This window comes from Phyllobates terribilis, unplaced genomic scaffold, assembly GCF_046119375.1.
Source record: "Phyllobates terribilis strain yellow unplaced genomic scaffold, ASM4611937v1 Scaffold_11__3_contigs__length_659146591, whole genome shotgun sequence".
Taxonomy (NCBI): domain Eukaryota; kingdom Metazoa; phylum Chordata; class Amphibia; order Anura; family Dendrobatidae; genus Phyllobates; species Phyllobates terribilis.
Window position 1 is genome coordinate 163,548,040 of NW_027362771.1, and position 72,089 is coordinate 163,620,128.

The 72,089-nt window shown below is 41.8% G+C and overlaps 1 protein-coding gene across 2 annotated transcripts; it reads left to right on the top strand.

Moving 5' to 3' along the window:
* The first annotated feature begins 2,372 nt into the window (after positions 1-2,372).
* On the top strand, positions 2,373-56,750 carry FRS2 (fibroblast growth factor receptor substrate 2). Of its 2 annotated transcripts, XM_073651770.1 has the most exons (7): positions 2,373-2,545; positions 37,883-37,975; positions 40,513-40,604; positions 41,055-41,241; positions 44,118-44,273; positions 53,465-53,628; positions 54,095-56,750. In XM_073651770.1, exons 3-7 carry the CDS (start codon positions 40,539-40,541, stop codon positions 55,046-55,048), a joined length of 1,527 nt encoding a protein of 508 aa, XP_073507871.1. In that variant the 5' UTR covers positions 2,373-2,545; positions 37,883-37,975; positions 40,513-40,538; the 3' UTR covers positions 55,049-56,750. The 2 variants fall into 2 exon arrangements, with proteins under 2 accessions (XP_073507871.1, XP_073507872.1); XM_073651771.1 differs by lacking the exons at positions 2,373-2,545; positions 37,883-37,975; positions 40,513-40,604 and adding an exon at positions 41,927-41,976 and having other exon boundaries at positions 41,085-41,241.
* Positions 56,751-72,089: the final 15,339 nt, after the last annotated feature.

Below are 72,089 nucleotides of genomic sequence, written 5' to 3' on the forward strand. Positions count from 1 at the left end.
ACTGGTATAAGTGCTGCTGAAACAGCTGGGTGCTTTCGCTTTCTACCTCCCAAAGACTGGATGAGTTCACAAATTGTATATTTGTTACAGAACTCGCACCATTTACAGTATAATGTTAGTAAAGTAGGGATGTGACAAACCACAGTTTACTGACAATAATTTTTATTTCTATAGCGCCAACATACTCAGCAGCACTCTACATTTCAGAGGGGACTGTTATTGCACAGACAATAAAAACATTATAGAGTAACACAGATACCAAGAGGAGTGAGGATCCTGCTGCTCTGCAAGCTTACAATCTACGAGGAAATAGGGGAGACACGAAAGGTGGAAAGTAAAAGTGCTTGTATTGTACGTTCCAGCCACCAATATAATAAATAGGGTATTCACATAACGCTGCATGAACCGGTCACTAGCTGTGTAAGTATAGATAGAAAGGGCTGTACACATGAAGGGAGTGTGATTACATGCTATGAGGGTCCTGATTTTGAAGACAATTTTGTATGGGCCAAATGGGAATAGGTAGATAAGTGAGGTGAGATGACAGGTCAGTATAAAGAAATGCGTTTTTTAGGACACACTTAAAACTGAGATATTGGGAATTAATTGAATTGTCCTGGGTAGTGCACTCTAGAGAATTGGTGCAGCACGTGAGAAGTCTTGGAGATGGGAGGTTCGGATTATTGAGGAGGTTAGTCTTAGGTCATTAGCGGAACGGAAGGCATAAAAAACTGCAGTGAATTTGAGGCATACTGAGGGCTTTCAAAGCCAAAGCTGCCCCATCTGTTGCCGAAAAAGCCACTGATTCTCACTGTGGGTTTCATTCATTACGATGCAAAATCTACATGTGGCTATGTGCCCACGATGCAGAAATGCTCAGGATTTTTTCCTGAGTGTTTCTGCATCTCCCTGGCAGAAAAAAACGCATGCGGATTGTACATGCGTTTTCCTGCCAGGGAGTGAAGCGTTCTTCACTTGCATTTCCACATGCGGGTTGACAAGCGCTTTCCAAGCGATTTTAGCATCACTTGGAAAGTGCTTGTCAACTTGGTCACACTATATAAATCCATGCAAACAGCATGGATTTATATAGTGTGACCGAGAGAATGTCAAAAAATAAATGTATACTTACCCTCCGATGGCCCGCGCTGTCTTGCTTCACCGTCCCGGCTGCCGGCAGCGGTGGATTGAAGGACCTGCCGACGTCAGCGTCGCGTGAGCCGTCACATGACTCTGACGTCAGCGCAGGTCCTTCATTCCATCGCGAAGTGCCGGGAAGCAAGGAGGAGCGGGCCGCCAGAAGGTAAGTATATATTTATTTTTTTATTCTTTTTTTACAGCTTTTTTAATGGTACCTGGGTGTGGATAAGACTCTCCTCTCCTCTACACCCGGGTACCATCTGCACATTAGAATATGCCAATTACGCAAGTACAGATGTAGTCTTGCGAAATTGGTGCGTTCTAATGCAAGTCAATGGCAGCGAAAACGCAGCACTTCTGCAAAATAATTGGTAGTGCTGCGTTTTTTTCCGCAATGATAATCCGCAGCGGAAATTTCCGCAGCATGTGCACAGCACATGCCTATTATCATTGGGGAACATGGCAGGCCTTCTACCAAGCGTTTTTTTAAGTGTTTCTGCAGCGTTTTTGCCGCTGCGGAAACACTTAAATGCATCGTGGGCGCACAGCCTGTAACATGTGTACGTTTCATTGAGGATCTTGATACAGAATTTTAGGACGGGATGGACTGTCTTGCACAGAGGCGACCTGTCAGGTTGCTAACTTGACCTTTTATTTTTTTCTGGACAACTTAACAAAAAATCACGGACAGACAATATTTCTTACAGACACATTAGAAACCCACAATAAATCATTCTGATGAGCAGTGATCGGGGTCTACAGCCATATTCTGGTAGGAGACGTCTGCAGCATTCACTGTAACCTGATGAGAATTACAGTCAGAATAATCTGTAGAAGTTTCTGCAGCTTCAAAGAAATCAGATACTTTACATTATTACGGCCAGGGCAGAAATGTGCCCTATTATTACAGCCTGTCCTGGACGGTGGGCAGCCTGGTACCTGTGGGTGTGAAGGGTCCTGCCTGGTCATAGAGAAGACTATGGAGGCTAATGACATCCGATCATATAGCAGTAGTCATCAATAAGCTAAAGTATCTGGAAGTAACAAAACATAGTCTGAAGAAGCGTATAGACTGAGCTATAGCACGTCAGGATTGTGTGTGGTGTGGTGGACATGGAGCAGCCCCGTCCTCCTCGGGGTGCAGGGCCGTGTGCTACTTGTAGCGGGCGCTCAGTAGTCGCGCCTTTCCTCACCCCCGTCAGGTGACGTCACAATGCAGACGCGCGCTCCCGCGTCGTTCTCAGCTGGAGTGTGCGCGTCCTCGCGGCCGGTGTTCGTGTGACCCGGAAGCAGTAGCTTGCGGAATCTGCGTACAGCGAGCAGCGTCGGTCCAGCTGGCGGCCTGGAGCCCGGGGAGCGAGTCCTGGCTGTGAGCGGAGCCTCCCCGGTCCCCCATGGAGAGCCTGTAAGTAACTGCGAGGTGGAGGGAGCGGGCGGGATTACTCCTCATGTCCTGCAGCCCGCCGGGAGGGAACATGGCTGCTCTCTGCACTCCTGCCCGGAGCAGCGGAGTCCGTGAGCAGTGCTGGCAGGGGGGTGGCGCACTCTGCTGCCAGTCTGGACTGCTCTGCCAGGCTGCAACCAAGCGTATATGGTCCGCCGTGACGTCATCTCTGTTACGTCACTGGTGTTTGCACTGCGTCTCTTGTGCGGTTAGTGGAGGATTATTAGCTGTGTGCACAGGTTTCACTATTAAATACAGTGATGTATGGGCCGCTGTCCGCCTGGCGCCGGGGCCGTCCGCTGTCTAAAACAGCATGTAGGACCAGTGTGTGATGTCTGGCTGATGTAATACTTAAAGGAGTTGTCTATTATAGGGAAATAATCTTAAGGCATGGATAGGTTTAAAATAAAAAATAGTTGCATACTTGGCTTCCAGTTCTTGGAGGGCTGTATTGGTTCTGGAAGCGATGCCTGCTCTGTTGGGAAGTCAGAGGACCGCTGCAGCCGATGATTGGCTGCAATGGTTAGATGACTAGAAGAGCGCATCATCATTATCATCAGAGACACACCTGATCATGTGCTCTTCTAGATACCTGACTGCAACAATCTATGTGATGTTGCTCTCCTCTGACTTCCAAACAGAGCAGGCATCACTTCCAGAGCTGATGCAGACCTCCTGAGCAGCCTGCACTGTATCCGCTGGGGACGCTTGAATGGACAAAAATAATCTAGATCGGACAACCCCTTTAGACATATTCCATGTATGTCAGGTCATAGAGAGGCTATGCAGATAGGTCTAGCGTATACACCAAGGCTATTCGCAACAAGCTGAATATATGGACAATCCGAGAAGTGGATGGGTTCTTACATGAGCACCTACTGATTGTTCCATATTCTTACAATCTGCGGGCATTACGGCAGTGTGTTGGCGCTATGCAACTAACAGGAAGGAATTTTCTACAGTAATGCGCTTTAGAGTGCTATTGTCACAGGCTTGTACATCGAGCTGAGGATTTTCTGTTTTCTTTATATGATCACAGCTAAGCTTATGGTCAGCAGGTTAGAAAAGCTGTACACTCATAAGCAATTTCCTATGGATGAGAATGCCAAATACTCCTCAATTGTCTTTTGCCTGCAGTACTGTCATTGTTGGCACTGTGTGTTGCCATTTTATTTTTTTGCACTTATTTTCCTGTGCTGAATTTAATACTATACAGTTAATTTCTAGGTGTCTGCATGGTAATTTATGGCTAGAAAACCATGTAGTCATAACCATTCAGGCTTAAAGCTCACCTGTCAGCAGGATTGTGCTCAGTAAGATACATACACTGTCCGGTGGGTGACATTACACTGATTAAAATGATACCTTGGTTGATGAAATCCGTCCTGTGGTTCTTGTGTAATCTTTAATTTCAGTTTGGAGATAATGACATGCTTGTGCTCCGGGGCGGCCTGTGGGGTGGGCTCGATCTGGTGCTCTGCTTACATATTCATTTGTATGCTCTTATGACAGATCACTGTGCCCTCACTGACCTGCTTCCTATTTTACATAATGCATCTAGTAGTGCGGGGCTAGGTAAAATAGGAGGCAGGTCAGTGAAGGCACAGTGAGCTGCCATAAGAGCATACAGATGAATATGTAAGTAGAGCACCCACACAGGCCGCCCCGAAGCACGAGCATATCATTATCTCCAAACTGAAAGTAAAGATTACACAAGAACCACAGGACGGATTTCATCAACCAAGGTATCATTTTAATCAGTGTAATGTTGCCCTCCTGACAGAGTATGTATCTTACTGAGCACAATCCTGCTGACAGGTGTGCTTTAAAGGGCTTGTCCATAATTAAACTACTGTCCCCCAGTCAGTGTTGCTTCTTCCTTGAGAATTCACTAATGTGCCTACAGAAGTGAAAATCCTCCTTCCCTGAGCTCTGAGGAGTGGTAACGTGACCACCGCTTGCATCGCAACCTCAGCTGGTCATGTGATGTCCTGTTTCATAGTGGATCAAATCACTCCATCTTGTCTGCATGTGCCGACCAAGCGGACAGCTTCTGTCCCCGTGTATGCCCAGTCCCACTGATTGCACCCGTCCTGTTATAATAGCATAGCAGAGGGGGAAAATGGAAAAAGTTGTGTTTGCGGGCACTGCTGGGTCCAGAGAAGAAGGGGAATTTTATTGACAACGCTTTTCAGAGTTTTTCATTGATGGAGCTGAACAAATTAGTTTCTTTGTGACTTCCATAAAGATCTGTGGTCCAGAACCAGCCGTACTATGGCTGCTAAGCATTAGGTTGTATTGGAATCAGACTAATCGCGTCTGCAGATTTCGGATGTGACTAGCTCCGTGTTCTCATCTGCATTGCAGGCTGGTGCCGGAGCTACCTTTACATTCCGTGAATTAATCTACTCCACTAAACGGACCAAAGTGGACCATGTAGGACATCAGCTATGTAAACTGGCTTATAATGTGGCTGTGTGCAGTCTGTGGCATATATAGATAGCACAGGGACCAATTATATGCTCGTCTGAACAAGTCCTAACACGGTGGGACTTCGGTCATTATTTGTAAGCTAAGACACAGAAGACATGCATGTGTTTCCATTATTATTTTCCTGTATCTGTTTCTTTCCTAATTTTGGTGGTCAATAGTGATGCCAAATGCTGCCATACTACTGCTGTCTGAATGCAGGAATTACAGTAATTTTACGTTTTGTGGAACACTGGCTTAAAGGTGTTCTCACCCGTGCCACAAACTTCTGTAACTAAAGGGTACGTTCATACATCTGAATGGGGCCATTCCTGCAGCAGGGGCAGGCAAATTCTACAGAGTTGACACAGGGGGTGTCCAGGGTAAGAAGATAAGTCTAGTCACAGTGTGACTGCTGAATGGTGTCAGTGTGTGATGCGCACACTGTCATGATTTCCTTGTGTTCTCCATGCAGGTGGCTGGTATTTTGACTGCATATTTGAGATTTGCATATTTGCGGTCAATGTCGACTAGCCTAGTATTCAAACGGAGGAGATCCTAGCGGCACACCCGCATGGGGCATATGGGGAAAGCATAACAGTGTGCACGTCGCAACCGTGTCAGAATTCAGTAGTCTGAGGTCACACTGCTATGAATGCAGACTTTTCTTCTTAGGCTGGACAACCCCTATAAAATGTCATATACCCTGTTAATAAACCTATGGTGGACTTCAGCCATTCTTGTATTACTTGCCAAGCCATTTGTGAATGACTACCCTATAATGCTACATTTTTTCTGCAGGGTCACAGAGACCAATCCTTTAAGGGGTCTAAAATATGTCTGTTTAAATAAAGCTTAAAGAGGAGCTGCAAAAATCTGGACAGCTCATAAAGGGAGATTATTAATGGAGTGGAGGTTGGGGCAGAGACTGTAATGAAACTTCTGTTGGTAATCGCATAAAGAACTGTACTGTGCACATCTCTCCAACCTGAAATGAAGCATACAATACCAGTATTCGTACAATACCAGTACTATACTGCAACGCATTAGTGACATCAGTAGACGCTGGATCTGATCTTCCTCTAGGTCAGTCTATAATCAGATACACCATAGATGATTGTAGGCTGCTCCAAAATGAAGCCTTAATCGGTGAGATAAGTGATACTCTTACTGTCTGCTCATTTCAAAGATTCTAACATTATAGTAAATTAGGTTAGAGTAAGCAAATGCTCACATGTACTTTTTAAAGGAATTGTCTTAAGGCAAACTCTGCCGGATGCCCTGTTATGATATTTGGACATCATAAAGGCAGCCATGACTCCAGTCCGTCATATATGAGCTTGTAAGTGATGGTGCACAGTTTTTTTTACATTTTTTGCTTTAAAAAGACTTTTCCTATTCATTTCTATTGTAAAACCTTTTTGCTATCCCCACATTCAGTCTCAAGTGTTTTTCTTCCTCTTCAGGCTGAGAAAAATGCTCCAAACTAGGCACTATCCAATCAAAATGCTGCTGCTGCAGAAAAAAGGCCTCAGGAAAAATAAAACTTCTAAACCGTGTTTCCTGAAGCGGTTTCCATAAGAAACCTTGTGTGAACATACCTATAGCACCTTTTCAGATGGGAGCTGTCCGTTTGTCAATATTGCAGTGCATTCTGGAAGGTGATTATTGTGATGATCTTTACATATGTGCCACAGAGAAGTAGAAAGGAGCTGAAAATATCAGCCCTCCTTTATGTTGTCCGATCTATACTGCCTGGACACTTGTATACTGGAACAAACTTCCAGGACAGTGGAGAGATTTGTACTAAGTATTTAGCTTGCATATGACGGCTTGGTTATAATTGTAGTAAACTCCATAATACCTAATCAATCAGTATGGGCTGAATGAGACGGAGCATGTGTGCTGCCTTCACATTCAGTCTTCATGGGACTGTTTAAAATGACTGAACACTTTAACTGGCTTTCTGCTGTATCCCATATTGTGGATAAGGAATAACTTGTTAGGACCAGAATACCCCTTTAGGCCACGGCCCCACTATCAGTATTTGGCCAGTATTTGGCCAGTATTTGGCCAGTATTTGGCCAGTATTTGGCCAGTATTTGGCCAGTATTTGGCCAGTATTTGGCCAGTATTTGGCCAGTATTTGGCCAGTATTTGGCCAGTATTTGGCCAGTATTCGGTCAGTATTTTTTCTCAGGAGTGGGAGCCAAAACCAGGAGTGGGTGATAAATGCAGAATTGGTGATTTGTTTCTATTATACCTTTTCTCTGATTGTTCCTCATCTGGTTTTGGCTCCGACTCCTGAGAAAAAATACTGACCAAATACTGATAGTGGGGCCGTAGCCTTAAGCTGTGAAAAGTATTAGGTCTGCAATTGTTTTTCAGTCACAGGGCAGCTCCTAAAATAAATGAATTTGGAAACTGCTTTAGGGTATGTGCAGCCGATTTCTCTACACTTAAAACTCATTTTTGATACATCTTTACTTCCGTCTTTTTATTTGAATGGTTGAACACTCTGAAAGAATTGATATGCTTCGTATTTTGAATGTTTAAATCTACAAGAAAAAGATAGATTTCTGAAATCTCACAAATGCTGCCTAATTCACTTAGCTGGTACTGTAAAATGCTTGAGTTTTTTCCCCTGGATCTGCAAAAATGTGCTGTTTTGTGGCCTAAACTATGATGACTTTGCCGTCCATGCTTGCCCTCAACAGTCTTTCCTTGCTGAGCTCCATCCACTTTGCAAACAGCTGGTGTAAAAATGGCAAAAGTATTACTTTTCCTAACATAAAAAAACAGTTGAGAATTCCCACTTATTTTTCTGGAGATCACTTTTACACAGTCAGTATCATATTTAAAGCGGTTGTCCTGTCCAGAATAAGTCTGCAGACACTGTGTGACTACAGACCTATATCCCCCCCCCCCCTTTCACCAGTGATTTGCTGTTTCTGAGCTGGGACCCCGGTGGGAACGTATGTATTATGCATACTCCAGGGCAGAACCCGTCTAGTGAGCGCGGCCTCGCTCCATACACTTATACTGAGCAAAGCTGTGCCCTGTCTAGTGACGCAGCCGACTAGTGGGCGCTGCCTCATTCAATTCAAGTGTATGGACCGAGGCCGCACGCACTAGTCGGGCTCTGACCGGAAGTATGTATAACGCATACGTACCCGCCAGTCCCGCAGGTGGGGGGATTCATGAGTCTGCAGTCACGCAGATTTATCGATTTGGACCGGACAGACCCTTTAAGTATTTAGAAGCTAAAACCAAGAACAGATCTAAAATGGTACATATCTTTCCTTTATACTGTGGTGCATGAAAGTTGATGAACCTTTCAGAATTATCCTTATATCTGCATAAATTTGACCTAAAACTACGTTAGAATTTCAGAAAAGTCCTAAAAGTATATGTAGAACCAAATCAAACCAATGACTATGTCAAAAATATTAGACGTAGTCATATTTTAAATGATGAGTGATCAAATATCACAAATTTGTCAGTGGTAAAAAGTATGGAACCCTTAGGCTAGGGCTACATGACGACTTGGCTGCGACAGCTGTCGCACGACCAAAGTTTGGAAATGCTGCTACAGTATAGCGCTATAGAAATGAATGGGGTCGCACTGTACCGCACTACCACGACTAGTGAGTAGTAAAAAATCTAATCAGTCAGATTTTTTGTTTTTTTGCAACTTGCTTGTGGAAGTAACGTAGGTGTCGCAATGCGATCCCATTCACTTCTATAGCGTCGCGATGCAGCAGTTACACGAAGCGAACTTTGGTCGCGCAATGGCTGTCGTGGCCAAAGTCGCCGCGTAGCTCTAGCCTTAAGATTAGAACATAATATAAAGGTGAATTTAGGGTTTGGTGATTTCAATCAATAGGATAACAATCGGTTGTGAGTGGTAATCGGTTTCATTTAAAGAACAGGCATCTATCAAAGTCAGATCTTCACAACATGTTAGTGGAAGTTTATCACAGCACAAATAGCAAAGGGTGACCCCTGGAGTAATGCCACTACATCTGAATAACTGCGTAAAAGTCACAAAACAGAACTTGCATTATTAAATAGAGACTATATTATGGGTTCAACGTCATATTGAAAGATAACTCAGAAAGGAAAAACGACATATCAAGAACAATCAATAAATTATAGAAATATACTGTATTAATATTAACGATAAAAACAGCAAATACATTAAAATGTTAATGCTAAAAACAGCAAATACATAAAATATAATCAGTGGTAAGTACCAAAAAGGCACCATAGAGTGGCATTCATACACATCATTAGATCAAAACATAATGATATATAAACAGGAGGACCATTCACAAAATGAGGTAGTTCATTTAAATGAGGTAGTTGGCTATAGTGATCTTATAGGTAAATAGACCAACATGCATTAATAATGCTAAAGTGCTAAGTGCAAACATACGAGGGTCAGTCAATAAGTAATGCTTCCTATTTTTTTTCTCCTTAAATAAGGTAGTTATGTTAAATATTCGAATTTGGCACAATTCCTCAAACCACCTTCTCCAATCCACAGCATTTGCAACTTCCTGCACCAACAGGTGGCAGGACTGTATCCATTTGCAAAATGGCTGACATCGATGTTCGTATTAGACAACGTTCTGTGATTGAATTCTTGCATGCAGAAGGTGAAACGCCCATTCGAATTCATGAGAGACTGAAAAATGTGTACGGTGATGCAACAGTTGATGTCAGTACTGTTAGACGATGGGGTCGTCGCAGCTGAAGGGCCATCACCGTTGGCTGACAAAATGCGGAGTGGCAGGTCAGTAACCGCTGTGACTCCAAGCAACATTCAGCGAGTCGATTACATCATTCATGGTGACCGCCGGGTGACTGCAGATGAATTGTGTGGCACTTAAGCATCCCTAAATCAATGAAAAAAATAGTTCTTGCCTTCTCTGAGGGCTTTTTTTTCCTGTATACTTGCCTACGTTCTCCTGATATGCAGTTCATGGACAGTTGCTGGTGTAATTGAGAATTAATTTGTTCCATCAATGGATCAATGGCATGTCATCCTAGCTTGCAAGACAACGGCACAAAGGGCACTAGTCATTCTACAAAAGAATGGTTAAACAAGAGTAAAGTTTTGGAACGGCCAAGTCTAAGTCCTGACTTTAATCTTATAGAAATGTTGTGGAAAGACCTGAAGAGAACAGTTCATGGGCAAAAACCCACCAATATAACAGCGTTGTAGCTGTTTTCTAGGGAAGAATGGGATAAAATTCCTCCAAATGTGCCTGACTAATCTAGAATTATTGGAAATGTTTAGAAGCAGTTATTGCTGCACAATGCTGTCACACCAGATATGGCAAGCAAGGGTTCACATACTTTTACCACTCAGACGTGGTAGTTGTTCATTTTACTCATTTAAAAACACAGTCTAATATATTTTGAGTCATTTGTCATATTTGGTTCTTTTTATTTACTTTTATGACTTGTGTGTAAGTCTGATGGAGTTTTATGTAGAGTTTCTGTAAAAATATGTACAATTCTGAAAGGTTCACTAACTTTCAAGCACAATATAGACGTTCTTAGTGTTTGTTCCAATCCTGGTTATACATATCCAAATGCAACATTCTTACTGGAAAACACAAGTGTGTAGCCCTATGGAGGTTGTCCATCACTTGGACGACGCCTTCTTAAATACTATATTCCTTAATGTAAAATAAAATTAATACATACTTGCCTCCTACACTGGCAGCGTTCCAGCACTATATGCACCTGGCTTCCCACACTGGCGGTTTTCCAGCACTATACGCACCTGGCCTCCCAGAGTTTGTGTGACATTATGCCATGTGAGCATTGCAAACAATTAGTGGCTGCTAATGTGCTGCTTTGCTCACACTTCAATCAGAAGAATCTTGGACGACCAAATTAAGTGTGAGAACTGCAGTCCATTAGCGAGAGCTGATTAGTATGTCACATGAGCCCTGGAAAGACCCTGCGTCGTCCTCTCTGGAACGGCACCGGTGTTATTTTTAATTCTGGGTAATATATTATTTAAGAAGGGGTTGTCCAAGAAGTAGACAGTTCCTGTAATAATAATATGAATATAAAGCGTATTTGTTTAAAGGACCATTCTATAGTGATCTCTGGTCCTAGCAGCTTCCCAGGATAGATATCCTGGTTAGAATATAGGGTTACTGTCAACTGAGAGACTAAGTAATGTTTAATAATTTTACTAATATACATGAGAACATGCAGAATGTACAAAGAAAGTAACAATATACTGGTAACTAGAGTCCTTTTATCCATCTTCATTTAGTTGGTGGCTGTCATTTTAGTGCTTATGAGTTATTAATATTGCTGTCTGTACAGAGCTCAATATAAGTCACGTGAGTGTGAACATTACGCTTTATATAGGCAGTAAAATAAACAATCTATATAGTCTCTGCCCTCAGATTTTACCACTATTAGGCTGCTTTCACACATTGCGTATTTTTGCGCACTTTTTTGCGCTCGCTTTTTCAAAATACGCAATGTGCCTTGTGTCTGCCAGCAAAGTAAATGGGAAATTCACTTTGCCGTTCAGACACTGTGTGATTTTGCGCTGCGCGAAAGCGCAGCTGTGTAAAGAATTGGCATGTCAATTCTTTACGCACCGCGTCCTGCGCTTTCTCCTATTGTGCCCATTATAAGCGATGGAATTACGCAGCGGTGTTCACACACTGCGTAATTCCAGCGCTTTTTTACGGAGGTGCAGGAGAAACTTTTAATACAGTATGAGTGTACACTGCAGAAAAAAAGGATGCGTAAAAAAACGCAGCAAAAAACGAAGTGTGTGAATGGAGGTGCTTTTTTTTATCTGCTTAAAAAAACGCAGGTAAAACCTGCAGGAAAATACGCGCGCGTAAAAAAAAAGCAGCAAATACGCAATGTGTGAACGCAGCCTTAAAGGGACACTCCATGTAAACACTATTATGCCTAGTGCGTCCTTGTAGCATTGATATGACTTCTTTCTTCTGGGCTGTTTCATTCTTTGCTACTTTTTCATTTAGATTTTGTGACCGTTTGGAACTTCTATCCCTCTGGATTGTTTGGTCACACAGCCTGCTTTACAGTTATATAATACAACACTACTACATGCATTTCTGTGACTTGTAGTGCTTGAGGATTGTGTGTTTTTATGTCAAACAAATGTATTTTCAGGCTGTTAGTGGTTCATTAAAGAGGTTGTCCACTACTTATCATTGATGACCTATCCTTAGGATAGGTCATCAATGTCTGATTGGTTGGGGTCTGACACCCGGTACCCCCATCGATCAGCTGTTATCTGTGTTGATGGCTGCTGGCTGGAAATGCTCAATTGCTGAGTTGCTCCGTCCTTTGATAGTAGCCACTTCTGGATACTGCACATCCGCCTTCTATTGATTTGAATAGGATAGGTCATCATTGATAAAGTAGTGGACAACCTCTTTAATATGGTAGGATACATAGTCTTTTGCGCTTATCGGAATGTCTTTATTACTTGGGCCCCCTGATCTTAGTTTAATGGAGGCTTGCATTAATCACTTGATTTACATTACAGTTGTTTTGAAACATAGTGGTGTTCTATCCAAGATAGATTATACAGAATAAATAAAATCAGTAGATTGGGACTAGTACAGATCCTTGTTTTTATGACCATTTGTTATTTATGGAATTATGAAGATTTGATTAAGTTTTCTCAATGTATACCTGTATAAGGCCGGGGTCCCACAAGCGTATTGGGTTTGATATGCTAATGACACTTGGCTCCTGCTCTGCTGCGAGTGAGAGCCAAGTGTCTGCGCTCTGATCCTCTCGCATGAGAGAATCACAGCACGCCTGCGGAGGAGACAGAGTAAGTAATTTCTCCATCTCCTCTGTTGCTGGCTTTGGCAGGAATCACACTGCAATCGGGTGAAATCCGAGTGCAGTGCGATGTTTCACATGCTCCCTTAGACCTAGATATGGGTGCGTGTGATCCAAATTCAGCATGCTGCATTTTTTTTTTCAGTCCCATCGTGATCTAATCAGAGCTGAAAAAAAAAACAAAAAAACCTGCTTATGAGCACACACTCATAGATTAACATTGGACTGAATGCAATTAGATTTTTATTTGATTGCATTCGTCCAATTTAATCGCAGGTGAGAGCGAGCCCTGAGGCTGGATTCAGACATCCATGTTTCATGGACTGCCCTCTCTGGGTTAGTGGACCGCGGTCAGTCCTGATCTAACAGCCTCATGTATGTCTTTGCAGTTCTTACACAAACCATGAAACAGACGTCTGAATTCAGGATTACAATACTTAAAGCACTGACAAGTTTTGTTCATTTTCACAGTTCCCTTTTTGTTTGTGTATGTATGTGTGTATATATATATATATATATATATCAGTTATATGAAAAAGTTTGGGCACCCCTATTAATCTTAAGCTTAATGTTTTATAAAAATTGGTGTTTTTGCAACAGCTATTTCAGTTTGATATATGTAATGACTGTTGGACACAGTAATGTTTCTGCCTTGAAATGAGGTTTATTGTACTAACAGAAAATGTGCAATCTGCATTCAAACAAAATTTGACAGGTGCATAAGTATGGGCACCTCACCAGAAAAGTAACATTAATATTTAGTAGATCCTCCTTTTGCAAAAATAACAGCCTCTAGTCGCTTCCTGTAGCTTTTAATGAGTTCCTGGATCCTGGATGAAGGTATTTTTGACAATTCCTCTTTACAAAACAATTCCAGTTCAGTTAAGTTTGATGGTTGCCGAGCATGGACAGCCCTCTTCAAATGATCCCACAGATGTTCAATGATATTCAGGTCTGGGGACTGGGATGGCCATTCCTGAACATTGTAATTGTTCCTCTGCATGAATGCCTGAGTAGATTTGGAGCGGTGTTTTGGATCATTGTCTTGCTAAAAGATCCATCTACTGCGTAACTTCAACTTTGTCACTGATTCTTGAACATTATTGTCAAGAATCTGCTGATACTGAGTGGAATCCATGCGTCCCTCAACTTTAACAAGATTCCCGGTGCCGGCATTGGCCACGCAGCCCCAAAGCATGATGGAACCTCCACCAAATTTTACTGTGGGTAGCAAGTGTTTTTCTTGGAATGCTGTGTTTTTTTGCCGCCGTGCATAACGCCTTTTTGTATGACCAAACAACTCAATCTTGGTTTCATCAGTCCACAGGACCTTCTTCCAAAAAGAAATTGGCTTCTCCAAATGTGCTTTTGCATACCTCAGCTGACTCTGTTTGTGGCGTGCTTGCAGAAACGGCTTCTTTCGCATCACTCTCCCATACAGCTTCTCCTTGTGCAGTGCGTTGTATAGTTGACCGATGCACAGTGACACCATCTGCAGCAAGTTGATGCTGCAGCTCTCTAGAGGTGGTCTGAGGATTGTCCTTGACTGATCTCACCATTCTTCTTCTCTGCCTTTCTGATGTTTTTCTTGGCCTGCCACTTCTGGCCTTAACAAGAACTGTCCCTGTGTTCTTCCATTTCCTTACTATGTTCCTCACAGTGGAAACTGACAGGTTAAATCTCTGAGACAGCTTTTTGTATCCTTCCCCTGAACAACTATGTTGAATAATCTTTGTTTTCAGATCATTTGACAGTTGTTTTGAGGAGCCCATGATGCCACTCTTCAGAGGAGATTCAAACAGGAGAACAACTTGCAAGTGGCCACTTTAAGTAGCTTTTCTCATGATTGCATACACCTGGCTATGAAGTTCACAGCTCAATGAGGTTACAAAACAAAAAAAAGTGCTTTAGTAAGTCAGTAAAAAGTAGGTAGGAGTATTTAAAACAAGAAAATGATAAGGGTGCCCATACTTATGCACCTGTCAAATTTTGTTTGAATGCAGATTGCACATTTTCTGTTAGTACAATAAACCTCATTTCAAGGCAGAAACATTACTGTGTCCAACAGTTAATACATATATCAAACTGAAATAGCTGTTGCAAAAACACCAATGTTTATAAAACATTAAGCTTAAGATTAATAGGGGTGCCCAAACTTTTTCATATAACTGTGTGTGTATATATATATATATATATATATATATATATGTATGTATGTATGTATGTATGTATGTGTGTGTAATATATATATATATATACTTCTGTATTGCTGCAATCATCACAACCTGTAGACCAAATATTACTGATACTATGTTGCATATTGCCTTTAAAAAAAAATAAGTTCTTGAGGCTAGACAAGTATAATTCACTTTAAAAAGATGAAAAATCTTAAACATAACTTTTTTTTGTGAAACCGATTGCTTGTTTATCAACTGAAAACTTCAAACACGACTGTGACACATTTTTTACAAGAAAAAATACATTTCATGTTTTTATTATATGTAGTCTTATCTACTAGTTAAGATTGAAAATGTAGAAATCTACACACGATAGGGACATGTTGGCTGTAAGGAAGTCTACTTTCTGCCCAGTATAATGAGAGATTCCAGTACTGAGCAGCAGCATGTAGTGTAGATCTCTCTATTAGTAGCCTACTAATGGCAGAGCCAGGCTTGTAGTTGGCCACACTGACTTAGAATTTTCATAATGTGATGAATAGAAGCTGGCTAAGCGGCCCCCTGACAATAGGCTCCCCTGCGGAGTGCCACAGTGAATGTGATGTGAGTGATGGGAAATGCATCACAGAGCATGAGCTTCAAGAGGAGTTTATCGAAAGTGAGTCAGGCCCTAGTGTTTCATAGCTAGGTTAGAGGTCCTCCCAGCATTTAATCAATAGCTCCAATAATCAGCCATACATAATGTATTCGTCTGGAACTCATTAACTGGCAATACATCTCAATGCAAAATTATTTATTTTCACGTTGCGATTCTACCAACCCCACAGCAGCTTTGTCCTGTCCTCCTGAAATTGAACTGTAACCATACACAACCCGTCAGCATGTCATTCTTACATATTTTCTTCCTGAAAGGTTATATATATATTTTTTTCAATCAAAATGATGGAAATATTTCAAGTCGTGATTCTCCCACATTAGTTAAGGTGAATAAGGAAAATGGAAAGAATTGCTTCTATGTGAAAAAAGGCCACGGCCCCACTATCTGTATTCGGTCCTGGAGCCAAAACGAGGAGTGGGTGGTAAATGCAGAAGTGGTGACTTGTTTCTATTATACCTTTTCTCTGATTGTTCCTCACCTGGTTTTGGCTCCATCAGAGAAAAGGTATAATAAAAACAAAAACAAGTCACCAATTCTGCATTTATCACCCACTCCTGGCTTTGGCTCACACTCCTGAGAAAAAATACTGACCAAATACTGATAGTGGGGCTGTGGCCAAAGAAGGAAACCTTTTTTTTTAATCCCTTCACTCCCGGGCCATTTTCCATTGTTTCTCCTCTTCTTCCTAGAGCCATAACTTTTTTTTTATTTTTCGGTCAATATGGCCATGTGAGAGCTTATTTTTTGCAGGACGAGTTGTAGTTTTAAACGAATTGTTCACTTGCCATGAGTGCCGACCGCTTTGCGGCGCTCATAGCATCCTGGCAATGACAACCGCAGGGGTCTCCTGCAGACCCCGGGTTGTCATGCCAATCCATCGGCGACCCATGTTCATGTGCAGGGCTGTGGAGTCGGAGTCGCGGAGTCGGTATAAAATGGACCAACTCCTAAAGTTAGGTACAGTAATTCAGTGCAGTTTGTGGGGAATATTTTTTCATAAAAATTTGGGAAAGTTATGAAATGTCCTATAAATGTCTGTCCTATTCCTGATCTTAAGGGTCTAGACTTTTAGCTGAGATGAATCTGTGCTACAGTAAATTTATCACATAAACATGAGCCATGTATGAGGGAGTCAGAGTCATGGAAATTGAGGAGTCAGAGGTTTGGCTTACCAACTCCACAGCCTTTGTCATGTGACACTGGCGCCGATGGGAGGGACTAGTGACGTCCTTCCACCGCGGCCATGTTAAATGCCGCTGTCAGAGATTTGAAAGATTGGGGCACATGAGAGCTGTACAGATCATCTGTCACGTGCCCGGAAAGGTGCTGGTTCATCATAAAGAATTATAGGACAGACAGAAGGAATAGAATTATTTTACACAAGGTTTACTTGTAGTTTACCATGGAGAGTCATAGGTCTGCATTTATAGTAGAGTTATTGTTTGTTTTTTTAACGAAAACTATTTTAGATACATTTGAAAATATTTGTTGAACACACACAAAGAGAACTTGTGCTTAGGCCCAAATCAATGTGCCTATCTGACATAAATCCTATTAAATGTTTCCACCCTTTACTAATATCTAAAATACTTGTGTAGTGTTTTTTTTCCACTATCAGTATCTGGTCATTGAGGATCAGGAGGTATGTCAGAATTTCTATTTCTTGGGGTTGTAGTCTGATCTCCAAGTCTTGCTTCTCAAATGACAAGTGTGTGCAATCACGTGAGCACTATCCATAGACTTATCTCAATCTATTATCCCAAGAGGCAATGAAGAATTTCATGATGCCTATAGTGAAATCAATGACCGTCAAGGAATGACTAGGTTTACATCTTGTTTGGGATTTTATGTATGTCTTCTTAAATTAGTAGGGATGGAATGTAGTGTAAGGAAGAGGGGAAAGTCTTTTCTGATATGTATCTTGTGGAATGTGTCCCATGTCCCACTAGATTTAGAAGAACATATCTCCCAAGTATGATAGCCTATATTTGTATATGGATGAAGGCTTTAAAGAAAGAAGGTACAGGCAGGGCATTACCTAACGACTCAATCAGATGTCCATGTTCTATCCCTGTTTTTCATGGATTCAGCACATACCCATTATATTCTATGGGGCGTTTCACATATCTGTGTTTTGTGATGGACTGTGTGTGAAAAGTGCCAGTTCAAGTCTATGGGTCCGTGAAAAACACACACAGTATACTGCTGGTATCAGTGGGCCATCCATGTGATGTCCATGTTTAAAGTTGCAGAGGATAGGAGAAGCTTTGTAATATATTCATCCATATGTGAAAAATACTGATGACACACGATCTTACTTACCATTTTTTTTCCCGCTTACAAATATTGACATCTGAATGAGGCCTAAATGTGTTTTCTTTTTTCTCCCTGCAATCTTCTTTAAGATTTAAATGTAATGTTGCTATCTGGAAATGGTTAACAACCTGTTACTGACTCCTCTGTTGTATTTTTTATGTTCCCCTTAGTGCTTATTTAAAGAGGCCTGTAGTAAATATTCATGTAGAGCTCTCAACAGCATTTAAAGGGGTTGTTTGGTGCCGCTCACTTCTGCATTGGTAAATTAGCGATGCCAATGATATTGTGTCCCCCACATACCTGTCAAGACGCATGTGCAATACCTGCCGATTGAATACGCATTTTGACAGATATGTGACATCGGCACCTCTCAAAGTGGAAGTTAAGAATCACTTTCAAGCTGAAATTTCTCAGCAGAAATCAGTGCCATTTTGGTATTCTCTGTATTGATCGGACATTTACACCTATCCACTATAGGGTTGATATATAGGTGCATCACACTAAATTAGAATATCATCAAAAAGTTAATTTATTTCAGTTCTTCAATACAAAAAGTGAAACTCATATTATATAGAGTCATTACAAACAGAGTGATCTATTTCAAGTGTTTATTTCTGTTAATGTTGATGATTATGGCTTACAGCCATTGAAAACACAAAAGTCATTAACTCAGTAAATTAGGATAATTAACAAAAAACACCTGCAAAGGCTTCCTACGCGTTTAAAAAAAAGTCCCTTAGTCTGTTTCAGTAGGCTCCACAATCATGGGGAAGACTGCTGACTCAACAGATGTCCAGAAGGCAGTCATTGACACACTCCACAAGGTCCCAGAGTTCCAATATTCATTTGGAAATCAAGGTCCCAGAGTCTGGAGGAAGAGTGGAGAGGCACACAATCCAAGCTGCTTGAGGTCTAGTGTGAAGTTTCCACTATCGGTGATGGTTTGAGGAGCAATGTCATCTGCTGGTGTAGGTCCAGTGTGTTGTATCAAGACCAAAGTCAGCGCAGCCGTCTACCAGGAAATTTTAGAGCATTTCATGCTTCCCTCTGCCGACAAGCTTTTTGGAGATGGAAATTTTATTCTCCAGCAGGACTTGGCACCTGTTCACACTGCCAAAAGTACCAATACCTGGTTTTAAAACAACAGTATCACTGTGCTTGATTGGTCAGCAAACTCACCTGACCTTAATCCCATAGAGAATCTATGGAATATTGACAAGAAGAAGATGAGACACCAGACCCAACAATGCAGACGAGCTGAAGGCTGCTATCAAAGCAACCTGGGCTGCCATAACACCTCACAGTGCCACAGGCTGATCGCCTCCATGCCACGCCGCATTGATGCAGTAATTGATGCAAAAGGAGCCCCAACCAAGTATTGAGTGCATTTACTGAACATACATTTCAGTAGGCCAACATTTCGGATTTTAAAAACACTTTTCAAGCTGTTGTTATAAAGTATTCTAATTTACTGAGATAATGACTTTTGTGTTCTCATTGGCTGTAAGCCATAATCATCAACATTAACAGAAATAAACACTTGAAATAGATCACACTGTTTGTAATGACTCTATATAATATATGGGTTTCACTTTTTGTATTGAAGAACTGAAATAAATTAACTTTTTGATGATATTCTAATTTAGTGAGATGCACCTGTATGTTGGATTAATTGTGGTCTCGAGAATGGAGGACCCCATTATGACCACAGTATGGACAAGTTTATTTGCTGGCTGTCTGTTGAACCTTCATGGAATTACAGAAAGCTGAGTGATTGTAAAGATGGTACTTGTCATTATCCCTTGATATTTTGACTTGTATAGTCTCATTTTACTATTCAGTTTTCTCATATTAAACATTGTGGTTAGAATCTGCATGGTGTAATACCGCTCTATCTCTTGGAATGTTTAATGTGTTTAGAGTAATGGCTGGCACATATTTAACATGCCTCTGCTATTATATCACATTAGCAAAGTAAATATAATTTTGGGTTTTACACAAACATGTATTGCCTGAACCTGTCCCTACATTAACAATGATTTATTTATTAAATTATTTAATCACCTGTTGCATATTACAGACATCTTCTGTAATCCATAGCAACAGCTAGGATTTGTGATGTATAATCTGTATACCATATAATAGTATGATTACTGATTATCTGACCACCGGGACCCAACTGATCCCAAGACTGGGTGGTGCTTTTCCCATTTCTTGCCAAAAATCTGGCCAAGCCAGCTTAATCACTAAAGGGTTATTCCCACCAAACAAAACATCCCTTACCTGACCCCAGGGAGTCCCAATGAACCTTCTTCAGAACAGGCTCTGCTGCCTCGTCATGAATGGAGCGGAATTGTGAATGTGCAGCCTATACTCCATTTATTGACACGGACTTCAGGAAAATGGCCACCGGGAAAGCAATGATGCACTCCGCTCTGCTCACCACCGACACCGGGCCCACAGCGTCGCCACACTTCTGCCACCGCCGACTTCCCGAGGAAGGGACCCTGCACCACCACATCCCCCCCCCCCCCGCCCATCCCCCGGTAAGCCTGTATTCGGACTAGAAGATGCACCCTCCTTTTTCTTCCCAAATTTGGGGGGGGGGGGTAGAGAGTGCATCTTAGGCTGCGTTCACACATTGCGTATTTCCCTGCGTTTTTTTACGCGTGCGTATTTTCCTGCTTTTTTTACCTGCTTTTTTTACGGAGGTGCAGGAGAAATGAATTGTGAGGCGCATGGACACCTGTATGTAATGTAATGTAATGTAATGTATGTGTCTGTGTGTGTGTGTACTGTCTGTGTCTGTCTGTGTCGTGTGTGTGTGTGTGTGTGTGTGTGTGTGAGTGTCCCCCTAGCAGTGTATGTACAGACAGCTTCTGGCTGCAGTACATACACTGCTTAAGTTATTAAAAGAAAAAAACTATGGATACTCACCTATCCGATGGATGGGAGAGGCGTCCGGTCCGGTCCCGCCGCTTCCAGCATCTGCCGTGAAGCAATCAGCTGACTGTCAGCTGACCGGCCGGGTACAAGCCGGTTAGCTTACAGCTGATCGCTTCACCGGCAGATGCTGGAAGCGGCGGGACCGGACGCCTCTCCCATCCATCGGATAGGTGAGTATCCATAGTTTGTCCTGCGCCTCCGTAAAAAAGCGCTGGAATTACGCAGTGTGTGAACACCGCTGCGTAATTCCATCGCTTATAATGGGCACAATAGGGAGAAAGCGCAGGACGCAGCTGCGTAAAGAATTGAGATGTCAATTCTTTACGCAGCTGCGCTTTCATGCTGCGTAAAATCACACAGTGTCTGAACGGCAAAGTGAATTTCCCATTCACTTTGCTGGCAGACAGAAGGCACATTGCGTATTTTGAAAAAGCGCGCACAAAAAAGCGCGCAAAAATACACAATGTGTGAACGCAGCCTTATAGTCCAAAAAATATGGTAACTTAAAACTGACAAGTAATTTTCTATTTACATTTACTGAATATCAACTAATGAAAAATCAGACATTGTTTTAGAAGTTTTGGTTCAACCGAAAAAAACCCTAATGAAACTGGCCCGGACAAAAATGATGCTACCCTTCTTAATATTTTGTTGAAGAACCTTTTGAAGCAATCATTGCAAACAAACGATTTCTGTAACTCTCTATAAGGCCATGGCTCCACTATCCGTATTAGGCTCCCACTCCTGAGAAAAAATACTGACCAAATACTGATAGTGAGGCCATGGCCTTAGACTTCTACACTTGTTCCAAGGTATTTTGGCCCACTCCTTGTGTGCCAGGGTGCCTTATCCAGACTGCATGTTTCAACTCCTTCCACAGATGTTCTGTAGGATTTAAATCAGGGCTCATAAAAGGCCACTTCAAAATAGTCCAACGCTTGGTTCTTAGTCATGCTTGTATGGTTTTAGCTGTGTTTTGGGTCTTTATTCTGTTGGAGGACCCATGATCTGCAACTAAGACACTCGGCAGCACATTTTGCCTCAGAATGCCTTGATAGTCTTGAGATCTCTTTGTGCCCTGCATAGATTCAAGACACCCTGTGCCAGATTTGCCAAGCAGCATCAAAAGATAACCAAACCTCTCAAGTTTCACAGTAGTAACAATTTTCTTTTTGTGTGCTTCATTTTTGCATCTGAAAACATAGAGCTGATGTGATTTGCCAAAAAGCTCCAGTTTTGTCTCATCTGCCCATAGGATACTCTCCGAGAAGCTGTGTGGCTTGTCAATATGCATTTTGGAGAATTGCAGTCTCTCAACTTTATGATTTTGCTTTCAGTAGTGGTTTCATCCTCAGTCGTCTTACATGAAGTGCTCTTTGGCAAAGGTGGAAATGGATGGTGCTATCGGACACTGATGTACCTTGACCTTGGAGTTCACCTCTAATCTCTTCGGAAGTTGGTCTGGGCCCTTTTGTTGTACGAGGGTCAGTCAATAAGTAATGCCTCTTATTTTTTTTCTCCTTAAATAAGGTAGTTATGTTAAATATTCGAATTTGGCACAATTCCTCAATCCTTCTTCTCCAATCCACAGCAATTTCAACTTCCTGCACCAACAGGTGGCAGGACTGTATGCGTTTGCAAAATGGCTGACATCGATGTTCGTATTAGACAACGTTCTGTGATTGAATTCTTGCATGCAGAAGGTGAAACGCCCATTCGAATTCATGAGAGACTGAAAAATGTGTACGGTGATGCAACAGTGGATGTCAGTACTGTTAGACGATGGGTTCGTCGCTGTAACACAGCTGAAGGGCCATCACCGTTAGCTGACAAAATGCGGAGTGGCTGGCCAGTAACCGCTGTGACTCCAAGCAACATTCAGCGAGTCGATGACATCATTCGTGGTGACCGCCGGGTGACTGCAGATGAATTGTGTGGCATTATCTGCCTCAGTAAAGGCAGTGTGATGAAAATTATTGGACAACTGGGATACAGAAAAGTTTGTGCACGGTGGGTCCCAAGATGCTTTTTACCATGCTGGAATACATGCCCTTGTTAAACGGTGGACCAAGACTGTGGAAATGGATGGAGATTATATTGAAAAGTGACAAATTAATCGTTAATGTTGTGGTTTTCAACCTATGTAATTGCATTTGAATTTCTTGCCAATTAAAAGGAGAAAAAAAATTGGAGGCATTACTTATTGACTGACCCTCGTACTTCCGTTTGTCATCAGTTTTCCTCTTGCGGCAACGTCCAGGGAGCTTGGCTACAGTCCTATAAGCCTTAAACTTCTGAATATTATGTGCAGCTGTAGTAACAGGAACATCAAGCTGTTGGAGATCTTATAACATGTTTGTGTATAATTTTCTTTCTAATCTCGCGAGAAAATAGTCTCCTTAGCCTTCTTTGGTCCGTGTTCAGTGTGGTAAAACATCATGATACCAAATAGCACAGTGACTACTTTTCCCTGTTCAAATAGTCAGACTGACTGCTTACAAGTTTGTAAACACCTGTGATGCTACGTACACACCATAGTGTATAGCATGTCCCTATGGTCAAATTATTTCCAATATTTCTAGGGTTACCATCATCTTTGCCCAGGCCAAGTGTATAGGGCACAGATGTAGAAACACCGATGAGACTGTTGCACCTTCATGAGACATTTTAGTCAATTTTGATTGTTTTTGACATTTCTATCACCTGTATGCCCAAATTAGAGGTCAGATAGGTGCTAGGGGGTGACAGATTCTCTTTAAAGACTTCTCTTGTACACTTGAATATGACTATTTTTCAGTTTCTGATACAGCAGATGGGCAAAGCACTGATTTCTTATCATTAAAGGGAATCTGTCACCAGGTTTTTGCTACCTCATCTGAGAGCCGCGTAATATGGTTTCAATGCTGTATCACTCAGTATGTCTTTGGAGTGTGGGAGGAAACCGGAGAACCCGGAGGAAACCCACACAAACACTGGAAGAACATTCAAACTCCTTATAGATGTTGTCCTTGATGGGATTTGAACCCAGGACCCCAGCTCTGCAGTGCTAACCACTGAGCCCCCCATTTCAAACTATATTATGCCTACCAAAAGGGTCTATCTCTCCTAATACATAAGCACTTGGTTTGGCAGTCCATCCATATGTTTTTAACAGGGAGAGAGGGGAAAGCTGCGGCCAGAATTCTCTGGCAGAGGCTTATCTGCCCTGAAAACAAAACCATTGGGCATTGAAATGCCAACTGTCTGATCCTTCTTTCCCACACACACATTAAAGTGGTTAATGTGTATGGGTCCAAAAAGATGTCCTTCATTTGTGGACCACACTTGTCTATTTAAATTAACTTGAAAGAGAAGAACACTGCTGTGAATTGGCCTAAGACTATGTGCCCACGATGCAGATTTGAAGCAGAAATTTCCTGAGCATTTCTGCATCTCCTTGGCAGAAAAGACGTATGCGGATTTTACATGTGTTTTTGCATGCTTTTTTCCAAGCGATTTTGAACATTACTTGGAAAACTGCTTGACAAGTTGGTCACACAATATAAATTCATGCAACTGGCATGGATTTATATTGTGTGACCAACTTAGAGGAAATTTCTACTATCAAATGCTGCATGTAAAGTAAAAAAAAGAATTAAAAAGTAGGAATAAAAAACCTTATATTCACCTCTCTGGCAGCCCCCTGTCCTCTCTTCTCGGCGTCCCGCGGTGTACTGGCAGGACCTGCGGTGACGTCATTTAGTCAGCTGATGGTCACGCGACCGCTGACGTCAGCAGTCCGATGATGGTCGCGTGACCATCAGCTGACTAAATGACGTCACCGCAGGTCCTGCCAGTACACCGCGGGACGCCGAGGAGAGAGGACGCTGCCGGGAGGAGATGGGGCCGCCGGAGAGGTGTGTATTAAGAATTATTTTTATTTTTTACTTTATAAATTCTCTTTTTACTTGCAGGTACGATGATGGTACCTGGGTCGGATGAGAATCTCCTCTTCTCCAGACCCGGGTACCATCCGCGCACTGAACCGCATAACATCTGCATGTATCAGTCTATACATGCGGATATTATGCGATTCAATGCAAGTCAATGGGTGCGATTTCACCGCAAAATCGCTCCCAAATTGGTAGGGCTGCGTATTTTTTCGCAATGATAATCCACAGCGGAAATTTCCGCAGCATGTGCACAGCACATGTGGACTATGATTGGGAAACATCCCAGACCTCTTAACAAGTGATTTTAATGCGTTGCCGCCGCGGAGGAAACGCATTAAATCCGCATTGTGGGCACTCAGCCTAAGAGAGTATTTGAATGTTGGTTTTGTTGCAAGAATTTCTGTGACTGAAAATCCTTTTTGTGTATGTGCATGGGGATATTTCTGCTTCAGGTGCATGGATTTCTGCCCGCCTCATTCAGAAGAATAGGACAGTTGTAAAGCATTCTGCAGAAAATCTGCCATGTGTGAATTCTTCCTGAAGGAAAATGAAAAATTCCAGTGTGAACATACTATTCTTTGATGAGTCAGACCGGTCTTCAACAGTTTTATCAGTCTATAAGCTTTTCTTGTAATTCTAGCAGACTTTGAGCCTGGATCAGAGCGTTATGTGAGGGATGCTAATCATAACTTTAGTTTGAATTGCTTTTAGATTTTCCTGTCAAATCCCTTTTCTTTCCATCTTTTTCCAAGTAAAATATTTTTTGTAATTGAAACCAACGCTGTGTGCCCTGGTGCGTTCTTACCATTCACATTCTACCAACCAATGTTAACATTTATTTTCATTGCAGTAAAATAAAAAGGAGACATTTCACAAACGTCTTTTTTTTGCACGATATCTTAGATGTCGGCTAAAAGTACTAAGCGAAGACAGAGGAAAGCAATGTTTTGTCAAGCCTCTATTTATTCACATTACCTCATAGGCTTTCAGTTCTGTCAGCTGTATATTTATCTTGAGCACAGCCACGCAGGTCAGCGTTTGTCTGGGGGGCTGATAGGTGAAAATGGGCCTCATACCTGCCCCTTCCATCTGTAACACGCAGAACTCCTTCAAAATGTCAGGGTTTGGATATATCCCAGGAGCAGCAAAGAATGCAAGCTTTTCATATGGCATGTGATGTGAAACCTTCCCAACGGCCGGGGGATAAGTGAGACTCTGTATTTTCTGGCCTTATTTAAACACTCGGCCCTTAGACTCACTCGGTGCCAAATCTGTTTCTCAAGTGCCGCAGAGCTGGAACAATTCACAGATTGTAGATGCCAGGAGCCGCTGGCTCTCTTGACCTTTTTGGTGTGAGTTCTAGGAATAAACATAAACGTGCGTTAAAGAAGCCTTGGGGGTGAAGTAGTAATTAACTGCGCAGATAAACTGTAGTGATGGGCGGCTAGCCCGGATAGTCCTTTCTAAAGCTTGTTTACACCACTCATTTCTCTTCTTTAATACTTAACTTGTAGTTTGCTCAGTCTACAATGACTCTGAATTCATGGTACTCCTGGATAGGACTAAGGACTGTAGATTTTATTAGGGATTGGACAACATAGAAGACATGAGAAAACAACCTGGATTTCTGGCTCGGTCAGAATTCTATGCAGTGTTTCCCTCTTGAATGTGGAGGCGTACAGTAGGACCCCATATTTAGGTTGCCCTATCATGGCTCTAGTTACAGTCTGTTTCTATTGGAACACTACCCAGTGCTTCACTAAGTCCTATGACCCTGTACCTTGGCGCAGGAGTGGGATGGCTAATCTTAGGTGTTTATATCTTTTAAAGTTACCTGTCACGTTTTACATGGAGTCTGATCTGTGAACAGCATGATATAGAGAAGAAGCTGAGCTGAATGACATAAAGATTTGCTGGATAATATTCAGTGTAAGGGCTTGCTCCCACATGCGATTAAATCGGACCAATGCAATTCCATAAAAATCAGATTGCATTTGGTCCAATGTTAAACAGTGATTCTGTGCTCATACGCAGTGTTGAGATTGGACTTAAAAAAAAAACAAAAAAAAACCGCAGCATGCTGTGATTGCATGCAGAATTCGGATTGTGCGCACCTATATAAGTCTATGGGTTCGTGTGAGACACTGAACTGCACTCGGGTGTGAGACACTGAACTGCACTCGGGTGTGAGACACTGAACTGCACTCGGGTGTGAGACACTGAACTGCACTCGGGTGTGAGACACTGAACTGCACTCGGGTGTGAGACACTGAACTGCACTCGGGTGTGAGACACTGAACTGCACTCGGGTGTGAGACACTGAACTGCACTCGGATACGACCCGAGTGCAGTGCGATTCCCACAGACGCCGGCAACAGAGGAGATGGAGAAATTCATTTCTCTGTCTCCTCCACAGGTGTGTTGCGATCCTCTCTGTGCGAGAGAATCAGAGCAGAGAGCAATGACACTTGGCTCACGCTCACAGCAGAGCAGTAGCCGAGTGTCATTAGCATATCACATCTGATGCTCTGGCATGGGATGTGATCCGCTAGTGTCTCTCCTGCCTAACTTGTATTTTATTCATTAAAATCCTTGGTGTTTGCACATAAGTCCAGTGGGTTGATGTACCTACTAGGGATTGAGAGCTATCTCTGCATGCACAGTTATATAGGGAGGACTGTCAGTTGCTAAATAGGAGTCCGCCTACTGGACTAGTATACATACAATCATCAGGGATTTCAATTAAAGAGACTTTGTCACCAGGTTTTCGCTACGTCATCTGAGAGTAACGTGATATAGGGACAGAGACACTGATTTCAGCGATGTGTTATTTACTAGGCTGCTTGCTACAATTTTGAGAGAACCCCTGTTTTATCTACTGTAGATCTACCAGTTCTCTGAATGAGCTCTGTATAGGCAGCTGTGTACACTGTGCATAGGACTTTACTAAAACTACAATAACCAGTAAGTGAGACATCGCTGGAAACAGGCTCTCTGCCCTACATCATCGTGCCCTCAGATTAGATGGGTAAAACCTGGTGACCGATTCCCATTAATAATATGCTAGGTGTACTGAAACTTTTCCATCAAAAATGTATATTAATCTGATCAGCTCCTCCTGCTCTATCACATCCTGCAGCAGATCAGAGAACATTTTAAATATGAAAGATAAAATGAAACATACTCCTTAAAAATGATACATGCACATCTGATAACTGCCGACAGCTACAAGTGCTTCTCACAAAATTAGAATATCATCAAAAAGTTAATTTATTTCAGTTCTTCAATACAAAAAGTGAAACTCATCTATTATATAGTCATTACAGAGTGATCTATTTCAAGTGTTTATTTCTGCTAATGTTGATGATTATGGCTTACAGCCAATGAAAACACAAAAGTCATTATCTTTACCAAAATAACTTGGCATACATACATTAAATGGGCAGTGTGTTTAGCCAACATTACGCTGTGAATGACGAGCTTTATAGTGAAACACATGGCTACGTTGTTGTGTTGCAAAGTTGTCGGTCATTCTACAGTAGCAGTATTCCCATGTATTTCTTTACATTTACTTGTGATGAAGCCATTAGCTACTGTGTCAAATACCAAAGTACAAAACCAAGAAAAATGTATCTAGTAGAAAAATGGCAAAAACTAAGTAGAAATCCAATAAAGACATAAAGGAGCAACCAATATTATAACACAATAATATAAAGTTAATTTAATAATAATTAAAACATTGCATACAGCGGGTGAAAGTATTAAACACGTCACCAATTTTCTAAGGAAATATATTTCTAAAGGTGCTATTGCTATGAAATTCTGATCATATGTTGGTAACAACCCACCCAATCCACACAAGCAAAGAAGTCAAACCATAGATGTCCATAAATTATGTGTAATAATGAGAAATGACAAAGGGATAAAGTAACACATAAAAGAAGAGTTGTCCAATAGCCAATGACCACCTGTGGAGAGCTAGAGAAACACCTGAAATCAGCAGATACAATTATTTCAAATAAAACAAAAAATAATACTCAACCTCCATGACTTGTGTGCATGCTCACCTTACAAGACTCCATTGCTGAACAGAAAGCATGTGATTACAATCAACACCTATAGATAAATCCAATATGTAAAGGATACAATTGAAGGAATTACAGGTTACAGGCTGCATGCATAGACTAGATAAAATGCATAAATTAAGGGATTATAATCGTCATTACCTCGAGATAGGATGAGCCAGCATAATGAATGTAAAGGGAGAGGTATGAACAGGGAGCGCACAAGCACCTCGACGCACGTTTCACCGCACTGGGCTTCAGTAGGCGTGGCTTGATGAGACTTGAGCACTTTATATAGTTAGTCATTGCCATAAGTCAAGGCTCACAAGACATGTGAAGCTCAACCCCCACCGTGAAGGTGCGTATAGTGCACGCCACACGTAATGGAAAGCCCACCAACACATCGCCGCCGCAACTCCACCAGGGAGGATCAGGCATCGCATGCTGAGACAGGTCAACGCCGGATGGGAGTGCAGCAAATCGGCGCATAGCCTCACATGATTTTTCCACCCACCCCTCTCCACTACGATGACATGGGCAGCAGGCGCCGTGCATAATGGGGAGGAGCACAAACCCGGATCACCATGGCAACATGCCACAACCACGCCACCGCAGAGGGGAGGGCAGTGCAGGCACAGAGCGAGTCTGTGCTGATTAAATGTGTATGAGTTGATAGCAGCAAAAATGAATGTTAGTGGGACAAAAATAAGATATACTAAGCCAATAGGCTACAGTGAATGTGACAATGTGAACATCAGAGTTCATATTGAATGTAACAATCCAAAAAAAAAATACTAATAAAAAAAAGTGAATAAAGTGAAATACATTAAAAGTTGTTCATAGAATAAATACACGAAAAATAAACAATAATATTAGTGAAAAGTAAAGGAATAATTAAACCATGAAGGAGTGATGGAAAGATGGTGAATCAGTTCATTGCCGTGAAAGCACTCCCGTGTTCATGTTGTGATTGTAACACTCCCATATTCATGCGCTGAGGAGCAGTACAGTCAAAGAAACCTAAAATAATACAAACACAGACAAAAATAAGTATGGAGATACATTTAAAATGAAAGGCTCAATGATTATTAAAATCGTGCAAAATTAAAGAAAATACTTGAAACTGACCTCTTCATTTAGGCCTTATGGTGCGACTCTATTAAGAGTAACTATCCAACATGTCTCCTTTTGGAGACGTTTACACTTAATATCGCCGCCTCTGATACCCAGGTAGATATGATTGATACCACGTATAAGAATCTTTTTGGATTACAGTTATGATGGTCCTAAAATGTCTTGGAATTGTTTTTAACTTTTCAAAATCATGACAATTGGCTGCATTTCTAATGTTACTCACATGGTCTTGGACACGTACCCTAAGTGTTCTAGAGATCATGCCTATATAAATTATGCCACAAGGGCAGATGGCATAATAAATGACTGCCTCTGTCTCACATATGCCTAGCGAGTTGCAAAATTCCGTGGGCCTTGAAATCTCTGCAGGCAGAACATCCACCGCAGAGAAATGAACCCCATGGTGGACTTCTAACCCCTAACAGGTAACGACTTTTTGGAGGGATATAATGACTGTTAGTCAGCGTGTCGTCCAAATTGTTTGACCTGCGCCAAGTTACAAGTGTATGTTTGGTGAAATGTTGTTTTAAGATCCCTATTGGTGAGCAGGATAGACCAGTGCTAAGAGAGGATATTTTTCATTGGAACCGAATTAGAATTGAAAGTAGTGATAAATCGGTGTTTCAAATCCGACATAGATTGCTTGGTATTACATTGACCTGCCAGAAGGGAATACCTGTCCGAATGTTATGCTCTCATAAATCCTTTTCTCATGTCCCTCTGATTACCGTATATCCTCTATTTTCTAATCCAAGGGTAAGATCATATGCTTGCTGATGAAACGTACGGTCATTGGAACAGATCCTTCTAGCTCTCAAAAATTGACTAATGGGAATAGAATGCTTCAATTGAGGGAGATGTGAGGAGGTAGCATGTAGTAAGACGTTGTTCACTGTAGCCTTAAGAAAAATATCTGTACCAAGAGTGCCAACAATCGATTTCATAATCATCACATTAAGAAGTCTATTTGTGATTATATATATTTTCAAGTTAATTTTATGTTGAGATCATTAACATTTAAGATGATTAAGCAAATCGTCCAGCTGTGATGTGGAACCCTGCCAGATGAAAAGTACATCTATAGAAGGAGACCACGAGATTACGGCATTGTGACCATGTGTGTTAAGGACCACCTCTCTCTCCCACAGCCCCAGGAACTGATAAGCATACGAGAGCGCACAAGTCTCCCCCATAGCTATGCTCCGGAGCTGCAGGAAAAGGCGGTCCTCAAACACAAAAAAGTTGTGTAAGCGCAAAATGTAACGGACAAGATTAAGTCAATCAATTCTGAATGTTAGTTATTTTCAACAAATACTTCACTGCTTGTATCCCTTTGTCATGGTCTATAGAGGTGTACAGGGACTCCACATCGCAGGTGACCAACCACATATTGTCCTCCAACTGTATACCATCTAATCTCATAACATCAGTGGTGTCTCTGTACCTAGAAAAATGTACAGAAACACTTCCATTATTTATCAGTCAATAAACCTACAGATGGGTTCACAAAGACCCCCAAGACACGAGAATGAATCTACCAGGAGGGGTAAGGGGGGTCCTTGTGAACTTTAGGTAAAAGATAGAAAACAGCAACAACTGGGTGTTACGGAGCAAGAGCTTCCCTCATGTTAATGGAGATAACTGATTTCTCAAACCCTTCATCCAATATATCAATGAGTTCCATCTTAAAGGTCTGTAATGGTTTAGTAGGTAGTAGTTTATAGCATTGAGGAACACCCAATTGTCTAAATGCCTCCGTTTCGTACATTTGTGTCGGCCAAAGTACAACGTTGCCTCCCTTGTCCGCTCATTGGATGACAATATCTTTCAGATTTTTTTTTAATTCTTGAATGGCCCTTTGTTGTGGGTGGGTTAGGTTATCATGAGCGATCCTGCCTGTAAGATGGGAGAGCTCATACTTAACGAACTTAAATATTTGAACTTAAGGACAGGCGGACAAAGAAGGAAAAACCTGTGAACGTTGATACAGATATAAGGGCTGAAGAGGAGTTGTGGTTGGAGAAATATTGATCTCATGTTCTCCAGCTGGTTCCTTTAAATCACTGAGAGCCTATATTTCCGCCTCAGTGGTGAAGGAAGGGTGAAGAGCTGGAGCTGAAGCATTTGTTAAAAATCTATTTACGGGCAAATAATTCAAGATTGTTGACCGCAGTAAAATAATCAAACCTCTCAACTGGTGAGAATGATAAACCGCTAGATAAAACTTCACTTTGTGATGAGGTAGGAATGTGGTCTGATAAATTAATTACCTTTAATTTCTCTTTGTTTTCTTGTCCCTGAAGTTGTAAGTGCGATTTTCTTTTTGTGGAGTTCTGGAATATTGACCCGAATTTACGTTATCTTGTACTTCCTCCTCTCCAAACACTGTGCGTTTGCCTAAAAAACGTCCACCACATTCCTCCTCAGAAAATGTAGATATACCAAGTGTGGATTGAGAGCAGGATGTACGATTACTGGTTTTGGAGTGCCAACGATGGATACGATTAAGATTGGTAATTGCTCAAATTCTGTTGAAATTTCTTAGTTTTAGTATTTTGTATCTCTGTCTTCCACTTACTGAGATCCTCTTCCAGGGATTTATCAAAAAGTTTACCCTCCTCTACTGTAAAGATCTAAGGCCTGTCTGTCTTCTGTCCAGTACTTCAGCTTTATGCAGACGTCTATATTGTAAACTGGATGTCGCCATGAGAGTTTGTTCGTCTATACCACATTTCCCTCAGGTCGCCTTTAAGTGTCTATGCTGTGTAGTATGTAAACATTGGCACAGATAAAACAGTTATATCTGGTGTGGGCGTGTGAAAGCTTTGCTTCTGTCAGAAGGTGCTGTAGACGTAAGGAAAATATACCTGAGCAGTGCCCATCCATACTACCAAGCAGCAGGAACTGTGCAAAAAAAAAAAGCACACTGTATACTACATAATTTATTTTCTGTTGGATCCTTATGGGATCATATCCATGTGCATGACATTGGAGGAATACAAGCACCAGCCCATGTATCTTTATAATAAAGGACCACTAAAGAGCGGTGTACGTGACCCCCGACATGGTGTGCTATAAAGGTAGCGTTGTTACAGCAGGTATGACCAGGAAAGGACTGCTTTTTAACAATTTGTCTGAGGAAGAAATGTCAAGGACTAGAGTTCTCCAGTAGTACTGTAACTAGTAAAATGCTGGTGATACTTTGTATCAATATCTATATCTTTGTGCTTTTTAGGAACTGTAAATACATGGTGAAGTGCGCTTGCTCCTCGCTGTGACTTCAGACCTCTGTGCAGTGTCTTGGCAGCTCTTAAGACATTGAACAGAGAGGGGTTGGTATAGCCTTGCTGCACTGAATGAGGCCTGACAGTTCTTTTCTTGTGCTTGCAGTAGCAGTTCTTTTCCCTCATGCACAAGAGCTGTGTGGTCTTCTTTGTGCGGTGGGTGGTCAGAAAACACGGTTTGTAAACGCATGAATTGGCCCAATCACTGTGGGAGTGTGCGCTGAGTGAATGTAATGTGCAGCTCGGGACATATCGGTGTGATAATGTGAAAAGGGCATACACTTCTCTGTAACTAACCAGAAAAAATATGGTGTGTGTGTGTAGACCGCATTATGGTTTATAACTAATCAAGGATTACACAACCTATTGCTTTATATCTAACCACCACTTGCATATAACGTCTGGCAAGTTTTTATTTATATAAAAAAAAAAAGTGTTGATGCTTGGGCTGACTCTGATTAAATGGTTGTTTTGGCAGTTAATCTTGGGGTATGATATCCCAGTTTTCCATGCTGTATAAAGCGGACCAAAATAGAAGACTTCTTTACGGATGGCCTATCTTAGCCTATCTTCAGGTAATCAAAATCTGATGGGAGTCGAGCTGCAGTACCCACGAACAGCCACTACAGTGCACAGAGCCGGATCAAGCATGGCTTCATACAGTGTACATCAGGCCACAGCAGGCGCTGCAATCTGTTGAACACCTGCCGATCTGATAATTGAGTACTTATTAGTGATGAGCAAGCATGCGCTGGTGTTTTCCGAGTATCTTTGGCATGCTCAAATGTTATGTTTCAGTCACTCCGTGTGCATGATTTGCGACTGTTTGACAGCTTTAATACATGTGAGGAATGCCTGTTTTTTAGGCATTCCCCACATCTATTAAAGCTGTCAAACAGTCGCAAATCATGAACACGGAGTGACAAAAACATAACATTCGAGCACGCCAAAGATACTCGGCGAGGACCCGAGCATGCTCGCCAAAAGGGTTAACAGAACACGCTTGCTCATCACTGTTACTTATCCTTAAGGACAAAGCATCATTTTTATTTTTTTTTCATTCCTACACGCACGCACGCACTCACTCACTCACTCACTCACACTCTCTCTCTCTCTTATACTTATTTTTTCTTTTATGCAATTTTTATGATGTGTGTATGCCCAGACAGGACATTGTCTGCATAGTGGTTTTACTCTGATTTAAAGGGGTTGCCATGTGAAAGCAAGTTATCGTCTATATGTAGGATAGGCTTCCTTCCCTATGGGGCTGCACTTGGCTTTTTTAGGCAACCCTATAGAAAATGAATGGAATGGCGGTCAGGCGTCCAACCTACCTCACCATTTTGTAACTGGGATAAAAATTTCCCATCGAGAATAAAGGTTCTCCATTTACTATCAGTGTGGGTCCCGGCATTAGGACTCCCAGCCATCATCTTGCGAGTAGGTAATAGCTTGTTTTCTCTGGACAACCCCTTTAATTCTGCCTGGTGACAATGAATGCCAGGTACAGCACCAATGAAGAATACAGGGTCTAACCTTGTAATGGATTCTCTGTAACAACATGGTCTCCAAGCTACGTGACACTGGCTGCAGTATCAGATTGCTTGCTCATATTGATCCTAAATCCCTACTTTTTTATTTTACACTAATTGTTTTTATTTTATTTTTCATTTTTTTAAGGAAATTTTCAACATCTGCGCTAAAATCACAATTTTTTTTGTCCCATCCTCATTTTAGGGATTTTTCATGGAAAAGGTGAATAAAACATAAGCATTTGTTCTCTTGTTCAGTGATGAATGTAGCATTTGCTTCACTCTCAGCATTTGGTCTCTTGTACCAGGCTGCTGGGCTTATTACAAATGTCGCTGTCCCCTCTCCTTTCTCTTGTAGGGCAAGGCTGGCTCCTTCATTCTTTGTATAAGTGTTATCTGTCTTTGATGTGAGCCTTCTGTCCCTCTCACTCCACCCTGCACAAATGTTGCTTGAAGTTTGACATAAGTAGTGTGGGAGTTAAAGAGAAAGACCTTTCCCACTTTAAAAAGAGAGGGAGAAATTTCCGTTGCCAAGGAACCTCTTAGACTTTCTTCCCATATAAAAAGCTACACGTTGCCAGGGTTACTTGGGCTGTTGGGGGGAAAATGTCGGGTGGGCTCTTGGAATATAAGGCACAGAAGACTTGTAATCCATTTGATGGGCTGTGTATTACAACTTTTAATATCTTGACACACACCACACACATCATATTTTTTGCTTTAGGTGTTTAATTCTTCTGGAAAGCATTATTTGTATTGCCCAGCTCCGAAGAATGCATTTATGGCTTGCGTAGTGGGGCTCGTTATTTCTTGCTACTTGTTTGATATCCTGATGATCTAGGAAACCCAACATATTAGTTGTCCGCATCGGTGCTTAGTGCTGCCTTGTTATGGTCAGATAGTTCGGTGCTTCTTCCCACCTACTTGATTGACAGCAATGGCTCTGTCCCTCTTTCTTAATTGACACCTCTGGCTTTTTCAGGAGCAAAAGGAATACAGAGATGGATGTAAAATGAGTAGGAGGGAAGGGACTCTAAGCTGTTTAGTCACGCCAAGTGTGCACTGTGCTTGGTTTGAGCACTCATTTTGTGCTGACAGACCTCATTTTAAGGCTACATTAACATTTATTTTACTCATATAGCGCAATTGATTTCCACAGAGATTACAGACAATATCATTGCTGTCCCCATTGGGGCTCACAATATAAATTCAGTATGTCTTTAAAGCATGGGAGGAAACACATGCAAACATGGAGAGAACATACAGACTTCTTGCAGATGTTATCATTGGTGGAATTTTAACCCAGGATCTCAGTTCTGCAAGGTTACAATGCTAACCACTCAGCCACCATGCTGGCATATCTGTGTCTATTTTTTACATCTATTTGATGCAGAACGTTTTTCTCTCCAATATCATCTGTATTGCTTCTGTATTGCATGTTTGGTTTTTTTCGTGTGTTTTTTCTCATGCCCTTCTACAAACTGAAGAGGTAGACTGTCTGAACTTTTATCTATCCATTGACTCTTAACAATGGATTAAGGGATGAAACTTGGATTTAACTCTGAAATACAAAGTAATGTCTTCAGTGTTTCATCAGTGTTCTATGGATTCCCATAGACTTTAATGGTGAGTCTGATCTGCAAAACGGATGAGAATAGGATGTGTGCTGAGGCTCACGGACCGGAGTCACGGATCTGATTTTAACACGTGTATAAGGATCAATGAATCCCTATGGGTCAGTTATGGACGTGTCACATGGATGTGTAACTGCAGCCTTAGGATTATCATAAACTTTCTAATTTATGATATTTCTTTTTAATTGAAAAAACTTTGCCAATATATTAAAATGGTTTATAAACATGTCTGCTTTCTAATGCACATGGCAGTTTCAGCACAAAGCATAGTCCAGCGGATCCCTATGGGTATGGTTTGTAGCCCATAGAAGTCAATGTTGTTTGCATAATTTCAATGTGCGTTCTATTTTCAATTTTTTTTTTATCTTCTGTATTTCTGCAATATTGTAAAAAAAAACTACCCCAAAAATATAAAAAATGAAACAAATGTTGATAAAAGGAGGTGACTACCTCTTGAAGCTCATCAAGAGAATGCCAAGTGTGCAAAGCAGTCATCAAAGCAAAAGGTGGCTACTTTGAAGAACCTAGAATATAAGACATATTTTCAGTTGTTTCACACTTTTTTGATAAGTATATAATTCCACATGTGTTAATTCATAGTTTTGATGCCTTCAGTGTGAATGTACAATTTTCAAAGTCATGAAAATACAGAACAATCTTTAAAAGAGAAGGTGTGTCCAAACTTCTGGTCTGTACTGTATGTGTATGTCGCCATACTTGCCCACGTTCACTGTCTGATTTTGAAAGTGTTGTGCAATATCGCTTTAAGCGGAGTGAACAGACAAACCAGTGTGTGTCTGTAGGCTGTGTCCCAGGGAATGTTTACTCATGTGTAGGTGGATGAATATTTTCTTGCTGAATGCTTTCATGCATAGGACTACCAGGTTTCCTTTTGATTTCATTTATTTGTTAATAAATACTTTTTAACTTTTTTTCCTTTCCATTTTTCCTCTTCGTCACAGGCTCATTATTTTTGCGATGACGACATTTCTTTCTTGATCTTAACCAAATATCTTACACCTGTAAGAGATGCTGCTACTAGGAAAAAACCAATCTGTTAAATGATTCTTCTGGAGGCCTGTGCTGCACATAGGGGTTGTGAGAACTTGAAGAGCCTGGGAATTTGTGTGTGGGTTGGCAGGGAGATGGCGGGGAAGTGACATGCAGAAGATATTTGGAACATGCCACTAGAATGCTTGCTTGGATCAGGTTTAGTGTGAAGCATGTTGCCAGTACAGGGGCTGCAAAGCACTGAATTACTTGTGTTTTCTCTTTTTTTTAAGGTTAAAAGCTGCTTAAGAAGTCCTACTATCATGGTACAAGATTGACGTCCTAATGCTGCATCTGAGGCTAGGGAGATTAATGGCCAGATCTATGTAAGTTGCTTGTGATTAGTAAATAATTGCTTGCTAATCTTGTTTTTTTTCTGGAAGCAAGTAAGAAAATTTTTATTCTAAATTATATCTTAATTTACATATGGTTAAAAATTAATTGGATTTGTACAGTGCTTAGCAGATATTTTCTTGTAACGCACTTGCTGGGGCATATCGATGGCTTTGGCATCTTATAAAGAGTTGCCAAGAAATGTATCAAGGGCGGTGACTTTTCTCTATAACGTGAGACACAACTCACTGCAGCAGCGTACATCAAGGCTAGGTTTACACTTGTAAAATTGTTTGTTTTGTTTTTTTCGTCCACAAAAAAAAATAACATTTTTATATCCGTATTATTTCATATGTCTGTTTTTCAACTCTGTATTGCATCCATATGCTAGTGTTTTTACTTCCCTGTCCCACCCATATGTCAGTTTTCTCCATCTATATGGCATAGGCATAGAGTTTTTACATGGGAAATTGTATTTGAACTTTATTATTTATTACATTTTTCAAGACCGTAGTAAGGACCAAGGGGCAGTTATTACAGGTGAAAGAAAGGGGATTCCGGCAGCTAAACAGGAAAGGGTTCTTTACAGTCAGAGCAGTCAGACTATGGAATGCTCTACCACAAGAGGTAGTGATGGCAGATACTATAACAGCTTTCAAAAAAGGGCTGGATGATTTCTTCAGTACACATAACATTGTGGGTTCTAGTTAGTTTAGTGACAAAATGTACAATTGGTGGAGAATGGTTGAACTTGATGGACCTAGGTCTTTTTTCAACCTATATAACTATGCTTAAAGAAGTTGTCCGGTCCTTTTTTTTAAATTGCCCAATGTATTCAGCATGTGGGCATAAGTATATTTGTAAATACCTTGTGTTGCTGATAATGCCTGTGAGCAGCGCTATCGGTGGCCACTCACAGGCATCACGTGATGTCACGACAAGTGAGGCGTGACTCCGCACTGGGGTCCCCGCGGTGGCTGCTGGGTTGTAGGTGGGGTTCCCCTGCGTCACACCCAACATCCACCGCTCGCTTTCCCAATGAATGGGGAGAGGGAGAGCGCGTGGTGGATGCCGGGTGTGACGCAGGGGAATAACCCCACCCACAACCCAGCAGCCACCGGTGGAATGCGGAAGAGGGACCCTCGGCTGCAGCCTCGACTTGTTGTGACGTTAGTGGATGTCAGAGCCGGCTGCAGCCGGGAGTCACGTGATGCCTGTGAGCGGCCAGTGATAGCGCCGCTCACAGGCATTATCTGCAACACAAGGTATTTACAGAGATACTTATGCCCACATGCTGAATACATTGGGCAACTTAAAAAAAGTACCGGACAACCCCTTTAATAATTGTAATGGATCTGTGAAAGACACATGGATGGTAACCCAAAAGTGATCCGTTTGTTATGCACCCATTCATTTATAGTAGGCGAGTCTGATTCAAGTTACGGATCAAAGTAGTACATACTACTATCTTTTGTGTTCATTCTCAGACCGTGTTTTTTTTTTTTTTTTTTTTAAAGTTGACGTGAACTATCACATGGACTTGCATTGGTCCATATACTATCAGTTTTGCATACATATACTACATGGACTTTTAATACTTTCATCTGAATGAGACCTTAGACACAGAAACCACTTAAAATGACGTATAAATGTGATTAAAAAATGTAGTTCCCAGAAAAATGAACACAGGGATAACAGAAACCGTAAAAACACAATGTTAATGCTACAGGGCAACATTGTTGACCACCTAGTTTGTAAGGCTGGGTTCATAGTGTTTTTCCAATGTTCAGTGGCTTCGTCAGGTGCTTACAAACCCCCACCCCTGGAAAACTTGCTAATAGCAGCAATTGAATTAGGCTGGGTTGACACAGTTTTTTTTTTCTTAAATTTAGTGGTCCCATCGTGGCTTACGTCTGAACCATCACCCACCCCACTGCAAAACTGGTTTCAGGTGTATGCGCTGATGGGGCAGTAGACTATAATAACGCAGGCGCAGTCATTGTGCTCTGTTGTGCATAATTGTCAACTGTATATGCCCATTGCAGTAGAGCACCAAAATGTAGTCTACTAGGTCTTGCTGTCCGCCTCCAATAGGCGTATATGGATGGAAATGATGCCCGACAGAGCACACTGTGACTACGTCTGCGTTATTATAGTCAATGGCCCCAGTGGTGCATATGCCCGAATCCCTTTTTGCGAGGGGTTTCCTACATAAGCCCCATTATGAGATCACAGAACGTAGGAAAAAACGCTATGTGATCCCAGCCTAATGCTGTCACTGCTACTGGCAAGTTATTCCAAGGTTCAAGCTTCTAAATTTTTTACTTGTCCTAAGTATGTCCCACTCTTGGATAAATAGAGCACATCGGCCGCTGCAGTGTTTTTGAGCCGTTTAATATCAGTGTAAAGCTAGAACATGTATCTGGCTTAATGTCTGCCACTGAATAATTTGTTGCCTGTGTTATCTTATAGCATGAGTGCAAAATAAATGCATGATCTGTAATAATTTCTTACTACTTTGGCTTTCTAGTGATCTCATGGTCTTCTAAAGAAGCAATGGGTAGCTGTTGTAGCTGTCCAGATAAAGAAACTTTCACAGATAACCACCAAAACAGGTTTAAGGTAAGTGTTTCCATGATGCAATGATTGTACATCACCAATTGGAGGTGGTAAAATTCTGAAATTTCAGACACTAAATTGGTTCCTATGATAAATGTAATGGTGAAAACATCAAACTACTGACAATACAAAAAAGCCACTAACCATAGTGCAGTGTATATAGTGTGTTTGTTTAATGCGGAATTTGGAGTAAAACTGCAGTCACGAAATAAGATGAATAACATGGAGCTTTTTAGAAGAATGTTGCTTGTGAAAGACTCCTTGAGGCTGTGTTGGTCTCTGAGCAGTTGTTCAGCAGGGGAACATTGGCCAGGCACGTTAAGGACACTACTTTGGTGAATGCATAAGTGGTACAATGCATGCTTGGCCATGGCAGATTGACCTAGGCAGTGTGTAACATGTAGTGAGTGAAGGCTGGGCTAATGCTTCCATGTTGCTTCTCATTTCCCACAGGTTATTAATGTGGATGATGATGGTAATGAGCTGGGCACTGGAGTAATGGAGCTAACAGAAAATGAGCTCATCTTGTATACACGGAAGCGAGATTCTGTTAAATGGCCATACCTTTGCCTGCGCCGATATGGATACGATTCTAATCTTTTCTCTTTTGAAAGTGGCCGACGATGTCAGACTGGACAAGGTTTGTAATAGGCTCAATTATTTTTCAACTCTTTATGAACTTCCTACATTAAATCCTTAATTATGAAAGTTCTGATAAAATTTGGTGCACTTCATGACTGTCTAGGTTACGGTGTAAACCAATAAATCTGCCCTTTTGTTTTGTAAATTGGGTAATCTGTTCTTCATCCCGTACATTCATGTGGATGTGCAGTTTAAAGGGAACCTGACAGCTGATATTGCCCAATCCATAGACAATATGTATCAGGCACTGCATGGATTATTCCTGCCAGGTATGTTTGACTCTGAAATGCTGCGGAGAGAAAAACATACTTTAAAAGCCGCTGGAGGTCACGCTGAAGACTAGTCGGACAGCTGGGTCCCCGGCGGATTCTCCCCGCCCGCTGCCTGTGACTGACAGGTCCTCTGCCTATACATGCATGTAGGCAGAGATCTGTCACTCCAGGGCAGCGTGCGAGGAGATGCTACCGGGGATCCCCTGTCTGACTAGTCTTCAGCGCAGTTCCATTATTAAGATTTCTCTCCTCTCTCTTCATTACACGATGCGGGAAATACTGCAACATATGGAATATTAGGAAAAGTACTGATCTTTAATTAATGCTCCACATCAAAGTCAAAGCCACTACTGTCCCATAAAACACGATTGGTAATATGAATGTATATTTTAACTTTAATGCTTGCAAAAGGAAGCGTAATCCATTGCTGGGACCTCATATGGTTTTCTCTGCTGGTACTGGTAAGTTGGGCTCCCTCTGCTGTCCAAAGAGGGAATGTACATCAATATCAATGCCTCCTTTGTACCGTCTGTCTTTTCCTCTGCCATCGTTCCTAGAGGCCTGTACAAAGGGGGCAGTTGCTTTTATTCCTCTCTGTTGGAGGGTTCAAAAAAGAAAATGTGTGTGTATGTGTGCGCAAAAGTTTTAAGCAGGTGTAGAACAAATGCTGCAAAGTAATGCTTTCAATAATAAAAATAAACTATGAAAATTTATATCAATTAACAAAATGCAAAGTGAATGAACAATAGATAAACATCAATGTTTAGTGTGGCCATCCTTTGCCTTCAAAATGGCATTAAAGTATCAAGTCTTCTAGGTACACTTTCACACAATTTTTAAAGGAATTCGACAGGAAGGTTGTTCCAAACTTGAAGGTGAACCACTGATGATATGTGGATGTAGGGTTATGCAAATCTTTTTGTCTATACATATAATCACAGACAAATTTGATGTTTAGATAAATGTGCTGTGGAGGCCATGTCAATAGTTCCAGGACTTCTTGTTCTTCTTCAGGATAGTTATTAGTGACATTCGCTCCAAATTTATTATGCGGCAGGACAACACCCCCAAACATGCAGCCAACCTCCCTGATGGCATTGCACGAGGGATAACTATCTACCTGTATTTCTCAAAATTGAGGACATGATTACTCATGACCAAATCCCCAACTCCATTTGCTGAACCGCAGCCTCAAACTTGCAATGAACCTCCACTATGCTTCACTGTTACCTGCAGACATTCATTATTGTACCACTCTTCAGCCTTTTGGCAAACAAACTGCCTTTACAGCTGCATATTTCACATTTTGATTCATCAGTCCCGAGTACCAGTTGCCATTTTTCTCCATCCCAGTTTCTATGTTTTAATGCAGTGATGAGTCGATTGGCCTTGTTTCCATGTTGAAAGTATAACATTTTGGCTGCAAGTCTTCCATAAAGACGTCTTCTAGCCAGAGTTCTCCGAAATATAGAGGTAGCTGGCCCCAGTGGTTACTGCCACTTCTGAGCTGATGTCATTGCTGGATATTTTACGATTTTTAAAGGGAAGTATCTTTCATTACTGAACTGTTTCCTTGGCTGACCACAGCATCTGCGGTCCTCAATGTTGTCCAATTTTGGTGCTTATTTAAAGTAGCTTAAACAGCACATCTAGAAACCCCATTCTGCTTTATCTTTACCTAAGAGTGACATTGCTGATGCAGTATAACTACCTTGTGTCTTGCTATGCTCAGTCTTGCCACGGTGTCTTGAAACTGTCTTCCACAACCCCACCTTTGTAGCAGTGTGCTGCTTTTCCTCACCCAGTATAAGCTTCTTACACAGCCGTTTCTGTTAATGACCGTTTCAAACTACATATGAAAAGGATGATCATTATCACCTGTTTGGATTAATTGGTTACTCATACACTGGATTATAATCCTACAAAATCTCTGACTTTGCACGTGTACCTAGAAGACCTGATTCTGTTTTGAAGGCAAAGGGTGGTCGCACCAAATACTGATGTGGTTTAGGGTTCTTCTTTGTTCTTTACCTTTTGCATTTTGTTAATAGATAAAATAAACTATTAACTTTCTATCTTTGAAAACATTCTTACTTTGCAGCATTTTTTTTCCACTTCTGCCTAAAACTTTTGCACAGTACCATATATAAAATTTGTAGGTATTTTTATGCTGATTTGACTGCCATAACGCAATTGCTACTGCTCTTCAGTCTGTAAAAGGCCCAAATTCACCCAGTAGTTTTTGTAGCCTCATGTATTGGACAACCTGTACCTTGTATTAGTGCCTTCCTGATGCAGATTAGTATAGTGTTTTGATTTCATTTTTCTTCTTGTCACATTAGACCGGTGTTTCCCAAACTCCAGTCCTCACGGCCCCCACAGGTCAGGATTTCCTTAGTATTACAAAGGTGATGGAAGTATCATCAAGGCATCAGGAATTCTCTCACCTGTGTAATACTAAGGGGATCCTGAAAACATGACCTATGGGGGTCCGTGAGGACTGGCGTTTGGGAAACACTGCATTAGACGAACGGTAGTTGTGAATAATCCACAAGACTTTGTGAAGTTTGCTTTTTAATGCGTGCATTGTTTTATTTTAAAGGAATTTTTGCTTTTAAATGTGCTCGGGCTGAAGAACTGTTCAATATGTTGCAAGAAATCATGCAGAATAATAGTATAAGTGTGGTGGAAGAACCAGTGGTTGAAAGAAATCCTCAAACAGATGTGGACGTGCCAAGAACCCCACGCACTCCAACAAGTAGGTTTTCTTAGTTCAGTGTTTTGATTGAGCTCTTTCCTGAGCAATGTCAGTTTTACTTAAAGGGAATGTATCACCAGAAAATGACCACTTTGATAAATCTGATTTTTGTGTTTTTAAAGTTTTTTTTTAATTTTGGCGCTTTTTTTTTTTTTTGTATAGCAATCTATATTTTTAACCTTTAATTAGTCACATTAGGACCATTAGACCGCAAGAGAGTTATTCGTCATATTTTCACAAGTATGAAAAGTAGGTAACTGTACGTTTCGGTAGCTTCCTAGCTTGGGCACTCCTCGGCAATATGTCATGTCGACTACACGTGCCATAGTGAAGTGCGCACAACTAACTGAAGTTTAAGGAAAAAATTTGAAACCTTTCAAATTTGACACTGTCCTCTGGGTCTATTCTTTTCACAAGACTCCTCAGCAGTCTCATTATCTTCACAGGCAGGAGTAAGGCCCCCAGACCGATCATTCAGACAACCGTTCTCCCAACTTCCCCATACAGATGGGTCACCCTGCTTACCTGAGCACTCCTGTGTACTCTGTGAGAGAGCTGTTGCTTATCAACCGGAGAGAACGGGAGGATTGGTTATTGTAAATCCTGCAGGCCAGATCCTTTTCTCCGTCAACATCATACGTTGGGGAAAAATTCAGAAGGCCCCCATATATATTATCCCGTTGGCTGATCCTACAGTTATTGGCAGGTTCGGCTAACTGTAGGCTAATCTGCATGCAGAACTTTGTAAGGACAGTTAACACCTTTATACACAGCTAGTGCCACAGAATCCATCATTCACGGTAAATTGTCACAGCTGTCCTGCACCCTCTCCCTTCACAATGACCATTTTATATGCTCATTAGATGATTCAATACAAAAGTTAGTAAGTCTATTGCTGTTAATGTACATGTGCATTTTCTGGAATAACAAGAAGACGAAGTCTAGAATAGCCAAAGTGGCCAGTGTGAAAACTGCAAGATTTCAGCTTTTATGTAAACACACTGCTTTCACACCTGATCCTGCTCCACCTCCCTCCATAACCACAATGACCTTTGTACGAGCTCATTAGATACAGGTCAAGGTCTGACAATTGTGGCTAATGTACATGTAGATTTCCTGAAACCAGAAGCATGAGTCTAAAAAATAAAAAAAAAATAAAAAAAGCCGCCAGTGTGAAGAGTGCAAGATTTTTATTTTTAATACAGATTGTGATGTGGTTCAAAAAAAAAAGTAACACAAAAACCTAATTTAACCCCTTTATGATAGATACATACATACATACAGTACAGACCAAAAGTTTGGACACACCTTCTCATTTAAAGATTTTTCTGTATTTTCTTGACTATGAACATTGTACATTCACACTGAAGGCATCAAAACTATGAATTACCACATGTGGAATTATATACGTAACAAAAACGTGTGAAACAACTGAAAATATGTCTTATATTCTAGGTTCTTCAAAGTAACCACCTTTTGCTTTGATGACTGCTTTGCACACTCTTGGCATTCTCTTGATGAGCTTCAAGAGGTAGTCACCGGAAATGGTCTTACAACAATCTTGAAGGAGTTCCCAGAGCTGCTTAGCACTTTTGGCCCTTTTGCCTTCACTCTGTGGTCCAGTTCACCCCAAACCATCTCGATTGGGTTCAGGTCTGGTGACTGTGGAGGCCAGGTCATCTGGCGTAGCACCCCATCACTCTCCTTCTTGGTCAAATAGCCCTTACACAGCCTGGAGGTGTGTTTGGGGTCATTGTCCTGTTGAAAAATAAATGATGGTCCAACTAAACGCAAACCTTATGGAATAGCATGCCGCTGCAAGATGCTGTGGTAGTAGCCATGCTGGTTCAGTATACCTTCAATTTTGAATAAATCCCCAACAGTGTCACCAGCAAAGCACCCACACACCATCACACCTCCTCCTCCATGCTTCACGGTGGGAACCAGGCATGTAGAGTCCATCCGTTCACCTTTTCTCCGTCGCACAAAGACACGGTGGTTGGAACCAAAGATCTCAAATTTGGGCTCATCAGACCAAAGCACAGATTTCCACTGGTCTAATGTCCATTCCTTGTGTTCTGTAACTCAAACAAGTCTCTTCTACTTGTTGCCTGTCCTTAGCAGTGGTTTCCTAGGTGCTATTTTACCATGAAGGCCTGCTGCACAAAGTCTCCTCTTAACAGTTGTTGAAGAGATGTGTCTGCTGCTAGAACTCTGTGTGACATTGACCTGGTCTCTAATCTGAGCTGCTGTTAACCTGCGATTTCTTAGGCTGGTGACTCGGATAAACTTATCCTCAGAAGCAGAGGTGACTCTTGGTCTTCCTTTCCTGGGGCGGTCTTCATGTGAGCCAGTTTTTTTGTAGCGATTGATGGTTTTTGCAACTGCACTTGGGGACACTTTCAAAGTTTTCCCAATTTTTCGCAGTGACTGACCTTCATTTCTTAAAGTAATGATGGCCACTTGTTTTTCTTTACTTAGCTGCTTTTTTTCTTGCCATAATACAAATTCTAACAGTCTATTCAGTAGGAATAGCTGTGTATCCACCAGACTACTGCACAACACAACTGATGGTCCCAACCCCATTTATAAGGCAAGAAATCCCACTTATTAACCCCTTAATAACATCTGACGTACTAATACGCGTCTGTGCCCTGGGACTTAAGAGCCAGACCCGTATTAGTACGTCATCGCGATCGCGCACGCACACAGGCTGTGCTTGCACGATCGCCGCCGGGTGTCAGCTGATTGTCACAGCTGACACCCGGTACTATGTGCAGGGAGCGGTCCTGCACCGCTCCCAGCATATTAACCCCTGCGATGCTGCGATCGAAGTCGATCGCAGCCGATCGCAGCATTCCGGGGGCAAGGGGAGGTGATCGCAGATACTCACCTCCTCTTCCGGCTTCCAGCGCTGTCTGCAAAGGCTTCCCGGGTGTTGCCATGACGACCCGATGTCGTCATGACAACATCCGGGTCACCAGACAGCAGGAAGATTTTTTGGACATGCGCAGTGCATCTCCAAACAATCTTCTCACTGTGCAGCGCTGATAGCCTGTATGACACAGGGATGGTGCTGCATTCCTGTGCCATGCAGGCGATCAGAAAAAAAAAAGTGAAAGTCCCATAGTGGGACAAAGTAATAAAGTATAAAAACTGTCAGTAAGTGGAGAAAAAAAAAAATTGCAAAAATATAAAAAATAAATAAATAAAATAATCCACCAAAAATAAAAATATAATGTACCCATCAATAAATATGATTATAAAAAAAAAACAATAAAAGTACACATATTTGGTATCGCCGCGTCCGGAACAACCTGACCTATAAAACTGTAACACTAGTTAACCCCTTCAGTGAACACGGTAAAAAAAAAAACGAAGCAAAAAACAATGCTTTATCACCATACCGCCAAATAAAAAATGGAATAACACGCGATCAAAAAGACGAATATAAATAAAAATGGTACCGCTGAAAGCGTCATCTCGTCCCGCAAAAAACAAGCTGACATACAGCTCCATCAGCCGAAAAATAAAAAAGTTATAGCTCTCAGAATAAAGCTATGCTAAAAAATATTTTTTTCTATAAAATTGCTTTTATTATGTAAAAGTGCAAAACATAGAAAAACGATATAAATGTGGTACCGCTGTAAACGTACTGACCCGAAGAATAAAGCTGCCTTATCACTTTTACCACACGTGGAACAGAATAAAAAAAAAAAAAAACAATTCCTGAATTGTTGGTTTTTGTTTATTCTGCCTCCCAAAAATCGGAATAGAAAGCGATCAAAAAATGTCACGTGCCTGAAAATGGCACCAATAACCACGTCAACTCATCCTGCAAAAAACGAGCCGTCACATGACTGTCTGCCAAAATCTGGAAAAATTATAGCTCTCAAAATATGGCGATGCAAAAACTAGATTTTACAAAAAATGCGTCTTTTTGTGTGTGACAACTGTCAGTCATAAAAACCCCATATGATTCTGGTATTGCTGTAATCACACCGACCCGAAGAATAAAGTCGTCTAATCACTTATACCGCACGAGGAACGGCGTAAAAAATAAACTCTTGGGTTAGGGCTGGGTTTGGGGTTAGGGCTGGGTTTGGGGTTAGGGTTGTGCTAGGGTTAGGGTTGTGCTAGGGTTAGGGTTGTGCTAGGGTTAGGGTTGTGCTACTTTTAGGGCTGGGGTTGGGGTTAGGGTTGTGATGGGGTTGGGATTTTTTTCAAAAGTAAGAAAAAAGATGACGATATGGCGACTAGTGTTGAGCGCAAGTGCTCGCTACTTGAGTTTGCATCGGGTGCTCTGGTATGCATTGAGTATCGTGGGTATTTGAGTGACATGCTCGAGTCTCCGCCCCATATGCTTCGCGGCCAAAAAAACTTTACGGGGATTGCCTGCCATGCACGAGCGATCCCCGCATGTTTTTTTTTGGGTGTCTAATAACCATGAAACATGCGGAGCAGGGACTCGAGCATGTCACTTGAGCACACGCTGTACATGGTGCATACCTGAGTACCCGATGCAAACTCAAGTAGCGAGCACTTGCGCTCAAGACTAATGACAACTTATTCAATATGATGACCTAATGTAAACAAATTCTGTGTCGTACCTCTGGGTTCAAAATGTTCACTATACACCTTAATAAAATCCTTGAGGGGTATACTTTCCAAAATGGGGTCACTTGTGGGGGAGCTCCACTGTTTAGGCACATCACAGGCTCTCCAAACGCGACATGGTGTCCGCTAACAAATTGAATGGAAAATCGGCTCAAATTGTTAGTGGACGCCATGTTGCGTTTGGAGAGCTACTGCGTGCACAAACATTGGAGCTCCCCCACAAGTGACCCCATTTTGGAAACTAGACCCCCCAAGTAAAAATGAAAAAGTGAAAAAAAAACACTTTTTCATATTTATGAATCAATTTGTGAAACACCTGGGGGTTCCAAGTGCTCACTATGCATCTAGATAGGTGCCTTGGGGGGTCTAGTTTCCAAAATGGGGTCACTTGTGGGGGAGCTCCAATGTTTGGGCACACAGGGGCTCTCCAAACACAACATGGCGTCCGCTAATTATTCAAGCAAATTTTACAATCAAAAAGTCAAATGGCGCTCCTTCCCTTCCGAGCCCTGCCGTGCGCCCAAACAGTGTTTTTTCCCCACATATTGGGTATCTGCGTGCCCAGGGGAAATTGCACAACAAATTTTGGGGTCCATTTTTTCTTGTTACCTCTGTGAAAATAAAAAAAATTGGGTCTAAAGTAACATTTTTGTGAAAAAAGTTAAATGTTCATTTTTTCTTCCACATTCAAAAAATTCCTGTGAAGCACCTGAAGGGTTAATAAAGTTCTTGAATGTGGTTTTGAGGACTGTGAGGGGTGCAGTTTTTAGAATGGTGTCACTTTTGGGTATTTTCTGTCATAAAGACCTCTCAAAGTGACTTCAAATGTGATGTGGTCCCTAAAAATATGTTTTTGTAAACTTTGTTGGAAAAATGAGAAATCGCTGGTCAACTTTTAACCCTTATAGCTCCCTAACAAAAAAAATTTTGATTCCAAAATTGTGCTGATGTAAAGTAGACATGTGGGAAATGTTATTTATTAACTCTTTTGTGTGACATATCTCTCTGATTTAAGGGCATAAAAATTCAAATTTTGAAAATTGCAAAATTTTCAAAATTTTCGCCAAATTTCCCTTTTTTTTCACAAATAAACGCAAGTGATATCGAAGAAATTTTACCACAAACATGAAGTACAATATGTCACGAAAAAACAGTATCAGAATCAGGGGGATCCGTTGAAGCGTTCCAGAGTAATTACCTCATAAAGTGACAGTGGTCAGAATTGTAAAAATTGGCCTGGTCATTAACATGCAAACCACCCTCGGGGCTTAAGGGGTTAAACCTGAGAGGGCACACCTGTGAAGTGAAAACCATTTCCGGTGACTACCTCTTGAAGCTCATCAAGAGAATGCCAAGAGTGTGCAAAGCAGTCATCAAAGCAAAAGGTGGCTACTTTGAAGAACCTAGAATATAAGACATATTTTCAGTTGTTTCACACTTTTTTGTTAAGTATATAATTCCACATGTGATAATTCATAGTTTTGATGCCTTCAGTGTGAATGTACAATTTTCATAGTCATGAAAATACAGAAAGATCTTTAAATGAGGTGTGTCCAAACTTTTGGCCTGTACTGTGTATAATATATATATATATAATGTATGTATAATCTATGTCGTGTCTCCCCCACTGATGTGGGCTCTGGCACTTAAAGCTGATTTGATCAGCTGTCATGTGCTCTTAACAGCCATGGTTGGAATCACGATCCACCCGCGGCTGTTAACATGTTAAATTCCGCTGTCAATCTCTGACAGCGGCATTTAACATGATTGCGCCGGAAGCGCGTTACTAACTCCGCCCATTGGCGCCCTTGTCACATGATTGCTGGGCGCCGATGGGTTGGCATGACAACCTCGTGGTTTCTGCATTTCTGCTATGAAGCCCTGAGTGATCAAGAAACTCCAAACGAATGTGGCGCTAGTCACCTTAGGATTTCTTAAATACATCCAATTTCAGTGAAAAATCTGTCCAAAAAAATAAATTTAATTTCTCAAAGAAAAACATTTTTTCTTTGAGAAATTAAATTTATTTTTTGGGACACATTTTTCACTGAAAATGGATGTATTTAAGAAATCCTAAGGTGACTAGCGCCACATTCGTTTGGAGTTTCTTGATCACTCAGAATTTACTACCTATATAGATCCGAATCAGGGTCAGTACATAGTTCTCCAAAGTGAGCTGCACACCTAATTGGACTACAGTCATGGCCAAAAGTTTTGAGAATGACACCACAATTATATTTTCACATGATCTGCTGGCCTCTGGTTTTTATTAGTGTTTGTCTGATGTTTATATCACATACAGAAATATAATTGCAATCATATTAGGAGTACCAATAGATTATATTGACAGTTAGAATGAGTTAATGCAGCAAGTCAATATTTGCAGTGTTGCCCCTTCTTCTTCAAGACCTCTGTAATTCTCCCTGGCATGCTCTCAATCAACTTTTGGACCAATTCCTGACTGATATCAGTCCATTCTTGCATAATCAATGCTTGCATTTTGCCAGAATTTGTTGGTTTTTGTTTGTCCACCCGTCTCTTGATGATTGACCACAAGTTCTCAATGGGATTAAGATCTGGGGAGTTTCCAGGCCATGGACCCAAAATCTCTATGTTTTGTTCCATGAGCCATTTAGTTATCACCTTTGCTTTATGGCAAGGTGCTCCATCATGCTGGATAAGGCATTGTTGGGCGCCAAACTGTTCTTGGACGGTTGGGAGAAGTTGCTCTTGGAGGACATTCTGGTACCATTCTTTATTCATGGCTGTGTTTTTAGGCAAGACTTTGAGTGAGCCGATTCCCTTGGCTGAGAAGCAACCCCACACATGAATGGCTTCAGGATGCTTTACAGTTGGCATGAGACAAGACTGGTGGTAGCGCTCACCTCTTCTTCTCCGAATAAGCTGTTTTCCAGATGTCCCAAACAATCGAAAAGGGGATTCATCAGAGAAAATGACTTTGCCCCAGTCCTCAGCAGTCCACTCCCTGTACCTTTTGCAGAATATCAGTCGGTCCCTGATGTTTTTTCTGGAGAGAAGTGGCTTCTTTGCTGCCCTCCTTGAAACCAGCCCTTGCTCAAAGAGTCTCCGCCTCACAGTGCGTGCAGAAGCACTCACACCAGCCTGCTGCCATTCCTGAGCAAGCTCGGCACTGCTGGTAGTCCGATCCCGCAGCTGAAACAGTTTTAAGATACGGTCCTGGCGCTTGCTGGTCTTTCTTGGGCGCCCTGGAGCCTTTTTGACAACAATGGAAGCTCTCTCCTTGAAGTTCTTGATGATGCGATAGATTGTTGACTGAGGTGCAATCTTTGTAGCTGCGATACTCTTCCCTGTTAGGCCATTTTTGTGCAGTGAAATGATGGCTGCACGTGTTTCTTTAGAGATAACCATGGTTAACTGAAGAGAAACAATGATACCAAGAACCAGCCTCCTTTTAAAGTGTCCAGTGATGTCATTCTTACTTAATCATGACTGATTGATCGCTAGCCCTGTCCTCATCAACACCCACACCTGTGTTAATGGATCAATCACTAAAACGATGTTAGCTGCTCCTTTTAAGGCAGGACTGCAATGATGTTGAAATGTGTTTTGGGGGTTAAAGTTCATTTTCTGGGCAAATATTGACTTTGCAAGTACAATAATTGCTGTTAAGCTGATCACTCTTTGACATTCAGGAGTATATGCAAATTGCCATTACAAAAAATGAAGCAGTAAACTTTGGAAAAATTACTATTTGTCTCATTCTCAATACTTTTGGCCATGACTGTATACAAGACATGGAGGAGAGGTGCCCAAAGAATTGATTCCTTGAGAATCTCAATGTGAAGGGGTTAAAAGATCATTCTTTGATGAAGCCTTCTCTTTAGCATAAAAATAAGTGATTAAAACAGTAGCTTCCTTTTTCAGTTGTTTTAAAAAAATAAATAAATAAATGAACCTTTTTTGAGTTGCGGTAATGCTATCATGATTCTTTTGCTGTCATGGCATATAGGGGTAACTATAAAGATGAGCTTTACAGACATACTTGATGCCATTTTATATGACTTAGTTTCCCAGTGATTTTAATAGATGCCAAGGAACATTACATTTGTCAATTTTACTTTGCTAATAACTTTCCTTTAAAATGGGCATATTTTTCCCAATATCTCCATCTATAGATTTAAAGAGAACCTGTCCGGTGGGATAACGCCGTTAACCTGCAGATAAAAGGCTGTAGTCATGCTCCGGCACTTTGGCAGCAGGCTCAGCAGTGCAGAGCTGTCAGTGTCATGGCGTGCGTAGAGCTGCTGCAAACTGTATACTGCATGACTGAAGGCCGGCGGCTCCCTGGTGCCCCACTTTCAGTATAATAGCTGAGCACCTTCATAATGCTTTCAGTTTAACCCTATAACTATAGGTTAATAGCATTATCGGACCTGACGTGTTTTCTTTAAGAGTAGAGTTTTGTTTTTCTTTTTTGTTGAGATTTAATGCATAAAATTTATACAGTTTTCCATTTGCCCAGACATAGCCATGATTGTAAGACATGCATGTGTTGTGATTTCTTCCTCTAATAGCATTTCTCCCTCTTTTAGCCCCTGGCTTTAGTGCTTCAAATGTACCCAATGGATATCCACGGTACCCATCCTTTGGTGATGCATCTTCCCACCCTTCTAGTCGACACCCGTCAGTGGGTAGCACACGCCTTCCTTCTGTAGGAGAGGAGTCTACCCATCCTCTGCTTGTTCCTGAAGACCACGTAAGATTATCTACACTATTCCTGTATTTGTATATTTAGGAAGCCTTGTTAATTTCAAGCTTGAATCCTTCAAGTACAATCACGTATTCCAGGAACCTTCTCTATGTCTCAGCTGAGAGTTACACAAGACCATTCTGAAATATGAACCAGATGCTTGTATTGGCGTGTAATGCTGTTCCCAAAGTCCAGTCTGGTCACTGCCAGCTCAGACAAATCCTCTCCTGATTTTGAGATCACAGTTAAAATATTTCTCATGTCAGGTTACTGTCACAAAAAATCTACTTGTATTGAAATGCAAGTTTTTGTTGCATATTTAATCCCTATAAGAAATAACATCCAACGTCTTTGTGCAAGACATCTGTGACAAATGGGGGGGCTCTGTCAAATCTATTGTGCATTGTGATATCAAAGATGTAAGGGAACACTTTTTCTTTTTTTTTAAAGACCTATCTCTTCAATTTTGTAGGTGCACACATATGTCAACACAACTGGTGTACAGGAGGATCCGAGGCCCAGCGCTCCAGCACCGCTTGAGCAACGGCTTTCCAATGCAGAAGGAAGCGCAGTCCGAGCAGATGCCATTTCCATTCCTGACGGAGACTCCCATGTCGTCATAGAGCCAGAAGGTGTGAAGTTTGTTTTAGGACCAACTCCTGTTCAAAGACAGTTAATGGAAAAAAAGAAACTGGAGAAACTTGAGGAGCAACAAAGTGAAAAAGGTGTCAGCAGTAGTTGTCCTAATAGCACAGAGTGGGACACTGGTTATGACAGTGATGAACGCCGAGATACACCTTCCAGCAATAAAATGGTATATGAAAATGTTAATGGTTTATCAATTCCTCCATCTGGGGCAAGAAGAGGACGTGTTCCACCGCCTATCTCCACAGACGTACAAAACATCAACAACTCTGCCCAGAGGAGGACAGCATTAATAAACTATGAAAATTTACCATCTCTCCCTCCAGTTTGGGAAGCCCGAAAGCCCAGTAAGGAGGAGGATGACCCCTTAGGACCAAAGACCCCATCTCTTAATGGTTTTCACAATAATCTAGACCCAATGCATAACTATGTGAACACAGAGAATGTGACTGTTCCACTAAGTGCTCACAAAGTTGAGTTTTCGAGGCGTCGGGACTGCACACCAACTGTTTTTAATTTTGATATAAGACGCCCAAGTTTAGAACACAGGCAGCTTAATTATATACAGGTTGATTTAGAAGGTGGTAGTGATTCTGACAACCCTCAGACTCCTAAGACCCCAACCACTCCACTCCCTCAAACTCCTACCAGACGCACGGAGCTGTACGCTGTAATAGACATTGAAAGGACTGCTGCCATGTCTAACCTGCAGAAAGCACTGCCACGTGACGACGGTACTTCTAGAAAGACTAGGCACAACAGTACTGATCTACCCATGTGAGCCTCAAGTCATTTGCACCTTTTTTTTTTTTTGCATATTTCTGGTAAAAAAAAACAAAAACAAGAAAAATGCAGAAAACTAGTTATCACATCTTAAACACTAACACTTTTTACCGATTGTTTTGTTTTTTCCATGTGCTTTTGTGTAAAGGGAAATTATGTAGAGCAGGTACTCATCAAATAATGATCACTACAGTAGTAGTAGGTACTGTATAGTAGTAAAGCTGTATTACCTCTTATTTAATTGGTTTGCAGTGACATGCCAGTTTTACTTTAATGGACATACTAAACATTTGCTGACGTTTTTGCATCTAGACTGTTGCCATTTGAAGCTACAGAGAATTTTTATTTTTGGGATGTAATTTACAGTACGAATGTGTGAAGTTATATACGAGTATGTATTTTTATACTAACTTTTTATGATTCCGATATTTGCCAAATTTTTTGTCGCACCAGCATTTTGAATTAAGGACATTGGTACGACAGTTATGACTGTGTTAAAAGTGTGCTGGATTACAGCCTTACAACATGCTGCACCCACACTGGCATGTTGCATTTTGCACATTAAGCACTATTCAGGCTATTTTTTTTTCCATAACAGCCCCCTGCATTTTACTTTCCACTGCAGGCGATCGGTTGTAAATGGAAGATAGTTCTGTGCGTGGGGTTTGGTGTTTTTAAGTTACAATATGTCAGGGTTGCATTTATTTAATGCAGACATATATATATATATATATATATATATATATATATATATATATATATATATATATATATATATATATATATATATATATATATATATATATATATATATATATATATATATATATACATTTGTATAAAGGCCAAAAAACGATTTCCCCTTTTTATCACATTGTATGATATTGTAAGATTATTGTATGTTCCTAATTTGCATTATAAATTTAATTTTTCATACTTAAAAGTATATAAATAGTAACTTTGTATAAAGGTAGTATAGACCGTTTGGAACTGTTTCTCTTTTTTTTTTTGAAAGAAGTTATGTAGATGTGCATTGCCAAACTTTTCATGACCTTTTTCTTAAATGATACCTTAGATCTATATCTGCACTAAACATTCCATGAATCTGTCTTGAACTGTGAGCCCTTCTAACGCTTGGAAGTGTGTAGCATGGTAATGGCCCGCCTGTGTTACTGACGTGCCCCTGTCCCATGGCACCAGGCCATCTCCTCGCTGGAAGGTTGGCCTCCCCCTGCCATAACACAGTGCAAAGCCACATGCTCCTGTTCTCTTCTTTTTTTATTGCACTGAAGGGTTCAAGCAAAGTGATACTATGCAGAAAACATCATTTCTAAGTAAAACTGTGCTCCATTCTCAATACTAGTTTTTAATTTAAATTTTGGTGTGCACCAGGTACTGTGTCAAGTACTGATATTGCTTATCAGACGTTCATTAAAATATATATTTTTTGATATTGACAGCATTGTCACTTCATTGGTGCCAACATCCATTTTGTAGCATGGCAATAAAATACTGATTACACACAGCTTGCCTGTCACTTTCATTCATTGCAAAACAGAAAATGTTCACGTTCTAAAGGAATGGTTTATAACAATGTATACACGTACATACGACTTTGGTATACCAGCATAGTTTAGATGTGCTGGGATTGCTTTTTTTTATACTAGGTGATTTATTAAAATGTCCATGCTTATCAAAAACTGTCCATTGATGTCTTTTATGTTCAGTGGCGCCCAAAGAATTATCTCCAAGTGGTTTGTGGCTTTTCATGGTGATGGATTTGCAAGTTCTCAAACACACAAAAGGATGTACAGTGAATGAATTGTCAGTTTCCTCATAAAGATGATAAAACCATACTTATCTACACTTAAAGCATCACTCCCACCAAACTTTGTCTAAACCTGTGTAAATGTAAGTGCGGTAATATACTCGCCGATCACTGTATTCTCCAGTCTTCTTTTGGGTCATGTGATTGTAATTCTGACTAGTTGGACCATGCACAGATTCAATGTGTGAGCCAGAAGTCTCTTTTAGGCTAGAGTGACACGAAAGTATAAAAAATCATTCCGATTTTCATCCATAAAAATGGAGCAATTTTTTTTTTTTTTTTTTTTTACAGCAGTAGCTATTAATCATTTAAAAGACCATTTACAGTTTCCTATATTATAGAATTGTTATGTATTTATAAAAATCTGATGCCATACTGTGGCATCCGAATTTTTTTTTTTCCACACCCATACAGTGAAAAATAATGTCCATCTGCACTGCCTCATTGAATAGCATGGATCAGTGCGCTATCCCAAAAAAAATATCTAATGACTTGTCCGATTTATATGTTAGTGAGGACGAGCCCTTACAATGTACGTCTACGGAGTCTCGTTCTGATGCTCAATAGACTTAGTGAATGTGAAGAGCTCTTTAAAAATGAGAAAATTGCGAAGTTGCTTGCTGTTACAGCTGTGTTTGAAGCAGTTAGGTTCATATGTTTTTACACTGTTTCAGTAAGTTGCAAGGCTGAGAAAAAATGTCTTAATTTTAAGTTAAATTTCTGCTACAGATACCTAATCACTATACAATATTCCAAATGGAGGTTTACGTTTCTCTTCAGGGTGTTATTTATATGGACAATTCCCTAAAATCTTCTCTAAGCTTGATCTTGCTATCTATACATTGTTCTGATAAAATTGAAAGGTGGTTGTCTTTTTTCAATTTTTTATTAATCCATAGGCTCATAGACTTACAAGATAATAAACTGAGCTTTTGTTCACCCCCCCCCCCCCCCGGAGTCATCTTCTTGTTGTAGCTGCGGTAGGATATTGCACATCTGCCTCCTATTCAAATCAATAGGAGACGGCTGTGTAGCACCTTGCCGCAGCCATTATTAGAAGACAGCCAGCTCCACATGTGAGTACTTCTGGCTGGCAGCTGTGGCTGCCGACACTGATAATAGCTGATCAGCGGGGGTGCTGGGTGTCGGACCCCCGCCTATCAGACATTGATGACCTATCCTAAAGATAACATACAAAAGTAAAAGACAGCGTCCATCCCAGGGTATTCAGTTGCAAAAGAGGTGTTTATTCCGCCATCCCAAAACACACAACGTTTTGACAAAGACCCACACAGGGTCGAAACGTGTGTTTTGGGATGGCGGAATAAGCACCTCTTTTGCAACTGAATACCCTGGCATGGACGCTGTCTTTTACTTTTGTATGCTGATATTTCCTCGAATGGGTTCCTTGAGGATTATGAACGTGCGTCCCTTGCAGTGAGTACTGACCACAATCTTTCCTATCCTAAGGATAGGTCATCAATGAAAAAGTAGTGGACAACCTCTTTTAAAGGGAAGGTGCTGTGTTTTTTTTATACAAAAGCTAATTTTTTTTTTACATAATGTTTTAACCTAAGCTTTATTTGTATTTTGGGTTTTTTAATACATTTTTAATGCTGCCATTGGGGGCTGCCAGTTTACTTTGCAGGTCTGTAAGGGTATGGAGGTACTGAAGTCTGATATAGAGGGAAATAAATGAGCAATTAGAGGCACCTCTTCACCTGTTGAGGCGTCTGATGTCATATTTCTGGTGGGGAACGTATACCAAGCAAGTCAGAGAGGCGCAGTCCCATGGTTGCAGAGGGGCTGGGGGACACTCTATGTAGACCTTATTACTATTGGCTAAACGCCAAGAGTCTGCCGCGCTTAATACATGACAAAGCCGTGCCCATAAACCCATGATGCAGTGTGGCCGCGCGAATAAGGACTTCACCCAGAGGGTCATGGCCTGATACGGCGCTGCTGTACATATCTAGCTCCTAGTAACCCAGAAGAGGAGAGTGGGCAGTGGCATAGCAAATCACAGGTGCAGCCCTTTCAATGGAGGGAATGGCTCAGTATAACAAGAATTGCCTATAGATGTTATACAAAGAAGTTGTGTTATCGTGGTAACGCTGGTAAATAATATGCCGCATTAGCAGCAATGTGAGTAAGGCATTATACTACATGCTAATTATAGATGGTAAAAGCTGAATCCTAAAATGGTTCAATCTCCAATGTAGTCATAGGAAGAGACAAAAAGTGGGGAGTGGAAAGGACACTGACACCACACTGACCCATAGTTTCACTGAACCATTTACACATCCGTTTTAAAAACGGGTCCAGGTATCTGGTCAGTGAGACAAAGAATATTATGCTCCCTCTCCTGCTCCTCTTTACTACTACAGGTTAAGTGTGGCAAGCATGCAGGAGAGCACAGGGAAGGGCCTGCAGCACTGAGGGCAAGCAGTGTGCCACTGGGAAATGTAGTCTTAGTGTGAAAGAATAAGACCACCCATTTGGCTATGTGAAGCTGGATGCACAGATGGACAAGGAAGAAAACGGATTGGTCTGTATATAAACAATAGATATGCTGATACTGTGCTTTTGTGAAAAGAATGTGGTTGTGGGTATAACCTTTTAAGTGGACAACAAACTGATTTTGCTTTGTGATCCTTCACTTCCCCATACAAGATGGAAATTTGCCATCTGCTTTTTCTGATGAGAACAGCTGATTGTGGAGTGGGCCTGACATCTCATGGCTGGAAGATTTATGATATAGAATTTATTACATTTCATCAATATTTATATAAAAAATGTGAAATACAATATACTTGTACTTGTTCTACATACAATATACTTGTACACGTACTTGTTCTATCCATTTTTTCATGGATACAACACATACCCATTGTAATCTATAGTGCTATTCACATGTCCGTGTTTTTTCAGGGACTGTGTGTCTGTGCAAAACTCAGTAATATCCGTTTTTCTGCGGTATCGCATGAAAAATGCCAATATGTCTTGGGTCTGAGAAAAAAATGTACAACACATGTGCTGTTGTATTTAACACTGCAAGGGATTTAAGAAGCTTTGTCATTTATTTAAGTATCCATCTGTGAAAAACACTGAACACACTCGGATAGTAAAAACGGACACACTGAGGACACCTCAGTGGTAAAAACGGACACACGGACCGTACACAGATTGCACATTGGTAAAAATACAGACGAACCATACACTGATGAAACGCTGATGGTAAAAACGGACACACGGACCTGCTTCTTCAGGGAGATGGTGACGGTCATTCTGAAGAAGCAACACCACAAATATGTGAATAGTGTGTTGGGGGTTCTTTTCATGTCTGGATGCTAGATTTTGTGTACTGTATGATGGGTAGGACGGACTTTTCAGATTTGTGCATATGAAACTGGCTTTTTGTACATTACTATGACCACAATGGTCTTTATTTAATATAGGTGGCATTTTCCCTTTAAATTATATCCAAAAAAGACAGGAAGTATATTAACCCAATAAGGTAAAAAAATATTTTTATTGAAATAAAAAAACAAAATACACTGAAAAAAAAAAATTGTGGGGAGAAAGATGCAGAACAGAGTGACACCTCACCCAGTATAAATACAATCAGCCAAGGACAACCCATGCAAGGTAAGTATGGTAAAGTAAATCAGGTACTAATGAATCCAGAAGGAATCCTGTGCACTGGTATACTGTGGCCATCTAGTGGATGGTAGGAGATCCAGCAAATTGAAAAATACAGCTATTTTAGGAAATTGTTTTAAAAAAAAAAATGCAATAAGGTAGCAAACAGTATATAGTACAATTGCCAAAAGTTATAATAGCAATGAGTCAAATCCCAATGGATAATGCAACCTAGATACATCAAGGTATGGTTTTATCAGAGAAAAAAAAGTATATGGTCACAGTATATAGTAGTATAATTAGTGGTAAGACACTATATTCAACCAGAAATTTGTATGCACCATAGAGGAAAAATATAAAGCAAATGAATATATAAAGTGCTATTGGTGCAATAACCGCATAAAGTGACCTATGTGCATCATATTCAGTGTAGGGTTATAGTGAAGCTGCATTTCATATAAGATTGTGTAAAAGGCAGCGCACATGGGCATATATGGAAGTAGTACCTGGGGGTACCCACCTACCCAGTCACCACGACTACCCCCAGCTACCACTTCCGCATATGCCCATGTGCATTGCCTTTGATACAATTTGATAATTGCTGTTAATTACAACTCCCAGTATCTCCTTACCATTGTTAAGAACATACTGGGAGTTATAGGTTCATGTGATACAACTGTTTATGGGGCTGAATTGACATTACAATTGATCGTTGTACTAACCTTGGTTCTTGTATTCAAGTACTTTTGGTTCTGGTCAAGTATTCAGGTACTTATGGTGGTTCTGGTGACGTAGTCATGTACTGATGGTGGTTCTAGTGATGCATTCATGTACTAATGGTAGTTCTGGTAACGTATTTATTTACTACTGATGTTTCTGGTGCCATAGTCATGTACTATTGATGGCTTTGGTTCTCTAATTATGTACGGATGATGATTTTGGTTTCGCTTTCGTGCACTAATGATGGTGAATATATCACCAAAATCATCATAACTCCATGAATACACCACCAGAACAACCATCAGTTTTGTGCAAGCTGTATTTGTTACATAACGGACGCAAAAACCATCAGATGTATTCCTTCATCTATAATGGGGGTCTGTTTATTTTCCATTAGGGTATCTGCCAAATGTTGGACACCTTAATTGAAGCCAAACGGACCCCATTATTGTTATGCTATATTAGTTTCCATGACTATTCTTGGGTTTGACATTTAAAATATAGGACATTTGAGATGAATATAGCTATTCTTTCCCCTGTATTGTGTAAATGGTCTGCAAAAAAATGATTGATTCTGTATCTAACTTTTTGCTGACATTTTTTGTGGGAAAAAGGTAACAATTCCACTTAAAAGTAGTCATCAGAGCTTGATACCTGACCCATCGGAGGGGGGGGGGGGGGTGCATTAGGGGTCCTGTCACCTTAGTCTTTGACCCATTCCTTTGCTTTGGGATGGGGGGGGTGCCATTGGCTTCAACTGCCTAGGGCACAAAAATACCTTATCCTGGCCCTGATCACCGGTATATACCCATCTCACTTACAACTTTATCTGGTAGCCAGTGTGCTGTTTGTTTCATTCAATATACACTGCTCAAAAAAAATAAAGGGAACACTTAAACAACAGAATATAACTCCAAGTAAATCAAACTTCTGTGAAATCAAACTGTCCACTTAGGAAGCAACACTGATTGACAATCAATTTCATATGCTGCTGTGCAAATGGAATAGACAATAGATGGAAATTATTGGCAATTATCAAGACACCCTCAATAAAGGAGTGGTTCTGCAGGTGGGGACCACAGACCACATCTCAGTACCAATGCTTTCTGGCTGATGTTTTGGTCAGTTTTGAATGTTGGTTGTGCTTTCACACTCGTGGTAGCATGAGACGGACTCTACAACCCACAGAAGTTGCTCAGGTAATGCAGCTCATCCAGGATGGCACATCAATGCGAACTGTGGCAAGAAGGTTTGCTGTGTCTGTCAGTGTAGTGTCCAGAGGCTGGAGGCGCTACCAGGAGACGAGGGGGCCGTAGGAGGGCAACAACCCAGCAGCAGGACGGCTACCTCCGCCTTTGTGCAAGGAGGAACAGGAGGAGCACTGCCAGAGCCCTGCAAAATGTCTTCCAGCAGGCCACAAATGTGCATGTTTCTGCACAAACGGTTAGAAACCGACTCCGTGATGGTGGTATGAGGGCCCGACGTCCACAGATGGGGGCTGTGCTCACAGCCCAACACCGTGCAGTACGCTTGGCATTTGCCACAGAACACCAGGATTGGCAAAGTCACCACTGGCGCCCTGTGCTCTTCACAGATGAAAGCAGGTTCACACTGAGCACATGTGACAGACGTGATAGAGTCTGGAGACGCCGTGGAGAGCGATCTGCTGCCTGCAACATCCTTCAGCATGACCGGTTTGGCAGTGGGTCAGTAATGGTGTGGGGTGGCATTTCTTTGGAGGGCCGCACAGCCCTCCATGTTCTCGCCAGAGGTAGCCTGACTGCCATTAGGTACCGAGATAAGATCCTCAGACCCCTTGTAAGACCATATTCTGGTGCAGTTGGCCCTGGGTTCCTCCTAATGCAGGACAATGCCAGACCTCATGTGGCTGGAGTGTGTCAGCAGTTCCTGCAAGATGAAGGCATTGAAGCTATGGACTGGCCCGCCCGTTCCCCAGACCTGAATCCGATTGCGCACATCTGGGACATCATGTCTCGCTCCATCCACCAACGTCACGTTGCACCACAGACTGTCCAGGAGTTGGCGGATGCTTTAGTCCAGGTCTGGGAGGAGATCCCACGGGAGACCATCCGCAACCTCATCAGGAGCATGCCCAGGCATTGTAGGGAGGTCATACAGGCATGTGGAGGCCACACACAATACTGAGCCTCATTTTGACTTGTTTTAAAGGACATTACATCAAAGTTGGATCAGCCTGTAGTGTGTTTTTCCACTTTAATTTTGGGGGTGACTCCAAATCCAGGCCTCTATTGGTTAATAAATTTGATTTCCATTGATGATTTTTGTGTGATTTTGTTGTCAGCACATTCAACTTTGTACAGGACAAAGTATTCAATGAGAATATTTCATTCATTCAGATCTAGGATGTGTTGTTAGAGTGTTACCTTTACTTTTTTGAGCAGTGTACTTCAGATCTATGTGTACCATATTTATTTTGCATGTACCTGAATGAAATATTTACTGCTTTTAGCCATTTAACTCCTTTGTTCTTTTCTGTGTAGACAGATGATATATTGGTGGTAAAAACGGACACAAGGACTGTACACTTATGACACACTGATCCAAAGCACTGATGACATCAGTACCATTTTTTCACGTACGTGTGAATGAGGCCTTATAGACACCTGTATAGTTCAATAAAGGGAAAAGAAAATGTATTAAAAAGCTAATATATACAAAGTTCTTTCAAATTTGTATTAAGTCTAGTGATGAGAGAGTATGTTCTGTTAACCCTTTCGGCGAGTATGCTTGGGCCGAGCACCAAGTAGTTACAGCTGCTCCGTGATATGTTTGAATCACTCCCGTGTGCATGATTTGCGACTGTTTGACAGTTTTATTACATGTGAGGAATGTGTAAGAAAGTCATAAGATACTTACCGGTAACGGGATTTTTCGGAGACCATGACAGCACCACGAGAGAGAGGATCCGCCCACCAAGGACAGGAAACCTACAGGCTTAAAAGAGGGCGGCCCTCCCTCTCGCCTCAGTTTGGATTACAGAGCATTGAGAGGACCGCCAGGTTAGTAGACATAGCAAAACAATCATAAAAATAACATTTTTATACAACACCACTAAGTGAGAAAAGGTTGTAATTAATAGATGAGGAGTGCTCCCATAAGGTGAAGGGAGGGAATATAAGGGTGCTGTCATAGTCTCCGAAAAATCCCGTTACCGGTAAGTAACTTATGACTTTATCGGTCGACCATGACAGCACCACGAGAGAATTGCAGAGATGAAAAAGTCTAGGGAGAGACCACAGCCTGCAGCACCCTTCTCCCAAATGTGAGGTTGGATGAAACACCCAAATCCAGTCTATAGTGCCTATAGAAGGTAGATGGAGAAGACCAGGTAGCAGCCTTACATATGTCTTCCATCGAGACACCAGTCTTCTCCGCCCATGAGGTTGCCACCGCCCGGGTAGAGTGAGCCTTCAACCCCTGTGGCGCTTCCTCACCGCTGGAGACATAGGCTAGAGTAATAGCCTCCCTGATCCACCTAGCTATGGTGGAATTAGTAACCTTAAGCCCCTTCCTCACCCCTTGGAAGGAGATAAATAAGGAACTATCTTTCCTGAAGGCCTGGGTGACCGACAGGTACTTAATCACACATCTTCTAACATCTAAGGTATGGAACTCTGCTTCTTTTTGGTTACTTGGATTAGGACAGAACGAGGGAAGTATTATTTCCTGTAGTCTATGGAAACGGGAAACTACTTTAGGGAGATATGCCGGGTCCGTTCTAAGAATTATTCTATCGTCCAGGATTTGAATGAAAGGTGGGGCTGAAGACAGAGCCTGGATATCACTAACCCTTCTAGCTGATGTTAGAGCTATTAGAAGCGCTGTTTTAAGGGAGATGGACTTAAGTGATGCCGACTCTATTGGTTCAAAAGGTGAACCGGTTAATGCTTTTAGAACTAAATTTAGATCGCAGGGTACCAAATTGCTTTTGATAACCGGTCTGGATCCAAACACAGCTCTGAAAGCGAGAAATCCAGTAATTCCCTGCAAAGTCACAGTTATATAGAGCACCTAAGGCAGAGACTTGGACTTTAAGGGTGCTTGTCGCCAACCCTATCTCGAGGCCCTTCTGTAAAAATTCTAAAATTTTACTAATTGGAGCTCCCGTACCAACTGTAGAACCAGAGAAAGATGAAAAAAAAATTTCCAAGTTCTAGCGTAAATCCTGGTCGTGACAAGTTTTCTACTATGCATTAGTGTAGTCACTAGATCTTGGGAGAATCCTTTGCGTTCTAACAGGGACCTCTCAAGTTCCACACCGTCAAGTGGAGGCCAGGAGCTTGAGGATGGAGTATCAGACCCTGGCTGAGGAGATCCGGGATTTCTAGTAGGACCCAAGGATCGGAGATGGACATATTCCTCAGGCATGAGAACCAGGGCCTCCTGGGCCAAAAGGGGACGACCAGAAGGACCCTCGCCTTGTCCTCTCTGATCTTTCTTAGAACCATGGGAAGGAGATTGAATGGGGGGGAAGGCGTAGGCCAGACTGAAATCCCAAGCTATTTGGAGAGAGTCTACTGCCAGGGGTTTTTCTCTGGGATATAGGGAGCAAAAGGGCTTTGTCTTTCGATTTAGCCTTGTGGCAAAGAGATCTACCACCGGAAGACCCCATTTCCGGACTATTTTGAAAAAAAAAATATCCTGCTTTAGTTCCCATTCGCCCTGTCTCAGAGAAAAACGGCTTAAGTATTTTGCTTTTACGTTTTCGTTTCCTTTGATGTAGAGGGCCGTTAAGGAAATGAGAAGGCATTCCGAAATCAAGGTGGCTCAAAAGGCTGGTACCGATTTGGAGGAAGGACCCTTCTCAGCCAGGGATCATCCTAGGAGGCTGTAGATTCGTCCATCCTGCTGGAGCCGTGATGACTGGACTTAGACGCCGAACCTCGTTTTCCTGAGGACCGGGCATTACTAGAAACACGCGGGCGATGCACCTTTTGGGGCTCCCCAAACCACCGCTAAGATGGTGGAGATGGCGGCTGCTCAACTTGCTGCTGCAGTAGCTGCTGCTGCTGCTGCTGTTGCTGTTCACTATCAAACTCCATGATAGGGAGAATGAAGCTGGGAATCCCTGAACAGTGGTGCCTGGCCAGTTAAATAGGCCTTGATCCTCCCCTCCGCCACCAGATTTTAATCAAATTCCTCTTTTTTTTTTTTTTCCCCCAGTACCTTTACAAAGAGGGACTATGAGGTACAGACACCCTATAAAATCACTACAAGGCACAGGGGCACCCTGAAGCACTAAGAGATACTATGAGGCCCCATTAGGTACTAAAAGGCACTGTGAATCGCTATGAGGTACTAACAGGCGCTATACGGCACTATGAATGCACCATAAGGCACTATGGTATGCTATGAGTCACTATATGTTATGCTATGAAGAGCCATAAGGCGCTATGAAGTGCTATGAGGCACTATGCCATGAGGCACTATAAAGCACTATGTGACGCTATACGGCACTATGATGTGCTTTGAGACACTAACATGCATTATGAGGCACTGTGAAGCGCTATGAGACACTGTGAAGCGCTATGTGCCACGAGGCACTATTAAGTGACATGAAAAGCTATGCCATGAGGCACCATGCTATAATGTGCCGTGAGGCACCATGCTTCGATGCGCCGTGAGGCATCATGCTATGATGCGCCGTGAGGCACCATGCTATGATGCGCCGTGAGGCAACATGCTATGATGCGATAAGAGGCACTATGCTATGATGCGCCAAGAGGCACCATGCTATGATGCGCCAAGAGGCACCATGCTATGATGCACCAAGAGGCACCATGCTATGATGTACCAAGATGTGCTATGAAGCGCTATGCTTTGATGCACTATGATGTGCCATGAGGCGCTATGCTATGAGGCACTATGATGTGCCATGAGGCACTATGATGTGCCATGAGGCGCTGTGAGGCACTATGATGTGCTATAAAGCGCTATGCCATGACGCACTATGATGTGCAATGAGGCACTATGATGTGCCATGAGGTGAGGCACTATGATGTGCTATGAAGCGCTATGCTATGATGCACTATGATGTGCCATGAGGCACTATGATGTACTATAAAGCGCTATGCTATGAGGCACTATGATGTGCTATAAAGAGCTATGATGTGCTCTTTGTGAAGCGCAAAGAGACTTTATAAGGCACTGCGCTCAGATTTATATTTAAAAGAGTAATCCATCTGAATGAAGGATAAACCTTTCCTTTGGGTGGTAAATCTCAATTGTCAGACTAGCCCCACCCGAAGGAGCCAACTGATGAGACGCAGCTGGACAGCAGACCTTCACAGAGACCATGTGCTGTATTAACACCATGTGCCGTCCTATGGATGGAGTAAACAGACTGGAGGACAACAGTAAAACCCTCAGTGTTAGTTTAACATTTACTGAGCAGATTGAGGCTCATTTTTGTGGTAAATTCTGAAGACCAATCATGAGGCTCTGTGCGGCCCAGACATGTGGCTCACTTTAGCCTAGAAGTCTAAGGTCCAGCTTCCGTCCTGAAGCCAATTTTAAAGCACGATGCCCTTGGCCCAGATGGGGTCTTACAGAGCGCACACACACCCATTTTTGAGTTTTGCGCAAACATCCTTCAGCCTTTCCTAGTATCCATAACAAGGAAATGGCTCCATAATCAAGGTAAACATTCACGAAGATCACTCACCACCAGCTGTATGGATTCAGAGGCAGGAACGAGTCACAGGCCAGTTCCTCTCCATCCGTCCATGCCTGAGCAATACTGGGGTGGTCAATCCCAGGCAGGGCTTCTCCACTGATGCACGGAACTGGAGCTGTTGACCCCAGACAGGGGCACAGGTCCACAGCAGCTTCTCCACTGATGCACGGAACTGGAGCAGTCTACCCCAGACAGGGGCGCAGGTCCACAGCAGCTTCTCCACTTATGCACGGAACTGGAGCTGTCAACTTTTTTTTTTTTTCAGGGACGCATGCATCGCGGTTAATACCGCACTAACAAACAGATGCCGGTAACCCGACTTCCAGGTTCCGGTCACATGATGTCCTCGAGGCGCGGTGACGTCATCAGGTCGCGACTTACAGGAGGACGGAAGTGCGCGCCCGCACGAGCCTCGCGCGAGGATGCCTCATACACCGCCGGCGCTCCCAGGTAGGCCCTGCCCATAGCGATGGCCTGCTACCTCTGAACGGGGCGCCGCTCTCCCGCGGCCCGCTCCTGGTCAGGGCGGAGGTTCGCAGACGGCCTCAGACCTGGCGCGCCGACCTCCGCCGGGTGTCGATGGGGACAACACCCCACGCAACTCGCATCTCCAGGGCGATGGTGGGCTTGCCACCCCAGAGAGGGGCGCAGTCCCACTGCAATCCGGATCCCAACCAGGGCAGACTCCTCTACAGAAAGCGCAATCTGGCTGAAGCAGATAAAAGGGCTGCCACCCCAGATAGGGGCGCAGCTCCCCTGCATATCCGGTGCAAAAAAATGCTGTGCCTCTCCCAGATAGGGGTGCACTCGCATAGGCAGAACGTTGGAGCTGCAGATCCCAGATAGGGGCGCTGCTCGACAGCCGTCGCCATCCAGATCTTCCATGAGCCTGCAATAGGTTCCCTCCATCAAGGACAGGAAACCAAAACTGAGGTGAGAGGGAGGGCCGCCCCCTTTTAAGCCTGTAGGTTTCCTGTCCTTGGTGGGCGGATCCCCTCTCTCGTGGTGCTGTCATGGTCGACCGATAAATAGACATTCCTTACATGTATTAAAGCTGTCAAACAGTTGCAAATCATGCACATGGGAGTGATTCAAACATATCACCGAGTACACTGAAGATACTCTGTACTCGCCCGAGCATACTCGCCGAAAGGGTTAACAGAACATACTCGCTCATCACTAGTATTAACCCCTTCCCGACTGCCCACTGTACATAAATGTCGGCGCTGCCTAGGCTCTGTGCAGTGCCGACGTTTATAAACGGTCGGTGGTCCCGCAGCGCTCAGGACCCCCAGGGTCCTGCAAGCACTGCGGGTGCGGTTCAGAGCGACAGCTCTGACAGGGGACATCATCGGGACCTGATTGGATTAGGTCCCAATGATGTTAACCCTTTGCTATCTTCTAGATAACGCGATCTATAGCGATCGCGGCATTTAGAAGATAGTGAGAGGAGAGGGGGTCGTCCACTTACCTCTCCGACGGCCCCCCTGATGTCTGAGAGGACCTGGCATTGTCATGGCAGCCGGAGGTCACATGACCGCCTCCAGGTCTGCCATGTATGGTGTCCTGCTAGGCTCAGCCTGCAGCTGAAGTCTAGCAGGGAATAGTGTATAACTGTCATTGTCAGCAGAGCTCTCATGCAATGCAATACATGTCTATTGCATTGCATGAGAACAGTGATTAGAAAAATAAAAATTGATGTCCCATACAGGGACTAAGTAAAAATGTAAAAAAAAAAAGTCTAAAATTTTTTTTCAAACTATTAAAAAAAAAACCCCACAAAATAAATAAAAATAAATAACTAACATATTAAACCAATAAATCCGTATATTTATGCAAAAACAAAAAAAGTATCGCCGCGTCTGAAACAATCTGATCTATAAAACTGTCACACTAATTAACTCCTTCTGTGCACACCGTAAATTTTTTTTTTTTTAAAAAAACGCAGCAAAAAACTATGCTTTTTCATCATATTGCCAAATAAAAAGTGGAATAAAATGCGATCCAGAAGCCAAATGGAAATAAAAATGGTACCGCTGAAAACGTCATCTTGTTCTGCAAAAAAAAAGCCACCATGCAGCTCCATCAGCCGAAAAATAAAAAAGTTATAGCTCTCAGAATAAAGCGATAAAAATATTTTTTCTATAAAATTGTTTTATGGTGTAAAAGTGCCAAAATATAAAAAAAAATATACGGTAAGTGTAGTATCGCTGTAAAACAATTCCTGAATTGTTGATTTTTGTTCATTTTACCTCCTAAAAAACGGAATAGAAAGCGATCAAAAAATGTCACGTACCCAAAAATGGTATCAATAAAAATGTCAACTCGTGCTGCAAAAAACAAGCCCTCACATGACTCTGTCGGCCGAAATATGGAAAAATTATAGCTCTCAAAATATGGCGATACAAAAACTAGATTTTGCAAAAAAAAAGCGTTTTTTAGTGTGTGACAGCTGTCAGTCATAAAAACCTGACATAAATCTGGTATCTCTGCAATCGCACCGACCCAAAGAATAAAGTAATCTCATCACTTATACCGCACGAGGAACGGCGTAAAAAATAAATAAAACCAATTCTTCACCTGCCACTGATTTATTATGTCTCCCAAAGATCGCAGTAAGGCTCTGCTCACATTTATCCTGCACTGAGCACTTACACCAGAGTTTCCGTGTAAATCTCTGAAACACGTGATTCAGACAGAACCCATGACGGAAGATTCCCTGTAATGAGGCAGATATAGGCACTGTGGATGCCGTCTGGCCTGTGATCCCACGGTGTCAGTTTTTTTAGGCGTGCATAAAAGTGCGGTTGGCCACAATTTTGTGCACTTCTAAAAAAAAAAAAGGACACAGCTAAACAGAGGCCAGACAGAGTCCAGAGTAACTCTGCTGCATCATTATAGTGAATGGATCCCGCAAGGGTTTCATCTGAATTACATCACTTGGAAATTTAGATGGAAACCCCGACGTAAGTGCTCAGCCTAGAGCGCCGGATAAATGTTATGTAAAATGTTCCCAATAAAAGGGTCAACTCAGTCCTCAAAAAAAGCTAGTCCCCACTCAGGTACGTTATCTGTTAAAAATATAAGGGACTTCCAAGTTACTGGTAGCAGAAAGGCTCTGGAAAAGTGAAATTGCTCTTGCCCCCCAAAAGAAATTCAGAAAATTTTGTGCTCCCAAATCCAAATGCCTCCCTCCCTTCTGAGCCCCACAATGTGCCTAAACTACATTTAGGGTCCACATGTTTGGCATTCCTGTAGCGATGAGAGCTGGCCTAATTTACGGGTGCATGTCTCCAGAAGCACAAGCTGGGCACAACGTACTGGTCACTACAGCGTACTGGTCACTTCAATGGCAGTTTGAAATTTTCACTCAGCAACATCCACTGCTGCTTGTTTCTGGAAAAGACCCATGGAGTCAAAATCATCACTACACCTGTAGGTAAATTCCCAAAGGGGTATAATTTCCAAAATGGGGTCACTTAAGTAGGGATTCTACTCTTCTAGCACTTAGGGGCTGTGTATATGGAGTCCACAAACTATTCTACAATAATTTGTTCTCCAAGAGTCAAATAGCGCTCCGTCCTTCGCGGATCTCGCCTTATGGCTAAGCGGTACGGTACAGCCACATATGGAGTATTGCCATGTTTAGAAGAAATTGTGTGACACATTTCGGCACCATTTTTACCCATTGCCCTGTGTGAAAATGTAAAATCTGAGGGTAAAACATTTTTTTTGTGGTAAAAATATAATTATGTTTTCTTCACTGCCCAATGGTATAAATTAAAAAAATACTCACTACTTCCCTAGATGAATTCCTTGAGAGGTGTAGTTTACAAAATGGGGTCACTTGTGGGGTTTTCGGCATGTCAGTGACTCTTCAAATGTGACATGGTGTCTGCAACCTATCCCAGCCAACATAGCGCTCCTTTCTCTTCTGAACCCTGCCGTACACCAAAGCAGTGGTTTTCCCCCACATATGGGGTATCGGCATACTCAGGAGAAATTGCACAACAAATTTCATGGTGCAATTTCTCCTGTTACCCTTATGATAATGCAAAATTAGGGGATGAAAAACATTTTTGTGGGAAAAATGTGAAAATTTTATTTTTACGGCTCAATATTATAAACTTC

What these genes read in the sequence shown, in the direction of transcription:
- FRS2 (XM_073651770.1), top strand. Translation starts at nt 40,539, where the DNA reads ATGGGTAGCTGTTGTAGCTGTCCAGATAAAGAAACTTTCACAGATAAC. An exon ending in ACCACCAAAACAGGTTTAAG is followed by an intron (nt 40,605 to 41,054) that starts GTAAGTGTTTCC and finishes CATTTCCCACAG; the next exon opens with GTTATTAATGTGGATGATGA. An exon ending in ACGATGTCAGACTGGACAAG is followed by an intron (nt 41,242 to 44,117) that starts GTTTGTAATAGG and finishes TTTATTTTAAAG; the next exon opens with GAATTTTTGCTTTTAAATGT.